We start from the raw sequence: 71,871 nt of genomic DNA on the forward strand, positions 1-71,871 counted from the left end.
CAATGACAAGGTCTCTTGAATTCCCCCCCAGCTACCCACTTTGGGGCAGCTGAGGGCCATCCCCACAGATCCCCCTGACCTCGCAAAAGCTCACCAAAGCTGTGTCATGCCAGATCYGGCTGAGCTAYAGAGCTACAGCTGTCAGTACAGAAATGTCCATCAGGAGCAGAAAAGGTTGCTCAACACATTTTCAGCCCCTCAGACTAAAMTCAATGTTTTTCTGYGGGCAGGTGACAGCRCTGGTGGAGTTCCTGATAGAGAACTGGACAGCAATATTTGGGGAGGATGTTGCCTTGCMCTTCAGTCCYTCAGCCAAAGAGTCACCGGAGCACACAGACAGCTCCACAGGTAGGAGGATGGACTGATGATTGTCACAGACCTGGGCTTCTGGCTCAAATGCTTTAATTGGATATCGGAAGACATCTGTGGAAATGCAGACAGGTGCAGAGGGTTTAATCCATTATTGCAGTGTTTTTCTACTGAAACCCTTCCTAGCAGATSCAAAGGACAACACTCACAAGACAACATTCATTACAGATAGTAAACATCTGCACACCTCTGCTCTTCACCTTGTTGCTAGCTATGGTCTAGAAATGCACTCTCCCAGGACATTGTCATTGGTGGTACTTGTGTTTCCTTAACTTCACTGCTAAAACATAGGTACTAAGGATGCATCTGCCCAGGGTGTGTGGTCCCACAGGGAGAGTCCTCTTCTATCTTCAGGTGGTCAGTAAAAACTACCAACAGGCTCTTTCTCCCCACAGGACACCCAGGGGCTCCTCAGCACAACGGTTCTGCCTGCAGGAGCCCAGAGCCAGGAACTGAAGGCAGCACCCGCATCTCGGAGATGGAGCAGCCCAAAGGGAGGAGCAGCAGTCTCAACAGACAATATCCAAGATCCGCCTCTGCCCCTTCACTGAGTAATATTAAGAATGGCATCAGCAGGATGGACAGGTGGTATTCAGAACCGGACCTGTACTTCCAGAACTGCTGTGAAGACAGGAGAAGGGAGCAGAGGCTGAGCAACAGTGAGGGCAATTTTCCTGTTCACCAGTAACAGCTAAGGTTGRAGAAGGAGGCAATGGAAAAACATCTTGCAGCATTGCCTTTGCAATTATCAAATGGTCCTCTACACACAAAACATCCTCTAGCTGCTCCCTGGAAAGCTCCTTCTCTGATCTGAGGACTCCATCTTCACCAGCTCCACACTAGTTTCACCTTCTAGTCTACAAAAAACCTTTTTAAATAGGCCACAGGCTTCTTCCACCACAACCACTCAGGACAGCATGACACCTAGCAGAGAAATCAAAAAGCACTCCATGTCGTGCTCTTCAGCAAACAGCAGGAAAACACTCACAAAACCCCAGAGCTGGAGGCCTGGGACAACATGGTGTTTCAGAGAGACAGCACAAGGAAAGACAATCAGTTCTCCTCCTGAATTGTCCAAGAAAATGGGCTAGGCGCTAACAAGCCATTGCCTGTGCTGTATCAGCAAAGCCCCATTTCAGGTAAGCTGAAGAAGTGTTTAGAGAGGAGGGCGCACCAGAGGAATCCTGGAAGATCACCCTCTTACAGAGAGCCTTCCACAACCTGCCTTACCACGAAAGTTCGCTCCTACAGCTTCACAGTGCCAAATGTGAGAGCCACAAAGTCCAAGCAGGATGCTTTGCTGCCCCACCCATGCAACAGCCACACACAGGGCACAGCAGAGATGGCTCCAAGGCATCTGCTCAGGGACAGAGTTTCTGCACTGAAGGATTCTGAGGTGGAAACTGCAACTCGCAAGGTTCCTGCTGGAATAAACTCCCTTGAGAGTTTATCTGAGATGCCTGGTACTCATCAGCTGAGAGCCATGTCTGAGTCCTTTCAAAAGAGCAAACATGAGGATGTGTCTCAGTGGTGCAGCCAGCCTGTTTTTGAGAGAGACCAGATCCAGTAGGCGAAAGAATCCTATGTTTAAATAGCCTGTCCCTCCTTTGGGCACTCTACAAAGGAAAGATTGTAAAAATGGATGTCTTGTTCATCCTTTGCAATATTTTACTTCCAAAGGACCAAAGATAAGCTAGGTCCGCATGAACATTTTTTCTTGGGGGGCTCTCCTGAAGTTGTTGTCAGTTTGACACATCACGTTCTTCCACCAGAAGAGGTAGGGTGGACAGACCTGTGTATGATTCTGTAAAAAGAGAAGTCAATATGCTGTCTATAAGCTGTTGTGTGGGAATACTAGGCAGCTGTTGATCAACACTGTTGTATTGGTATTCCAAAAAGGACAGTTTCCAGGCTGGCAGGTGCAAAACCTTATGCTCTTGTCTAGCATTTACCAGAATTAAATACTATCATTCACAACTCAAAATGGCAAGGACCAAGTCAAGAGATGACATTTTTTGGCACCTGATGGATAAGAGGACGGAAAACTGTGCCAGAATATATAAGAGCAGCAATACCAAACATTCTCACACCTTCTGATCAAAAGAATTGAGAGCTTGATTAGGAGATATGGGGGTTTTGAAGTCACACGTGCCTGGATTCAGTATTCTAGGAAGATCTATGTATGATTTGCTGAAGAAAAACTCAATATGGACCTTGGAACCAAAACATCATGAAGCAATAAATGCTTTAAAAAATGAAAGGTTCGCTTTCTCATCTGTGCAACCCACCCACCACCATTTACACTACATGTAGGTATAGGGGATAAAGGATGTCAATAGGGATTATGGCAACAGGATGCGCAAAAGTAGAAAGGATTACTCCATTACCTTTGGCCCTATATCCTGGCAAAGTTCTCAACAAAACTACACTGCCTTGGAGAAAATGCTATTAGCTACACAAAAAGGGCTGCTAACTACTGAGCCATTAACTCAAAAAAGAAAATCAAGTTATATGTGCTGATTCTCATTTAAAAAACAATTGTAACTCATAAGCCCTTAACCCTTAGGGGTAGTACAAAAGACTGCTGTGCAGTGATGGGCCTTCTGCACACATCAGCGGGTAACAAGTGATGGGACAAATGAAGGAAACATATTATCAGAGGGTAGAACAAATTGGGATTAGACCTACTGAGTGCTTCCTCTGCCCTCCTTCCTGATACCTGACACACCGCCCTGGGACAGCAAGACAAGAGCGGGGGTGTGGGTCCCAGACAGGAGCGCCAAGCAAGTGGTGAAACAAGGAAGAGGCAAAGCTTCTGGTCCAGTGGTAGTGACCAGAGAAGCTTTCACAGAGGCAATGGATGGCTCAGCCCCACTGGTAGAGCTCACAGCTTTGGAGATGGCCCTGGAGCAAGGAGACCCTGGTGTCTCTAGAGACTCCTATGCTGTATGGGCTGGTGCCACCCAGGGGCTGAAGAACTGGGTGAAAAACAACTGGCAAGAAAATGGTAGAGACATATGGGGAAATACAACACTGAGGAAAGAGTTAGGATATAGCTCAGTCGAATAACATATCCATAGGTCATGCCTCTGTCCACCAAAAACCTAAAAACCCTGAGGCAAAGTGCAATCAGATGACTGATCATTTAACTAGAATAAATACATGACAAAATCCAGGGCAAGCTGTGAGTTTGGATTTATTTCAACAGGTTGCAAGGAGAGGATGGTCTGAGACAGAAGTGCTGGCCAAACAGTTGTAGACTTATTCCATTTTTGTCAAACAATCGTTCAGTACAAGGGCTTGCCAGTCTCAGGGAAAGTTAACTACTCTGGGAAACTTGGAAAGTAGATTATATTTGTCCCTTAAAAGAACCAATATAATCTACCTTAAAGGGAACACCTGAAAGCTGGAAATACATCCCTATGGGAGCAGAAATAATTATGAGTGTAAGGACTGTGCACCCTACCGAGATGCTACTGGTCTAGCAACTGCTGCTGGTTTACACCAGTGCTCTGCTACTTTTCCCTTGYCCAGAGAAATGCATTCGGATAACGTATCGTATTTGAAATATAAAGAAGTGAAAATTCAGTGTGCTTCAAAGGGAGTACAATGGACTTTCCACCTAGTGCATTGACCTCAAAAGAAGGGGAGAGTGGAAAGATGGAATGAACTGCTAAAACTACAGCTACACAAGAGTGAAACTATTAATTCCTCTAAGTGGGGATAACATTTGTGGGGAGTCGTTAAGTTGGCTAAATAAGTGACAAACCACCACGGGAACTCCCATGGATAAGGAGTTTGCGACATTTTCTTTTCTTGGGGGCTCTCCTGAAGTCGTTGTCAGCGCAACACTGCACAGTCTTCCACCAAGAAGTGGGGCGGACAGACCCAGGTATGGCCGTGTAAAAACAGAAGTGAATATGCTGTCTACAACCTGGTGTGTGAGAAAACTAAGGAATAGCTGATGAACACTGTTGTATTATTATCCCAAGAAGGACAACCTCCAGGCCGGCAGGTGCAAACCTGTCCCACCTTCCTTTTGCTCTTGTGCAGCATTTAATTAAATATGAGCATAGCAGTGAAAAAAGAAACGGACACGCACTGCTCTTTTCGGAGGAAGCGGCATTTGTGCGAGTTTAAAGGAAGGCTGCCGAAAGAAAGAAGACTCCCGTCAGAGGCGGCCACCGTTGCCCTCCCGTCCCCTCCCCCCGCTCGAAACGGCGCCACGAGCGGCGCCTTTTCCCGCCTCCGTCCCCAGTGCGCACGCGCGCAGCCTCCCTCCCCCCCGCCCCCCGCCGCGCTGCGGCGCATGCGCGGTGCCGCCCCGCCGGGGCGTCCTGCGTGGTTCCGCAATCGCGCGGGGCCGCGGAGCGCGGGCCGATGCGGGGGATGTCGGTGGAGCCGGAGAGGCCGGAGCCGGCGGGCGATGGCGGTAGGTGCCCGCTTCCTTGATAACAACCCAGCGTGGCCCGAACCGCGCGGGGGGGGGTTGGTGGCTGAGGGGCGCGAGGGCTCGGCGGGGGAAGGGGGCGCCCCCCCCCGCCATCCCGCGAGCGTTGGCGTTGGGCTGCGCATGCGCACAGCCGGGATTGGGGGTGGGGGGCGACACATCGGCCATAGCCTTTGGTGTGGTTTAGTTTGGTTTTTTGCATCAGGGGACCTGCGTGGTGTCACCCAAACTCGCCATCAAAGGGCGGCTGGGGGATGCTGCACTAAGTGGCTGTTGGTTACATGGTTCTTAAAGCTGCTGAAGAATTACAGTGTCAGTGTTTAAATGTAAATCCCGCAGGCTGCATCCTTCAGGATCTTGTGCGGCAGCTGCAGAGATTCTCGCTCAGCTTGTGCGAAAGTAAATTTTTTTGTGTGAAAAGAAAATCACTGATGTGTTTGCGCAGTATGGCAGGCATATGTGATGGTGTGTGGAAAAGCAAGTCCTGAGAGCTGGGCAGTCCAAACAGGTGGACAAGATGAGTAATCTGTATTTCTGTGTTCCTTTCGCCTTGCTCCAAGTAGTAGCAATAAAAAGTGTGAGGAAACAAACTTAGTTACATCCACTGAGGGGAGGTATGCAGAGCTGCCACTAAGGAGGGCCTTACAAAGAAGGGAGAGGGGACTTTTTTTGCTTTGTACCACGGTTAATTTTTACAATACAGATTTCTCTTTGTGTTTTGGAGTTTACGTTGTGTTTTTCCAGATTCTTTTTCAGCAGGGCAGTAAAAAGTTTGATGACTTAAGATAGTGGAGTCTAGTGAAGACAGTGCTGGGATTTGAAGATCAAGTTTCTGTTCCTTGATGCTTTGTTGACTTATTGTATTACCTTCACCAAGTCACTTTCTCACTTTGTGTTTTGTTGCCTTTCCTTTCTAGTATCTTTTCCTTTTTATGTTTCAATTCTCAGGTAATACAGGAGTGAGCTCCGCAACGCGTATACAGTTTCTGTAGAGACCCGCTTTCAGCAGTGAATGCTAGGCACTTCTAGAATGCAATTAAATGATAACGTTTTCTTCTGTTCCTGATGATGAGGGTTGCAGTATGGCATAGACTTCAGAGGTCCAGATGGCGTAGCTGCAAACAGCAATGATGTATGACAGCTCTTATGTGTACGTGGAAAAGTTGAAGAGATAGAGGTGCTATATCTTGTAGGTGTGGGATAGTGCTGTGCTATGTATTAACCTGTAGTTTTAAGAAAATCAATTGCTTTTGGTGTTTTCAAAACAGTATTAATACTTTCTTTTTCTGTCCTCAGGGTCAGATGTTTTTGAAATTGTTCTCCCAATCACTGTCTTTGTGCTGAGTGATGATGATTTTCTCCAAGATGACAGTGAAGAGCAGGCAATGTTGTCTCCTGAGCTGAATGAAAAGGATGAGCAAGAGGCTAACTTAAATAATAGCAGTTTCTTAGAAAGCAATGTGATGCTTTCAAATGAAAACAATAGTTTAAGGAATTGGGAAGAAAAGACTCTCTCAAATAAGGATGATCATATAAAATACTTTGAAGAAAAATGGGTTGCCCAGAGTGTGTGTGAAAAATCAGAATCGGCCTTATCTTCTTTAGGTGATCAGTGTGATCTAAGCAAGGATAAATACAATCAAAATGATGTATTGCCTACATCACCTTGCAAAACAGACCCTGCAGAGATAAATGAAACCAGTGACAGCCAGGAATGTGACGATGATGACAGTTTTCAGAAGACTCCTCTTCTCTCCTCTGCTGGCAGTGAGGGCAGAGATGAAACCATCAGTACAGAAGGAGAGTTGACATTAGCAACAACATCCAAAAATGGAGAAGAACTTGCCAATACTGCAAGCATTCTTTCTGATGGCAGTCAAGAGAAACAACTGGAAATCCACACAGAGATGGAGACAGCTGTTGAAACGAAAGGTGACTTGCTAATAATATGAGTGCAAGGTTTGAAGAAATCTCATAGATTTCAAGTTTGGAGTAGGTAGGAAAGTTTATAGAAAGGATGCCAAAAACATTTATGTGAGCATAAACATTCCAACCTAGACTAAGATCAGATGCAGCAGAAAGTGAATACTGACTGGAGTGTGTTTAGTTCATTCACAGACCCCTGTGAAAAAATGGTGAAACCTCAATAAATTGGTACTATTTCATTCTACTGCAGCTTGAGGAAAGGGCTGCTTTTCATTAGGGAAGAGGATCTGAAAATCTTGGGGTAAAGGTTTTTCTCTCGCAGATAGAAATATTAGGGAGACAGAAGCAACAGGAAGTTACACTCATCAACATAAGCAGAGACTGGGAGGGACATAATTTGGATTTAGACTCCACCATTTCCTGTAGCAGATTACCCCTTCCTTTCTGAAGGACTTTGAGCAGAAGAGTACCAAGAGTACTTTCTCTTTTAAGAGACAGAAGATAGCAAATTGAGCTTTGTACCTCTGAGATAACTAAGCTGATTGCTGAGGCTCTGTTCTTCAGATGGCAAATTTCATCAGCAATGCCCTGTTAGGAGTTCTGGCATAAAGTTGTTTCATGAAAACTTTAAGGGATACGGTATTGTGTCCTGTGAAATTCAGAGCTCTGAGCAAAAGAAGGAAGTGGACAGAAGGAAGCTTCTAATTAGGATTTCTTTTCTTACAGTATTATTTAAAGGATGGGTGGGTGGGGTGTAGAAGAAAGAAGTGACCAGAGAAGAAGAAATGGAGGTAGGAAAATACTAAGTAAGCAAAAAGAGTGAAGAGCAAAGAAGTAAACGGTAGACAATTTGGGAGTATTACTACAGATTAGTCATGAACATTGGTTAATGTTGATGTAATGTAAATCTCAGACGTGATTTGTTTTTTTTTCTAGATACTGATTCCTCAGAGAATGGAAATAATGAAGTTAACAGAACAAGAAAGAGAAGCAAATCTGAAGATGAAACTCAGAGTTCTCTTTTGGAGCATGACTTGAAAGGAGAACTGAAGCTTACCCTTAGTAGTTCTGCTCCAGTTATTAATGGATTTTCTCCCAATTCAGAATTGCTAAAAGATGTAGGGAATATGGAGATGAATGCTTTTCTTTGTGATGAATCAAATGCTCCCAAAGAGCATGTTTATCAGTCATTAACTCCATTTTCTAAAAAAACGGAGCAGCAACAAAATGCGATTTCTCCTCATGCAAGCCCAAAAGAATTACAAGGCCAGCAAGAAGATTTATCATGGCTAAGTAACAGTGTGAGCATCAAACCTCTTTCTAAGGGATCTTGTTCTATAAATAAGCATGAAAAGTTAAATTTGAAATGCAGGTTCTGTAGTTCTGTGTATAAATGTACTGCACTTCTAAAGAAGCATGTTTACTCAGCTCATAAAGATAAAAAAAAATATAAATGCTGCTTTTGTAAAAGAACCTTCTTCTTTTCTACCAACCTTAAAAATCACCTTAAGTTTCATAAGAAAATTACCAGGTTGCAAAAGGCAAGAAAAAATAGAATAAAAAGAAGGCAGAGAAGAACTGAAGAAAGAAAATCTGAAATCAAGAAAAAGGAAAGCAAATACAAGAAATTTTTCATCAAAATTGAAAGGGACTTTACTCCTCTGGGGGTTCCTGTTATTTTTTCCTGCAAAATCTGTTTCTTTGCTTCATCAAGTCCTAGGATTTTTATCCATCACATGAAGGGGCATAAAGAGAGACCACCCTACCAGTGTCCTCAGTGTGATTATTCCTGCATTAGCTTATCCTATATGTTAAATCACATGTACTGGCATGCTGGGTATAAGCTGTATAAGTGCAGGTTCTGCACCTTTTTTTCGTTGTATTTTGCAAGCATGGTAAGGCATAGCTATATCCATATGGGAGCTAAGCCATATACCTGCGAGTTCTGCCAGTCAGCATTCACAAGCACCAGTGGATTAAAGAGACACAGAAGGTTACATGCTGGCAAGGAAACATGCCAAGGGCAGCAACTCATTGAATTTGTAAGTGGAAGAAAGAGAACCCGAAGACCTTTAAAGAGTTATGCATGTGATGAGTGTAACATAGTGTTTTATACTAGGGGACATCTCAGCTTTCATAAGAAATTTCATGAACAGACTAATGGTTATATGGATCAGAGTAATGAATACCGTGAAACCAAAATATTTGAAGTTGACAGTGATTCCCGGGACTGTGTTTCTCTGTCTCTTCCTGAGAAAGATGACGATCATCCAACTGGGGGAATGTGTAAAATGCTGGTTTCAGAATTAGACTTTAGGCAGGCAGGTGACATGTGGGACAATAAGAAAATGTGCTCTGGAGAGAAATTCCCTGAAAACAGCTATGGAAGCAACAGTTTGCCTGCTACTGAGAATGGATCAGAAGTTTTTCCAGAGTCATACAAAGCAGACACTGTGATTTGCAAAGAGGAACCTCTCTTCAGCCCTGAGGCCACTCATTCACAAGTTCAAGATGATAATAAAGATGATACATACCATAAATGTGTGGAAAACTTTAAGGATACGTGGCCTTCCAGTTTATCTTCATTCAAAATGTACAAGTGTAAACAGTGTGATTATGCTACTGCTGCTTATAGCAACCTTAAGCTGCACCTAAGAATACATAGACATGAAAGACCATTTGAGTGTAAAGAATGCAGTAAGGCATTTAGAACTTCAGGCCATTTGCAGAGACACAGCTGTCTTCATGTGAAGAATCATTATGAGTTTGGCCATTGCCTCTGTGTCGATAGCCATTTAGAGAATCTTGAATTGCATCATGAAAGGCATGTAGGTATGTGTCCTGAAAGAGATTTTGGTTCCTCGGAAGGTTTAAGCACTGTCCATTCCTTGCTTTGTTTGGAAGCATGCGGAGAACAGACAGAAGTCCAGAGGAGCAAAGAAAGTGATTTGGCAGCCCAGAGTCAGCCACAGTTCTATCAGTGTGTGGAGTGTGAGTACACTACTTACAGTTTAAGCAACCTTAAGCTACATGTAAGAACTCATACAGGTGAGAGACCTTACAGCTGCAGTGTTTGCCAAAAGAACTTTCGTACTTCCAGTCACCTGAAACGACACAGGGTCGTGCATTTTAATGCGGAGCATCTCAAATGCAGGAACTGTGACTATTCAACAGACAAATGGCTATCCTTGAAACAACATCTGGCTTCACACTCTGATAAGGAAATCTCAGCTACTGGCAGTCTCTATGAACAAAAGGCGCTACCTGTCAAAACATACACGTGCGAAGAGTGTGGCTATACCACAGTCCACAATGGAAACTTTAAGCAGCACTTGAGAATTCATACAGGGGAGAAGCCATTCAAGTGTAGTCAGTGTACTGTTTCTTTCCGCACATCTAGCCATCTGAAGCGCCACTTGCTAACTCATCTAAAGTTGCACTGCAAAAGGTGTGAATTTTCTACGCTAGATAGATATGCTATGCAAAAGCATGTGAAAACACATAAGGATAAAAAAGCGTACAAGTGTAAAAAGTGCAGTGTCACATTTTCTACCAAAAAGCTTCTGGAAAAGCATAAACGACAACATTTAAGAGCTGGAACATAAACATGGATTTTGCAAGTTGAGTCTCAGTTCTGGAGAGCTTTGCATGTTTTGAATTTATTCATTGCTTTCAGTCATCTCCTCTCCCCAGAATGATGGCTGGTAGTGGGTGCATATAGTGTTTTGGTCCAGAGAACAAAATCAAGATTGTCTTGCTCCTGGTTCTTCTGAGAGCTTCCATTCCAGCAAAGGTTGCGCTAAAGAAGTTCCTGGAGCCACATTTTCATGCTTGAGCAATTTTTCTTTTCTCTGAGGTCAGAGCTATGATTTGCCCTATCCTCATCAGTTGAAACACCCTCATAAAAGGGTGATCTTATTCTGTGTCACTTTTTTTTGGTAGCTAAACTGGACTCTTGTTTAGCTGAAAGAATGTTTAAAGGGAGAGGAGGTCATATTATATTGCAAAGTAATAACTTTTGAATTAAAAATTGTCAGTGTAGTTGGAGGCTTAATGCTACCTCCCATCTGCTGAAACTTACATTCCCTCCTGCAAGGTTCTCTTGCAAAAACTGCAGGAGAACAAATTAGAAGGTATTTCACAATATTACAGAAACAAAGATTCACGTAATCACTGGATAACTGGGATATGAAAATCTTTTATGTATATATATGTATATACAAAAAGGTTGTTAGACAGTCAATCTTGTCTGCAATTGCCCTTGATAATTCTTTGAGTAGTCTGTCAAAAATGATAATGTTGCCCATTAATCAGATCTTTTAAGATACTGAGAAACCTCAAATCCATCTTTATGAGTTTTATGTAGATGCCTAATACTAATCTAGTACGAAATGCCTTATCTTTTCTCAGGCTGGTAAATGTAGTTACTATGCTCTTTGGAAAAAAATCATAGTGTCTATTTTGAGAAACAAAGAATATCTCCATTAATTTAGCCACTTCCTTACATATTGCAAATACTATCTGGATTACATTGAAAACTTTAGAAATATCTTGAGCTGTCAAACTTATTTTGTTAATTCAAGAGCTTTTCTGTGCCTCTGAAATGACATGTATAATGACATATACCAAATTGCAGTTGTTATTCTTCACCATACTATATTTCTATTACATGAGAGAGATGGATGTTTCTTCCACTTTGTAGTCAAGCTTGTTTTGAGTTATACAGTGCTGGAGACTGTGTATGGAAACCACTAACTATATGTTCAGTGGTATTTATAACAGCAGTATTATCTTCTTGTGTGGAAAAAAATGGCAAAGGATTGATACTAATTGTCCTTTAATATTATGGTTCAGTCTGTGAAACAGCAGAGTAGGCCTATAGCTTAATTTAGAGAATGTTAACATTAACTGTTACTGTTATGTTACTGCTTTCAAATTTATGCTTTTCCTTGTTAATATAGATGATACCTTGCAGATGCTCTTTGGCAAGGTAGAAAAGCAACTTTCCAGAAGAGTGGACTGAAACTTATCAATAGATACATGTATTTAAGGCCAGATCAACAAAGGAATTTAAATGATCTAGTTCTTGGTTTCAGTAGAATCAGACAGTTAAATGTCAGTGACCATGAACCTTAGTGATGTTACAGATATTTTTACTATAAGCTGAGAAATCACCATTAGGAAATGCAAGAAGAAAGATTCAGATCCTAAAGTGACTGAGCTAACAGTTGGATACAGCTGTGAGAAAGAAGTATGTTATCTTAATATGAATGAGGCAAAGCATTTCTGGGAAATATTACCACTRTTATACAGGCATGGATAACTTCTTACCTGGATATCTCTACAATTCTGATTGCATATTTAAAGAAAATTCAAMAGAACAGATGGAAAGAAGTGATACAAAAATGATGACAGGAATTGAAAGCCTGTATATCAGATGAAACTAGGAAAACTAAATCTGACAGTGTAATTATTTATAAGTATAATGGAGAAAAGGAGAGCTCAGTGTAAGGGATAAATATACTGTGAATCAAATCAGACAGGAAATAAAGCAAACTTGTAAACACTGGAGTTTCTTTTAGTAGCCAGTAAGGAGAACACAAGACATTCTCAGATGGAGCTTGGTAAGTTTGTAAAAATAACTATTTCAAGTTGCTGCCTCTAATAAAAAAAGAAAAAGAAAAGACTCATGAGGTTCCCCTCTGTCCTTAGTTCCTTCCTAATGCAAATGCACAGTCCTTCATGGAATTAGAAGTGGTTCTCAGTATGCCAAGTCAGAGAGATTTAAACTTAAATGCATATCTACTTTAAAATAAGGACATTGGCTATTTCTGATTTTTATTTTTTGCTAGTTAAAGGTGTAATATTTTTTGTCCTTGCAGAGTTTTAACAAGAAGCAAAGTCTTTCCTAAATCATACTATGAAGTCTTTTACTTGAGCCAAAACATTTGCTTGGTTTTCTTTATTAACACACCCTGAATTTGGAGAAAACAGTAAAATGCAATAGCAAATCACATTAGTGACAAATTCCTTGAGCAGATATGTAGRGATCATTTTCTTTTGTGTGTCTTCTACATAAGTGAATAATAAAGTTAAACTTGAGGTGAAGTAAATGAATATAGGTGATTTAGACCATGCTGCAATATTGGTAACCAGTTTTATCTACAGTACATGGAAGGAAATATGACTTTTTTTTTTTAAACTTGAAAAGTAAAAACTGTCCCTTGCTGTATTCCTCAATCTCAGTTCAGTGCCCCTAGGGCAGAGAAAACTAGTAAATTTTATTACTAAAGCTTTCACTTGGGCTTTTAAAATTGTGAACTGAGAGAAAAAAAATACACAAAAAAGTGTGCTTCTAAAAGAAAAATACATTTGGAGGCGTCTTTGTGGACCAGATAAATTATGCTTCTTTCTGTTTCCTCACGAACCAGAGGCCTTTTGGATATGTAGACATAGAGATGAGAAACGTACATTCCTCAGCTCTCCCTGCACTTTCTAGTAAAGATGAGGGTGGGTTTTTTTGTGTAAGAAAAAGCTTTCACTGTCCAGCTTTAAAGGCATGTGTCTATTTTTATAAATTGACTATAGTGTTAAGGAAGGTTTGTACTGTCCTAGGCAGAGTAGGAAGGGAGGAGGAAGCTTGTTGCCCAGCTGGTTCTCTCCTTTAAGGACTCAGCCAGGGGTTGGAGCAGTTAAAACAAGGAGCTCATTTTGTTCCCATAACCCTAGGCTAACTCGCTGAGGGCTCTCCAGCTTTTCAGCCTAATGAGATCTTCACCCAGCTGACAAAATTGCTTCTTGGAGGCAAGAATCCAGACCATGCCTGTGACAGGGGCATCAGGAGGAAACAGTGATTTTTTTCTGAAGCCTGGCCCGAGTTCTGTGTCACTTAGAGCTGTAATCCTGTGAGATAGGGCTGAAAGCTCAGCTGCCATGTTTTAATAGCAGAAACAGTTGCAGGAACAGGGGATTAGACAATGCCAACAAATAAGTTAGGATGGGAAACACGCTAGCAGCTTGGTACATTAGTACCCAATTGGGAACTTCAGCTTCAGTTTTAAGAGGTTTGGGGGTTTTTTTGGTTTGTGGGKTTTTTTTTGTTTGTTTGTTTGTTTTTTTGATTATTGAAATGGAAGATCTGAAACCTGACGTAAACTGTAAGGAAGCTTTGCAGTAAAGACCACAGTATGTAAAAGAGTCCAATAATAACAGAAAAGGGACATGGGAAATCTGGATGTCACTGCTCCGGTTTTCACTTGGGCATTTCACATTGTGTAAATGTGGATGTATGGTTTTTTTTTTCAAATTAATTTAGCAAAACACAGTGTAAAAGCGACACTGGTGAAATCTTACTTCTGCTCTTCTGTACCCATCTTTCCCCATTTTTGTCGGTTTAGGAATCTGGCAGAGCTTAATGAATAGTCAGCTTGTCCTTTAAGATCAGCTGTGCTTCCTGTATGCTTCCTCACAGAGTAAAGAAGAAAAAGATGACCCACAAATATTAAAACAAAACAAAACAAAAAAAGTGTTTTCTCTGCTCGGGGTCTTGTTCCGCTTCCTCGAAGAAGCCCCCGGACGGCTCCGGGCCCCGCCCCCGGCTCCGGGCCCCGCCCAGGCAGCGCGGCCGCCCTGAGCTTGGCGCCTGCGCGGAGCCCCGAGCCCAGCGTCCTCCCCGCTGCGCGTGCGCGAACGGTGCCGTCACCTCCCCCCGCGCTGCCTTTACCGCATCGCCTTTGCGCCTGCGCAGAGCATGCGCCCTTCTGGGGACGGCGCCTGCGCGGGGTCTCGACCGGCCCCGCTGTGACGAGCGGCGTTTCCCTGCTTTCACCCCTTTTTCCTGTGCCGGACTTCGTGCCCCTTCGCCGCCAAAATGCCGCGGATTATGATTAAAGGCGGTGTGTGGCGGAACACCGAGGTAGGAGCTGGTTCGCTTTAATCCCCTCCCCCCGCGGGGTTGGGGCCTGCTCAGCGGTTGCGGGGGGGGGGTCCTGCGTGGGTGCGCATGCGCTGTCGGAGCGGTCGTGATGCGCATGCGCGGAGGAGCTTCCGTAGTAGGGTCCCTTGCTATGGCGGGGGTGGGGGGTCGGAGTCTGGGATCTTCCGTAATCCTCTGTAGYGGGGAAGTAAAGGGTTGGGGCTTTGCAGGTACCGTGGCTCTGGTAGGCTTGCTTCCTCTGCAGACTGGACCCCCGTCCTTGTCCCCTGGCCTGGTSGACAGAGTCAAACCAGTGCTATTTCTCTTGGGGGCTACGCGCTGGGGAGGCGAGGAAGCTCGACCATGTGGAGGCCCTGGCACGCAGAAACCGCCGCTGCAGCAGCTTGAGCTTCTCTGGGGATTTGCCCGCACCTCGTTGTGCTCGGAGGTGTCGCTTTTCTAGGTTGGAACCTGTCGTATGCTGTACGGACAGGGTTCTGACTCCCTTGGGATATGAAAGAGCTGGAATTTTTTCCACTTGAAGACCCTTCATAATGCAGAAATGCTGAAGATAGGTATGGGCTCTTCATCTGCAGCCCAGAGTGTTTTGGGACAGAGGAATCTGTTGGCCAGAGTTTGAATGTTGTTAGCACAAATGTTTCCCTGTGTCTAAAGAAAAAGAAAAAAAGATGGTATCTGACCTGTTTTAGCCCTCACATTTTTTCAGAACTATAAATAATAGTAAAAAAGAAAAAACATAATGCAAGAAATAAAGATTTCAAATAAATTTCACTAGGTGTCATGTTCAAAACAAAAGAGGTACTTGACACTGTAAACTGTAGAACTCTGCCAGTGTGTATTGTGGACACTAAACATTTGCAAAGTTCAAAAAACAGTGGGAAAAAGTAATGGAAGATAAATCTCCTATGCTTTCTTAAATACCAGCTCTGCATCAGGAGGCTGTTGAATTGCAGGTCAGTGGAGGATAGGAAGTATCACTGTGTGCTTGCCCTGTTCCTACCATCTTCCATAGCTGACTAATTTTGGCGACTGTTTGAGAAACAGCAGTGGGTTAAATGGATCATTGTTTCTCCTGTTTCTGTATATCAGAGATGAAATAGAAAGCTTTTGTATTTGCTGCTATTTTTATGATTAATGTAATATAAATGTACAATATTAAAAGTACAGAAAGTAGAACTAGTTAATGGTCATTAGAAAAATGACTGATTACTTGCAAATCAGTCTGCTAGTGTCGTCAGTATGGCTACTGCATGCCATATGACAGCAAGTAGAATTCAGAAACCAAGAGAAGATTTATAGAAGTTTGGATAACATATTTTGKTTTTTTTCATAGAAATTATATGAACTGTTTCTTGTAGCAGCTCAAGCCAAAGCTCATCAGTTTACAGTTAAAGCTGCTATGTGCTGTGAGAGCTGTCCGTGCTAGACAGAGTGTCTGTCATTGATGACTAGCATCTGCACTGTGCAGCTGAACAGATTCTGAACACAACTACAAGTGCTTATTGGATATAGAAGAACATCCGTGGTTGACAAGGCTATAAAGAATAGCTGTGAAGTATTTAAAATACCATTTTCTGACTTGTGAGGAAACCAGAAATAACCCATTGTCTGGAGAAAGGAAGAGAGGAGTGGATGGATGGGTTGACAAGAAAATAATTACAATTTTTAGCTTTTGATCATATCTCTGTGCACAGTTTGATATATATGAACAGCCTGGCCTCCAAGCTGAAGTAATCATAACTGAATCCATTACATATTTTTCCCCATAAGCTTGCAGGCGTTGGGTTCAGCATTTCTGGATGTAACATTCTGAATATTTAAGTGGTTTATTTTAAGATTTGTTTGGAGTAAAGGAACTTCATATTTTGTCGTGTATTTTTTTTTAATAGCTTTTTCCATTGAGAGGTAAATATTCCATCGCAACACAGGTTTGCATTAAAATGTGCAAAAAAAACCCACTTCGGGGCATTATTTAAAACAAGCCACCTCAGAGGATCTGTCCTAATTTTTTTTTTAATGTTATGTCACTAACAAACAAATAAATATCTCCCTACCTCTTTATTGCTGTCCTTCAAAAAAGACCTACAGAACCATCAAAAACTGCATGTACTGAAACTGTTCATTTTGAAAGTTCAGTCAGGTCTGTGAAGTAGGCCAAAATAATCATTCCTAGTCTTTTTCATTTAATCTCTATCAATTTCAGTGGACTTTGGAGTACAAATTTTCATTCATCTTGAAATAAAATGTGGGAAAGAAGCAGCAATGCTTTGCCATTTCTACTGGTTCAGCCCTTTAGATGAAACCTACGGTATTCTCTCCTGCTTGAGCTCAGTCTTTCCACTTTGTGAGTTTTTGGTGATTCATAACAACATAAATCATTTTTGTTTAAAGGATGAAATTCTGAAAGCAGCTGTGATGAAATATGGCAAAAACCAGTGGTCTCGTATTGCTTCTTTATTGCATAGGAAATCAGCAAAGCAGTGCAAAGCCAGATGGTAAGTGAGAAATACCATGACTGGGAATATGAGATTCATAGTTACTATGAGTTTAGGAGTTACTGCAGATTAATTTATGCCCACAGAGGAACAATCATTTTAAGGTTGTCTGAGTTCCATTTTTGTGGATATTACAAATTCCTATTGCTTGAAAGGAATGTGAAGAAGAATAGCCAAATGATCACTTTGCAAGTGATGGCAGTGTCATCAACTACAGGATCACTGAATTTACATATGTAATTTCTTTCTGTATTTACAGGAGATTTAAATCAAAATGAGTGTTTTCAATGAAGTAAAATTGTCAAATAATAATTTACAGATAATTTTCTATTTTTTGATAATAAGAGTTTGGCTTAAGGATTGATATTTAAAAATTACACTGCAAAATTTCAATTTATATCAAAAAAGGTAGCATAAAACTGATGCAAATAACGCAGCCTGAATCCATTTAAGAATCAGACTTAGTTTCTCAAGTATTGAACTGCACATATTTCTCAGAATGTTTCTGCCTAAAGGTAACAGTACTGATACAGTTAAAGATAAATAAGACAACCCTTTGAAGGATCCAGACCAAACAAGTCTACTCCTTCTGGTAACTCTGGTGGTTGTGAGTCTTACCTTTCTTTTTCTGAGTTAATTTTATTATTCTTTACTTTGTCAGAAGAGAGGAAGGGAATGGAAGAAGAGGTGGTATCTGTAGGAAAAGTGGTGAATTAATAATACATTTTAAAGTTCAAATACATATATCATGAAAATACTTTATAGTAACATCCTTTTATACAAAAAAAAGTCTTAAATATATATATGTGTCAAAATTATGAGATCTTATCGCGATGATGCTTGGAAACACTGTTGTGAGTTAATTCAAGATAGATCAACGGATTGCTTGCAACTATCCCTCTTAACTATTTCACTTTTTAACAGGTATGAATGGCTAGACCCAAGCATCAAAAAGACAGAGTGGTCACGGGAAGAAGAGGAGAAACTGCTGCACCTGGCAAAGCTGATGCCCACCCAGTGGAGAACCATTGCCCCAATTATTGGAAGAACTGCTGCGCAGTGTTTGGAACACTATGAATTTCTGCTGTGAGTTAGTATTCTGCTAGAGGTGCATAGCAGGAAAATCTGTGCAGTTTGTTGTATTGATGTGTCATTCTCTTCTCCCAGGGTGCCAAAGTACAATGGTTTCAAGTTGGCTGAGGTCTTTTGCAAGCAATCTTTCCATTTTAAGTTTACTTGGTAGTTTTTTTGACTAGTTGATCAGCGTAAATGTGTGTGTGTGTGTGTGTGTGTGTGTGTGTGTGTGAACAGATAGACAAAGACAGACAAAAAGACAGAAAACACGTTATTGAAATGGCTGAATGTGCAGCCATTATCTCTGTGCACTGTGGAGAGTTTCTTTGGGTCAGGAGAAGAGAAGGAAAGTACTGTCTTCCTTTGTGAGCTTTTTTAGTTCTGATGTGATTGGTAGCATTTAAAAGCATAATGTGAAACACTTAAGTATTCATGTTGTCACACTGCTTGATTTCTTGTCCTCATTGTTAAACTTTAACAGATTACAAAAGCAGAGTTCACTGCTGTCAGCTTTGTCAATATTGTATTTTATGTAATATTATATTGTAGTATAATACTATATAGTTTCTTTCTGCTAACTTATGGTTATTTAGGTAACTGTACCATGTTCAAGAATCTTTTCTGCAGTGAATAATTGTATAAAGTTTACTGTATGGTACATGGTACAAGCTTATTTTTCTTGGTCAGTCTTTGGGACGGTCTAAGAAAGGGATGACTATTATCTGCCCAGGGGAAAACGAAAAGCTAATCGTGATACATACGATGTGTTTTCAGGGACAAAGCTGCTCAGAGAGACAATGAGGAAGAAACTGCTGATGATCCTCGGAAACTTAAACCTGGAGAAATTGATCCAAATCCAGAAACCAAGCCAGCCAGGCCAGATCCTATTGATATGGATGAAGGTAAGAAAGGAATTTATTTACTGTTTTTGGCAGAAATCCGATGTCTTGAGTTTTTCTTTTTATACACCTTCTGTACCCATAAGAAAATCCATAAGAAAAACATGAACAATTTTTTTTTCTTGTTTTTCTTATGAATTTTATCTTATTTTTGTATCTGGCCAGTCTGTTTCTACTCTGTCTTGGTTTTCTCTTGCCTTGACTGGCTGTTCTTTGCTTTGACAACTGCCTGCTCATGATCATTCTTCTTTCTGTATTTTCATCTTTTCCCATCAGCTAAAACCTTCCAGATGAATCCCTACCAAACCACAACACTATAGGCTTTTCTTTCTTGCACATTACGATGTTAGGGACTAAGTACTGGACTTCGGTAAAATTTCATGAATGGACAGAGTGTTTTGCAAACCTGTGGCTATTCAAAATACAGTGCTCTGGAACCAAATATAAAATGAAATTAACAAGTTCCACTAATATAGTACTCTTGGATCTAGATGTAAATGAAATTATAATTTCATTAGTGTGCTCAGTTTGCCTCTTTCTTTACGTGTTCTGATTTGATGTAGAAATTAGTTGAATCATTTTCATCATTTTGGCATTTTTTCTTGAAGTCTTGATTTCATCTGGCCAATGGTTTAGAAAATGTTTTTGAGAAACTTGGAGAAAAGTAAAGTTTGGAGATCATACAGAATTCCTGCCAAAATATTGATCCTTGGAGCTTTTCAAGAGTGCTTTCTCATCTTAACATCATCTTTTCCCTTACTCCCATCTTTAAGTGCAAAACTGATACCTGTATTTATCTGTACTTTTGCAGATGAACTTGAAATGCTCTCTGAAGCTAGAGCTCGTCTAGCCAATACACAGGGAAAGAAGGCCAAAAGGAAAGCAAGAGAGAAGCAGCTGGAAGAAGCTAGGTAAATTTATGTTTAGTTTTATGTAGTGGGACTCCTTCCATTGACTTGGGAGCATTTACAATGCATCAAGTCAGGCACAGGCTTAAGTCTTTGCAGAATCAGAGATTTTGACAGTAATCCATGAATCTACTCTTGTATAAATATGTACAGCCCCTCTCACAGCAACAACTGATAGCAGGTCTTAGGATACAGCAGTTGCCTACAGGTGTGCACTTTAAATCATGTAGTATTATTGCATTTCCTTAGACGTCTTGCTGCTCTCCAGAAGAGACGAGAACTTCGAGCTGCTGGGATTGAAATCCAGAAGAAAAGAAAAAAGAAGAGAGGAGTGGATTATAATGCAGAAATTCCATTTGAAAAGAAACCTGCCCCGGGTTTTTATGATACATCAGAGGAAAACTATCAGTCACTGGATGCAGATTTCAGAAAGCTACGTCAGCAAGACCTGGATGGAGAATTAAGATCGTAAGTGTGTATGTGTGTGTGTGTTATACTAAGTAGGGAATACTGTATCAAAATACATGTATAAAAAAATAAATTTAGGCCCTGGAAACGTCTGAAATATGATATGAGCAGGAGTTGTATTTTCCGTAGGGCAGATTCTAGCACATGCTGCTTCTACCTTTTCAGTCTCCTGTATTTTTTATTTTACTAAGGGATCTAGTTGGCATTTTTCCATGAGAATAAAGGCCCCCACACTCACTCTTTAGATGGAAATTTTAAGATGTTTGTTCAGGTTCGTCTTCTCATGATGAAGTACATCTACTCGTTATGGGTAGGTTCATTCATAATAATTTCAGTTCTTTCTGAACAGCTTTATTTAAATTGCTTGCAGGAGTAGCTTTTATTTGTTTTAATATTACTTTTGATGGAATTATTCTAATATTTTGGTATAATGCTATTAACCAGAATCTCCTTAAATGCTTGATCCTCACCCCCGCAACATGTACATCATCAACAGCAGTATGGCACATACTTAATTATACAATTACATTCCTATTATGTGTTCCAAGTGCTTTTTATTGAGAGATCAGATCCAGTACTACATCCAGTTTGGTTTTTTTAGCTTTTGATCTAATTAATTCTTTCTGTATAATTCTTAGTTCAGAGAGTCTGACAGGAGTTTCAGACTGTTATGATTTACTAAACTATAATTTCACAGGCTCACTGCATTGCTGTTTGAAAAAAAATAACATATTCATTAAACACCAAAGAGAACTTGGTTCCTATATCCCACAGAGAATGTTCTTCTTCCTTTATCAACTGCAGGAGGAAGAGGGACTGCTCATATCCACTGATTCCAGCTATCTAAATTCTTGGACTGACATGTTTTCTTACTCCAGTGTCCCTGTATTGCCTGTAGCTGAAGCAACCACCCATTGCCTAATTCCGTAATTTAGAAGCGTCACATTGCTTTGTTGTTGTAGGTTCTGCTGTGTGATCTGCAGGCTGTGTCTAATCACATAACTTCTAAACCACGAGGCGGTTCGCTCTTCCTGCAGCATGTTTTATTTCAGCATATCCAGCTTTTGATTAGGGCACAGACTCTGTTCTTCATTGATCTGCTTGTTTATTTTACTGTGTGGCTGTTCTGTGTGTTCTAAAATGACTGTCTTGTCCATAATGACAGTGAAAGGGAGGGAAGAGAGCGCAAAAAAGACAAACAACATATGAAACGGAAAAAAGAATCAGACTTGCCTTCAGCTATTCTACAGACCAGTGGAGTGTCAGAGTTTACAAAAAAAAGAAGTAAACTAGTGCTTCCAGCTCCTCAGGTAAACTGTGCCTTGATCAGTAAATAACTTGTAAGGGCAATGCTAATCAGCAATTTCTGTTTTATTGGGAGGATCTGGTGGTCATATTTTATCTTGCAGTGCCTTGGAATTTTCTCTTTGCTGTAAAACATGAGCTGACCAAAACCAATATCTCAGAGTGATTTTAAAGCTAGTTACAGGAAAATGTTGGGGAGAGGTATGGGTTATCATATGTTTATGCTTTCTGTAGCATGTAATTGGGCTGTCTCGTGACCATGACATTTAGAGACTGGTGTTTTTTATTTTTTTTCTTGAATAGACATAGTCAGTAACCAGCTAGACAGCATTTTAAGTTGTACCACCCAGTGTACACTGTGAAAGGGGTAAGGGTGAGAGAAAGCCATTCTGTAGTGCTATCAAAGCAAATGCCAAGTATTTTCTGACATGCAGCTAAGGATGAAGTTCTTCTAAACACAGTGCATTGTTTGTTATTGTTTTCCTTTTAAAGATATCTGATACAGAACTCGAAGAAGTTGTAAAAGTAGGCCAGGCAAGCGAGATTGCACGCCAGACTGCTGAGGAATCTGGAATTACAAACTCTGCCTCCAGCACTCTTCTGTCTGAATATAATGTGACGAACAACAGCATAGCCCTAAGGACTCCCAAAACTCCAGCAGCACAAGACAGGATCCTGCAGGTGAAGTATAAATTTACAGAACAGGCTTTTGGTTTTAGTGCAATGATGAATTGAATAGGAGATGTTAGTACCATAGAAAGCATTTCTCAGATTTTGTGCAATAATGGGGTTTGAATTGGCGCATAATCTGCAAGACACATGGAAAAGGGTAAAAGCAGATCCACTTCTACRTGATCAGTTGTTTGGCACCGCGCTTCAAAACATTATGTTTTTTTTATTGTTATATATTGCATGTCATTTTTAGCATTCAGCCCTCTCTTGGTGTTTTATATAATTCTCCTTTTCTTATGTTCATGTCCTTAAAACAATTTCTTGCATGTCATTTGCTATTTAGTTTTGCCATTCAGCTTTTATTTCAGTTAATCAGAAATAATTAACTGAAATAATAAAAGTATATTTTTCTAGCACTTTATTGGCCTAAAAACTCTTAAGATTAGGATTGTCAAAAACCTACCTTTGCAACCTCTGGGTTATTTTTGGATTGCATTGATCATATGAGTGAGTGTCTGGGTTGTTCCAAAAACTGGTAGTGCTATGTGTAATGTTTTGTTAGGTTTGTGGAGATGGCTAAATGAAGTCAGTGCAGCCAGTCTGTAAAAATGCAAAACATGCTGATTTGATAACAAGTTATGTTTCATTAGTTTTTGTTTCCTGATAGAGTATCATGATCTGCAGAGTCAGGAACTTTCTCTTTTCTCATAGCTCTCTGTGCAGTGTTTGCAGAAATGGCCACATATGTCACCTTGGGATGGAATACTCTGACATCACATAAGCTTCAAATGCCTGAGTAGATGGATCGTTAGTATTCAGTGAAGATAATTATGATATGGAATTGCTTCATTATATCAATTCATTCTCAGGGTGCCTAATTTTTTTTTATCACCAAAAAGGCAAAACCTTTTAAAAAAAGAGGGTATTCGTAAAAGCCCTCATGGACCAAAAATCTGAAATGTGACCAGGTATTTTGGAACCTTCTATTTGAAGTGTGGTTTGGATAAACTTACGCCTTTATTGGCATTGGTTTTCGGAAGGCAAGTATGCTGTTCCTTCTGAAAATCAGGATCATTAGGATGGTTTGAGTCACTAATTCAGTCGCTAATGAATCTTGCAAATATATGGTATCTGCCAAACTGGAGGAAACTGAAATGTTAGGCAACCCACTCATTTTTGGAATTCCAGTTTATAAAATACTTTACTGGAAATAAAGATTAAAATCCTTTTCAGCTGAACTGTAGGGTTTGTAAGAACCCTGCGTATGGGTCTTAAAGTTAAAAAGTGTTAACTGTTTTCCACAGACTATTTTGATATTCAGATAACTCTTTGCATTTCCCRTTGCCACTGAATCTGCTGAATGTGTGTAGAAGAGAGTGAGTCTGAAAGTCTTAGTAACGTACTCCATGTGTTTTTTGTTACACAGGAAGCGCAGAATTTGATGGCTCTCACAAACGTAGATACCCCCCTGAAAGGAGGTCTTAACACTCCCTTGCATGAAAGTGACTTTTCAGGAGTAACCCCCCAGAGACAGGTTGTTCAGACTCCAAATACTGTGCTTTCCACACCCTTCAGGTAAAGCAAACACTTCCCTAATGGCTGACTGGCTGTGCATGTAGCCGGTGGGGTGGAGGAAGCAGATGTCAATGTGTGAAATAGTGGGATTTGATAAATGCTTCGTAACCAATTTCAATCTGCTTTTATTTAAAGCCCTATTATACAGCTTTTTCATTTTTTGTGTCTTTGGCAAGCTCAGCCACAYCATCTTCATCTATATTTGTACATCATACAGCTCACTGGGATTTTGGTCCAAGATGAGGGCTTCGGTGGTCAATATTAATTATACTGGAGTATTCACAGGAGTATAAATAGTAAGATGAAATGTCATTCTGTGTGTGGATCCTAGCCTTTCCAAAGTGTTACCTCTGAGTCAAAGGTGTGGGAGGTCTCCTAGTCAAACCCACTTTGAACATTTGAAAAATTGTGGTAAATGTTTTATAAGTCATAGATATCTAAAATAAAGTATTTCCTATACTGCCAATCTAAATATTATGGAATTGTTGGTTTAACTCTTACAGTGGGTCCTGAATAAATATATATTCCACAAATGCCAAATACTATGGAACTAAAAAATATTACACTTTGTGTCTGTCAATTTTTTTCAGCTCAGGTTCTAATTTTACTTGTATCATGGCAGCTTTTCAAAAGCAGCTCCATTTTGTTGTTTAAAAAATTGTATGCAGAAGCCATGCTCTTGTAATTGGATCTACACAAGTTAATCCTTTTTTGGAGATCTACTGAAGTCAGTGGGATGCAGAATGAATATAGTTTGGCCTGGAGTGATCTGGCTGATTTGGATTATTTTGTATTACTAAATGAGGGTTTTTTTCTTTTTTAAAAATTGTTTTTAGCTTCTGAAGTTCAAGTTTGTACATGTAAATAGGGTAGTTTTGTGTCGACTTTGCTTGCAGAAATGCCATATCAGTGTGACAATCCAAGATCTTGAGCAGAAAAAAAAATCTGTTAAGTGGTTAAAAATAAATAAAAGGAAGCCATAATTGTTTTAGGAGACAGAGTAGTGAAGTAGAGTAGCATATAGTTATCTAGCCCAACAGATCGAGTACTTTATTTAAGTACACTTTTTTTCTGTGATAGTATGAAATTTGTAATATTTTGGTGTTTACTGAAAGGTAACAACTTCCATAAGAGATTTTTACTATGTGTTAGTTGTAATAATTTTCTTATATGATATTAAATTAAAAAATGTTATGGGGTTTTAAACATTGCATGGAACTGGGACAACTGTGGGGGGTAGAGAGGAAGAGGGAGAGAGAACCACTGGCCTGGAAGTTGTTTCTTCTAGGAAGTCAGAATAGTTTTTTTCTACTAGTATAATCAGCAAAGTAAATATATCCTATAAAACATTCATTTGAAAACATAAAAATCAGTTTGGCTATTTTTTCGAAGTGTTACCCTGCGAATGTTCTTGCTTTGGTAGCCTAAATGTGAGCTCATAAGAATCTGTGCACAACCTCAGGCAAGGGGAAAGAATCACTTGCCACTCACTCACAGACATACCCAGTAAATAGGGCATTACGTTATCCCTCCAGACAGGAGCAGTAGTGTGTGTCRGGCCGTATATACAATTGTCTACATCCACCATTATGGCATCTTATCTTCTTCTTATTTATGAGACTGGCATTACAGAATTACAGTAACTAGTAGTAGAAATTATGTATTAAATCATCTCATCCAGTCTGTCTCTGCCAGGATTATTCTCTACAGCACACGTTCTTTTCATTGCTGTCTGAAAAAGTTTACATCTTCTAAGATGGCTGCCTTAATGTAGGCTTTTGTCTACAAGTTTTTCCCCTTCCTGATCTTGTTTCCTTTGGGCATTTAACAGCATTTTGTCAGGTTTTTATTAATTATTGTGTGAAACATCATCGTAAGTGCGTAAGAGAAAACTTCTAAGTGTCTCTATCCAAGGCATTATCTGCATGCCTTATCAACTTTCATATAGTTAACCCCCGGAAGCTTGTTGGGATAGAGAACAATATTTTTCCCCACTCTAGAGGAAAAGGAACTGAGGCCCAAAAGGTCTGAGACTCCATTCATCTTGCCTAACCGTAGGTACTTAGAAGTAATTAGTGTAATGTAATTACTCCTTCAATAATCAGTGAAAGGAAAGAGGCACCTTCAGTGATTCATTCAATTGTAAGATGGGAAGGCTGTTAAGCAAGATGAATTCAGAGAGAATGACTTGCCCCAGGTGGTAGGGAAATCAGAGGTTGCAATTAAATCCTGATTGCTGAATCCCAGAGTAGTGCATGGTGACTGGGTAATCTTTTCTCTCAAAAGTAGTGATGGGAAATGGTGTTGGACTAATTCCTGAAACTTCTCTTAACGTAGTGACATGCCTAGATTTTAGTTTGACAGGTCCTTCATTATACCTTGACAAGTGTAAACAGTTTGTTTTTGTTTGATCCTTTTAATCATGTATTATGGTTTCACTGTCTCAAAAAAAAAAATCCGTATTGAATTTAATAACTGTACAAATGATAAACTTCACTATAAGTTTTGTTTATATTAATTTATTAATTTATTATTTATTTTTACTATAAATTTTATTAACTATAGATTCTTACAGCATTCAGACATTTGAAATAGAGCTCTTTGAGGAGGGGGAAATTAACTGTGTCTGCATTTTCTTAGAACACCTTCTCAAGGATCAGAAGGCTTAACTCCTCGTGGAGGACTAACTCCAAAACCTGTAGTTGGTACAACGCCTGGTAGAACTCCACTGCGTGATAAACTGAACATCAACCCAGAAGAGGGTATGGCAGATTACAGTGACCCATCTTATGCAAAACAACTGGTAAGAAGTGCATGAGAAGTGGAGATAAATGGATTTTCAGGAATTTTAATTTCTTATCTCCTGAACAGAATTTTATTTTATAACAAGTGTTATTTCTACCGCTTGTCTAGAAGTCTATACTCCTCACATGATAAAATCAAATCTTTGCATTATTGTAATATCAGGAACTTATTTGAAAGAACAGAAATCTCAGTACATAAGCTCAAAACAGCTTTGAGTGTGCTCGGTGAAAGCACTCCAGGACTAGTCATCAAAGAAGACATAATTATGTTTCAGTCATACTTATATCTTTGAAGCTGAGCAGGAAATACTCCCGTCTCGAGGAAAGATTCGTTTTTCTTGCAATCCCACTCAGCCCTCAAATCCCTCATCATCTTGGCTTCCCGATTTACCTACAGGACCTTTTCATCAGTCTTTCCTGTTGACAACATTGAGTTAAAGGAGTTTAAAATTTGCCATTAGGAGCACTTGCTTTTGAGATGTCCAGTAATCTGAGTCCTGTCCAGATTCTTTCATCGCCTTTGGCAACAGATGTTTCCATTCCTGGATATTCAGCCAGATGTACCCTGCCAATTAGACATGGTATAAAAGGGCATATAACTAATAGGTAGCACCTTGAGAACTCCTTTTATGTGGCTGATTCTGCAGCCTTAACTGTGGCTTTGGATATCTCCCACCAGAGCTATTGACATTTTTCTTTTTGGGCTAGCTAAGGATATCCACTCAAAGTTTTCGGCATGTTCTTCTCATGAAAATAACTCTTTGATTCCAGAATTTTAGATTTTCCCTTAGCATAAAGGACAAGGTTTATTTTATGTCCTTACACTTATTTTGGTTCTATCTTAGCCTTTTTATGGTAAGCCTGGCTTTCTGCTGTTAGGGGTTTCAATTTCCTGATGGACTTCCCAGGTTTCCAGATATGCTGCTCTTTCGGTCATTTTTGTACTGTGCCACAATTCCCAGATCTGTGAGCAACTGAATGGAAAAAAGTAAGGTCTGAGGGAGAATCTTCCAGGTAGACTTGCAAATAGACCTGTGTCCRTCATCACTGTGGACAGATTTTCATGCATCATTTTCAATTTCTTGAAATGCATGTATGTGAATCCCCACTGTTGCCCTGAAGCTACCAGGAAGTGAAGGTAGCATACTGTTTTCCTCCTTGGATATTTTCCAAAAATTGTGCATGAAGATTTCCTTAGCTGTCTTTAAGTGAGTTGTATGTTGTCTTGTAGCATCAGAGACTTCCTGTGCTCAACAGTGCATAAACTCTGGGGTGGTGGTCAGTAGGCCAATCTGGATTAGTAATGTGCCCCCCTTTTGTCAGATCTCAAAAAAATTTGGTTTCTCTTAGCTTTGTAATGGACTAAGATTGCCAGATGATATTACTCATGTGTTGTTTGCATCTATTAATGTAGGCAAATGGAATTTTGCCATATCGTGTATCTGTGCATGAATTCAGAAGCATTATATCTTACTACTGTTTCAACAGGAAAGAGAATCTCGTGAACACCTGCGCCTTGGGCTCATGGCCCTTCCAGCTCCAAAGAATGACTTTGAGATTGTTTTGCCTGAAAATGCAGAAAAAGAACTTGAGGAACATGAAGTAGATGAAGCCTTTGTAGAAGATACTGCTGATATAGATGCTCGCAAGCAGGTAGGTATGCGTAATGCAGCTAGTGCTTTTTGTTTGTTCTCTCTATATTTTTCCCATAGTTTCATACATGTTTAGCGGACGTGGTATAGTTTCTACTGAATAATAACATTAGATATACTTGTTTTCTGTGCTGCCATCAGAGTACATAGAGACACACAGGCTAAATCAGTCTCTCTGAATCGTTTTCTTAATTCATTAATGTTATGTATTACACATCATTTTTTATAATGAAGTCTTTAAGAATGTGTGTGTCCTCTCTCCTGCTGTTGTTCCTCAAAAAGATGAAAATATAATTAAAATATAATTACAAGCATCTTTCTGCAGAGGTATATGCTTAATTTTAAGCACATGAATATTGTGCTTTTTGCAGTTTCAGGTTATTCTTTCAAGGTCAAAAGCTACTGTTTGTGAAATGTAAGACAGGTATATGTAAATCGAGGCAAGCTGGTAGAACATACGTAGAGATTTTCTATGGAGTGAGCTGGTCTCTTATGTACAATTTGTACCAGAGGATTACCAGAGAGCCCAGTTTTGAATGGATCCCTGGCTTTTTTGGTTTGAGAATCAGAGATGGTTCAACACAATGGTAGAAGCACTCTTGTGTTCTGCTGGTTACACAGTGTGCTAGCCAAACTTTTCTGTTTATGTGAGCAATCACTTTTCAATTCATTATTTGTCCTAAGTACAGTGTGATGCAGATCTGTTTTTGTTGCATACATTATAGGTTTGAGATTGGAGGKTTTTTTTGCCAACTAAAAAAAAAAGTTGAGCTCTGATATCTGTTAATATAACAAACATTTTCCAGAATTAAAGATTCCTAAAATGTCCCATTTGGAGAGGAAAAAATTGTACAGGTGCAGACACATGTCTCTATGTATTTGTGTATAAAAATAAAAAATATGTGTATATACGTGTTGATAAAAACTCTGCATAAATATGGACAGTTTAGATGTATAGACTATATAGAGAAAAGAATATGAATTATAAGATCATACAATAGAATGGCATTCTGCCTTTCCAATGAAGGTGTGATATGGCTAGGATTAGAACTTGGAAGATCTTGGTCATCGTTCCTGAAGTTTTAGACAACACTGCCTTTTCATGTTATCTATAGCCTGTTGCAATACAATAGTCTTGCCTCTCCTAACAGGTTTCCTGTCCGGAATTGCAGGACAGATGTCAAACTTGATGTGGAGAAATTTTTGAAGAACTCTGTCTTTGGGCATGAGACTGAGGGAGAATATGATGGCTGTAAATGACTTTTTAGGATATCTCTCCTGTTAGAGATAGTCTGTACTCTTTCTGTTAACTTTAGTGGCACTAAATTATGATGTCGTCCTATAGCAAGTGACCTGTTACTTAGCTCTGGCTTTGTAACGTGATATTTTTATACTGTAAGGAATTTTCGCTGCAGTAATGAAATAGTGTCTATGTCACTCATTTGTAGGAAGCATCTGATTGTATTGCAGTAGCTGGAGTAACATTTAGCGTGTTTGTCTAGGCTATCCGAGATGCAGAGCGTGCAAAGGAACTAAAGAGAATGCACAAAGCTGTTCAGAAGAATCTACCACGGCCCTCAGAAGTAAGTGGAAACCAAACTCACTTTTCAAAAAGAAAAAACAAAAATAAAGATTGTATTGTAGGAGGAAATACAAACCAGGTAGATCGTGAAAGAATGAAATTCTCTCTTGAATATGCTCATTTCATAATCATGGGAGACTTTCACAGTTAAATTGTCATTGGGTATTTCATTTGCACAACTGAAAGCAAAATTGAATGTATGGATTACTATGCCTCTGTCACACAGCAAGAGTTTTTAGCGCCTGTTCTGTGTAGTTTGACTGATGCATGAAACTTCTGCTCAAATGGAAGTACGTGAATTTAATGTGGTCTGTGGTGATGTGTGATGTTTCTAAACATTTTTCTTTTATTTCCGGGCAGGTTAATGAAACTATACTAAGACCTTTAAATGTGGAACCACCTCTAACAGATTTGCAGAAAAGTGAAGAGCTCATAAAGAAAGAGATGATTACTATGCTTCATTTTGATCTTTTACACCACCCATTTGGAGAACAGCCTGTGGGTAAGAAGGGGAAAGGCCCAGGATTTGGAACCAACAGTGCAGAACATATGGCTTACCTGGAACAAAATCCTTATGAGAAGTTCTCCAAGGAAGATCTCAAGAAGGTGAGAATTGTATGACCTAACTACTACTGATGTAAGGTCTCCTTGTGTCATGGTCCAGTCATCTTTCAAAAACAGTGGATTCAAGCCTGCCCAGAACTTATTTGGGAAATCTCCACAGTGCTGTATAAAGGGGCTGTATAGATAATTAAGTAGGCATACTCTTTCCTGTGAGCTGCTGTTAATTTAGGCACTCAACAGGATGATGGGGCTGTCATATTTGTGCAGAGTCATTATCTGTTAGATACAATTTTAAATGTGTTGTGATTTCTTATCATTCTAAGTATCCTCCAACAGTTGTCAGATTCTCCTTTGTTCCTGTAAAGTGATGTTAAATGACTGAGATTTTAATTAGGTGTGATCTCCACCCTCTCATGGCTGTATAGTTTGTTGATACAGAAGTATTAATTATCCTTTTTTTGTAGCTTTGCAGATCAAGTATGACAAAGGTAGCAGCTTGTAACTTGGAGCAGCAAATCAAGCAGCTTAATTGTGGTTTCCAAGCTTGATCTAACAGAGCTGTGCTGATGCAGAGCGTGGGGGGGCAACTGATCTTAAAGCATGCCTAGTTAAAGGGTGCTGAATAGGCAGAATGGGTTGTCACTGGAAGAGCTCAGTGGGCCGTGGGCAGTCTGTCCTGTTTTGCATTGTAATCCCAAGTGAAATAGCAGTCCTGTACCATGGGTTCTAGTTCAGGATGTTCATTTGTTTAAATAGCTGCAGATGTTCCATTTTGCCACCAAGTTCACACGCGTAGTGCTGTGTTAGCTCTTTCAAAGAGTTTTACCTGTGAAGTTTTGCCAGTAACCTTTGGCCAAATGCTTACAGGCATAAAAATGAATGGAAAGGACAAGTCATGTGTCACCAGATCATCTGAGTTTTATGCAGACTCTGGCTATCTGAGACTTACACTTTGAACAATAGCTGTGGTATCTCGGCACCTAAATCCCATGTTCTTTAAAGTGACTCTAAGGATATACAAACAGATTTTAAATCTGTCTGCCTGAGCATATCTGATTCATGCTTCAAGAGTCTAAAAAGAGAAACACTGAACAGTATGTACTTCCAATTTGTTGTTAAATGAAAAATTATACTTGAAGATTTCTTAGCAGGAGAAGTTAAAGATGGAAAATACAGTTAGATCATGAATTTCTCTGCCCTGCCAAAGTGAGATTGTTCCCTTAGGAACACTCTCTGAGTGCTTTCTCTGGTTTGTTTTGAAGTGCAACAAGAATTGGGTTTTCTATCACTTCCCTTAGAGACTATTACACAGTCCAGTAGTTTTTGTCTGGAAACTTTCTTCAGAGTCCCTGGAAATTTTCTTAACTGATAGACAGAACTTTTTTGCTTCTTTGCTCCTGCTTGCTGTCTAACATTTAGAGTCATATCCCGTCTTTGTCTAAAATCAAATGAGTTTATGATGAACCAGGAAGCTTTCCCATCTCTGAGCTCTCATCTGGGGCTTTTTTTTTTTTTTGCTTTCTTCTTCTTTTTTTTCCTTTTTTTTTCCTTTATTTCTTTATTTTTTTTTTAAGAATATCTTCCTACTAAAATCCCTTCATAAAATGTTCCTTTCTTTTCCTGATGTGTAGTCCTCTTTTGGGAAGGATTAGCAGTGGTGCTAAGCACAGCCCTCTAAGCTCATAAAGCTGTGGAACTCTTTTGCTATCACAACTAGATATTCTTAAGTAATTCCTCACAGTGTACAAATAGAAGCTAATTGAAAGTGAACCTTTTTAGCAACGTCTGGTGATGCTTGAATTACTTACTTGCCCATGTTCTGTTCTAAAACATAAGTCTGCTTGCTGTGATGAGATATCTGATATGGAAATTTGTGGTGTGCATGTAAATCTGTTGAAAGGAAGGAGGTGCACTTACAATCAATGAAGTCCAGATTTGCAAAGATGTTTAGGCCTTAAGCTACAAATGAAATCTGGAGGTGCCTACATAGTTTTGTGGACCTGACTCTTTGCTAAAAAATTAGCATTGCAAGAACAACATGAATTTTTTCAGTTCACCTTAACTTACTTCATAAACTGCACTGGAAACAGCAGCATGCCCAAATCCCACAACAGAAACACAGAACAAACAGAAGTGTTTTAACTACAGTCAGAGGATTCTTTCCTTCATTGAATCTTATACAGCTCATCCGTTAATATTTAGAGTTGACTTTCCAGATTGTGTAGATTTTGCAAGCAAAAGGAAATGAAAAGTGATTTTTGTTTCATAGAACAGCTGCTTCTGCATGCACAGTTGTCCCTCCCTTCTAGGTCCTTGCTTTTATCTCTGTTCTTCTGCAACAAGATGAGGTATCTAGCTGTGCCACTGCTTTCATTAGCTACAGCAGAGTGATGTCAGGTTTGGCCAAATTATATAAAATGAGGGATAGTTGCTCTGCGAGTAGCCTTCTAGCCTGGGTTTCATTTATAATCCACAGCATCTGTGTTAGATTTCATAGTTAGCTTAACCTGATGGTGAGCTTTTAGTATGAAAAGAGAAACTGCCCCTGTGAATTGCACACTGAAGGATTGAAAACAACAAGAGGAATTTTCTTGTATCCTGTGTATTGTAACTGCAATTTATTTCTCATCATTTCCAACAGGCACAAGATCTACTGGCACAAGAGATGGAAGTGGTAAAGCAAGGAATGGGGCATGGAGAGCTCTCAAGTGAAGCTTATAACCAGGTGTGGGAAGAATGTTACAGCCAGGTGTTATATCTGCCTGGACAGAGCCGCTACACAAGAGCTAACTTGGCCAGCAAAAAAGACAGAATAGAGTCACTTGAAAAGAGACTTGAGGTTAGTGTCACTTTTTCTCTGCTTTTGTGCTTTTTTGTGCTTTTTTTTTTTTTTTTTTTTTTTTAACTTCTCGCTGGCTTCGGGTTTTTGTTTCATTTCCTTTAAATAAGAGTTACAGGTTACTCTAAATTATTTGGATCTCTTGGTGGGTTTCCTTTTGAAAAGGTTGTTAAGAAATTCTCCAAGGGACTTTGTAGATGCTCTTGAGGTTTAAAACATCTTCTCTCATCCTACTCCTTCTTTCTTAAAGTATTCCTAGAGTATTCTCCTACATAATTTCCCTTTCTACTATTAGATGTAAGACTCCTTACCTTCTTCTCAACTGGAGAGAAAGTCAGGCTTTATTCTGTTTTAATTCCATGTGGATTCTTTGCTGTTTTCTTGATCTCTGGATCACATACCTGATCTCTCTAGTTTTGCACTCTGTCTTAGATAGTGGCTGGTATGAGATATTTCACAGAAAGATGCTAAAAACACCAGCCTCCCTCTCCCAAAACTCTTCTCAAGTTCTCTTCTGAATTGCTTATGCTTAGGGCTTGGTTTCTGATTTATGAGAATTTATGGCATATACCTTCCAAATACTTTACCATTGACAATTACATAAATAAAAGTCCAGACCCCGCTGAATTCTTGCCAGACTGACATCCTCTGCGAATGCCAGTGATCCCCTAAAAAAGAGGACAGTTGATGTTGTGATTCCATTCCATTTTATCAGAAAATATTAGGCTTCCTTATGTATGTATTTTAAACTCAAAGTTAGAGTTTGGTGTTGTGTGTTTGCTTAACAATTTTTTTCTGTAAGTGTAAAATGCTAGAATTTAGATAGCAACCTCTCACTGATGTGTCTGCAGTTTGAGTACTATAGGAGGACACTGGTACCAGGAGACCAGCAAATGAAACTAAACCCTTCTCTGCTTTCAGAGAGCCAAAATCTGCACTTCCTGGATTACTGCTCTTCCTTTGAGCTCCTCCGTAGACTGCTTCATACGTTTAGCCTCAAATCTATTTCTTGTCTTCCATGCCAGCTCTGCCCAATTCCTCTGTCTTACTTGTTGCTTGTAGGTAGAATCCAGTATACCTGCCCAGTTAACTGGTTGAGACTAAGCTGCAAGGAGGGCACGTGCATGCAGAGTCTCCCCCAGTCAGGTTAATGTCCTGATCTGTATGGAAAAAATACAGTCTCTGCAGATTACTCTTACTTCTCAGATCATTTTCCTGATCCAGTTTGTGATGTGGCTTTGAGGACCCCTGTGCTAACAGGGTACTGAGATTGGGTCACTCTTGTTTGGGGGTTTTGGTTTGTTTCAGAAGCAGTGCTAGGTCAAATTATTGTCAGATTATGGATAAGGGTTTTGGGGGTTTTTTTTGTTTTTTTTTTTGGTAAAGAGCAAACTTGCAGTTTCCTGATATGATTAGCTTGGGGGAGGGAGAGGAGGGAAAGGGAGAGATCATCTGAGGTATGTTGCACTAAGTAGAAGAAAGCAGTTCAAGTCTTTTGACATTGATTTCCCTTGTCCTGTCCCATCTTCATAGTATTTCAGCCAAATACTCCCCACAAAATGCAAAAATACACAGCTTTCATGAGACAGAGTTTTAAATGGTTTCTTCCTGCAGAACATGTGTTGGTTCAGACTTAGAAGAAGTTATTAACTGTTTCTCAAAATACCATTTTAGCCTAAAAGTCTCTTCAAATTATGCAGGCATGAGACTTTTCTTTTTCAACAGTAAAAGGAAACTCCATTTTAAGTGCTGTTGTGTTTAACATGAACATGCCTCCTGTTGCTAGAAGTAAATGTTCTTGAACAGCTACTACCACAGAAATAAACCGGAAAGGCTGACTTGTCACTTGATTCATATATGTGAAATGCAGAGTGAATGCATGTTCTGTAAAGTCTGTTGGTCAAGAGTGCCCTCCACATGCACCACTCGGCGGCTGTTACTCAGCCGTTTGGGCCAGGAGCAGTTCACATCCATGTAGCTTATTTGCTGGGTTAAGCTGCTGCATAGCATTAATAGAAGAGCACTTGTCATGCTGCTGCTCACCCAGCAGAGAGCACCGTTGCCCTGCCTAACGCTGCCTGCTCATTAAGGCTTTCGCTCACAGACGCTGCTCTACTGTATTTTCATAAAAACAGTATCCGAGTGCAGCAGCGCCCAATTTGCATGGCAGCAGGGGCTGTGCTGGCATCATGCCAGCAATCTGAGGGCTGTACCTAATTTGTGTACAAATGCTTTTGAAATTTAAATATCTTACGCCCAAAACTACATTAGAAGTACGTTATTAAAGTTGCAAAGTCAAGCAGTCAAAAGTTAGGGAATGCACAAGCAGCCTTACTCTGGCTGCCTTAATTTGCCTATGCATACACATTATGAGACAGTCTTTAATTACGTGATTACAGCCTAGTTTTTCCACAGACTCATTTACTGCACAGGGTGAATGATGCTTGCTTAATAAGTAGCTATTGAATATTTTGTTTTTCTCTTTATTGTTCAAGTGTGTGGCCCTGTGTCTTTATGCTGCATACTATTTCTCGAGTCTGAATTGGTTACTTCTGTGTGGGCTTTCTTGTGCTGGTGATCTCTGTTCATCTCCTCCCCGTATTTCAATGACGGGTTGTTAGTGGTACACTCACTAAGGATACCGAGACAAAGAAAGTAAGATCAAATCATCCATTCATCAAACTGCTGTTGCTTTCATTCGCTCTGTAAGTGTGCATTGCTCGGTAATCACAAGATGGTCACCCAGAAAGCAAAGCGCAAATCAGAGGGCCAGTCTATGAAGAATCTGATTTCATGTATTTACCCAACATTGCTCAGAACTCCATAGAAGAGCTAGTTAACAAAATCCAGCTATGTCTACGTTCAGTTGCTACAATCATGGGACTTAGTGTCTCACTAGTGTAGCTACAGGTCTTCAGATCAGCTGGGAGCTTTGAGCAGTGCTGGAAAAGGGTGTAATTGCTTGGTGCACGGGTAGAGTGAGAGACCAAGCTTGGGTATGCCTTCAAATCACCACATACCCCAGATCAGTCAGGTGTCCAGGGTCTGCAGAGCTTGCCGTGCCCCAGAGCTGCAGGTGCAGGGAAAATACTGCGCTGCCTTCTACTAGCATTTGTTGAGCGTAGGTACAATCTTGGTAGAGTTAAGTTTGAGCTCAAAATCTCTCCCAAATATGTGCAAACTGCAGTTTACCGTGGTTCTGTAGCCTGACCTATTTAGAAGGTTCTTCTCAAAAGCAAGGAAGCATATAGTTTTCAAAGTACAGGTCACCAGTTGAATCTTTTTTTTTTCTTTTTAATAATAAATAAAAAGCATAGCAATTTAAGGAACAAATGAATATACAATGAAAATGAAAAGCACAGCAATTATTTTTTTTCTACCCTTATTCTCAAAAATGGTAAAACCACCTTCATTTTAATGTTTTTTCCAAGGAAAGTTGTCTGAAAGCAATATCAGTTGAAATAGATATTTTAATGGGAAGTATCAGGCAATCTTAATGAAAAGCAGGGATATTAGCTCTGCTTTCAGTACCCCAGGATATTTGCTTGTACTCTTGCATCCTTTGAGAGAGGAGTAGAAACTGTAAAACACTTTGCCAGCAGCAGAAACTGCTGTTGGTCAGCTTTTGGGGCTGCCTCTTCCCCTTCAGACTGCACTAAGAACTGTAGCAAAAAACGTGAGAGTTTAGTAGTATTTGCTAGAGACAGCTGCACATTGGGGTAGTCGCTGCATAACACTTCCATATGGGACTGCAAACACCCTGCAGATCTGGTGCAAAAAAGCCCGTTATTTCTAGTGCTGTCTTCACTGCTTAGAGATTGCTGGGTGGATTGATGGCATGAACGAAGGCTCGTCTTTTCCCTAATTGGCCTCTTTTCACTGCCTGAGTGATTTAGTGATGGTGGTCTCGTGTCCGCTGACATGACATTTGTCTCGCTCAAATTGATTGGGATATCGCGAACAGATTTGTGCTGTTACTGATGGGCTCAGGCAGGCAAAGCAGAGCAGTTGTGGAGAGCTGCTGTTTGGCGAGATACCCTGTCCAGGCATAATCAGCGATAAGGTGCAATTCAGTGATAATTTTAATTTTTTGATGTACGTTATGCATTAGTAATACTTTTCATTCTTATTTTGAGCATTTTAGACTCTTTGAATATGGTACTTATTTTGCCGAAGAGCGTTACAAGGTTCATGTATGAACTTTTTCATGTTACCAGTAGACAGTTTCAAGCCCATGCAAGTTGGTCTCCGTGACCTCACTGTATGTCTGTGGTACAACTTAGATTTGCTTGACTCCAGGTGGGATTTTTGATCTTTCCAGCAACTTCTAGAGGTTTAGCATATTTGCTCAAGACTAGACTAGCCTGCAGGGTTAAATCCTTTCAGGAATGGGAGTTCTCTGAGGTGCACAGTGGCATTTAGTGCTGCTACAGTTCTCTGCAACACTTGGTACTTCCTTCTCTTCCGAGCAGCCTGTTTATAAAGTAAAATATTCCTACCTAAACTTCCTAGTTTAACATATACCCTATCAGGTAAAGTGAGATAGTAGAGGCATCTATTTAACAAGCTAGTTGCTTCCCTTTGTAATTCAGAACATAACAACTTCCTGCCAGCATTACTTTGTCTTTGAAGAGTGTTCATAATGTTGGCTTGCAGCATACAGATACTTTTCTACCAGTGTGGTAGTTATGTCATCATTTCAGTTGATTGCTAAATTATAAACATTATTGAAAGTCTGCGGGGGAGGAAACTCCAGTTACAATGTATATGCAAAGCACAGTGAATTATCCATCCCACAGTAAGATTTGCAATATCTTGTTGTGTAACCACAATGTACTGAAGCTGCATTGGCTAGTGCTCTTCTCTTGCTTGCTACTTTGTACACAGTCCTAATGAACAATATGGTAATTTCCCAGACCAAAGAGGCCATTTTTGCTTTTCATTGCAGCCCAAGCCCTCTGAATTAGCTTTCACTGGAAACCAGTGTCCTAGCTGGATTTTTGTGGATTGCATGCTATGTTCTACTACAAGGTGTTTCAGTTAACTAGTTTACTGGAGATTGTATTTTTATTTTCTCTAGCTTCCATGTTTCTAAAGCTTGCAATTTCTGTTGCATTTTCAGGTGTGCTGTTATTGAGCTAACTACCTGTAGAAAATAAGAGAAGAAATTAAATAAGAATTTATGAGAGAAGTTAGTCATAAGACTAAAATATGATGGCATCTATGGAGAAGTTGAGCAGTAAACTTTTGTGGTCAAATGTATTCATTTGTACTACTGTGTTACCTTAGTGAAACCCCCTTTTTTTAACAAGGTCTGTGGAAATACAGTTGGCCGCAGAGGATCATGTCACAGTTGTCAGTATTCTTGAATATTGACTGTTCAAATTCTAATAGAGAACTATTTATGCAAGACAGCTATTGTTGTGTCTGATCTCTGCTTAATGTACAATTGATCATCACTTTCCAAGTCTATTTAACAAAATAGTTTTGGAGAGAACATACTTTTCTTGCACAACATAAATAAATGGCAGATCCTTCAGGAATCATCTTTACCTGTGTGTGAAAACACTTTAGCTGCTGCCAGAAAGGGACAGTGCTACATAACGGCAGGAGGGAGCTGGAGAGAGTTACATCTGCCCTTGCACCAGTGCTTTTGTAACTCTGCAGTAATCTGGTCCAGTTCATTGAACTGGTAGAAAAATAATTAGATTAAGAAGCAGGTCCCTTTCCACAGCAGCTGGCTGTTAGTTCAGCTTAACCATAACACGAAGTCACAGTTTTGTTCGCAAAATTTTGGAATATTTGTGGGACCCGTAATGAAGTTACTACCCCTAACCTTGCTGATGAGGAAAGCAGTAAATAAAAGTTAATCTGTTGCCAAGTATCAATGTCTACAATAAAAAATATATATCTTTTAAGGAAAGATAAACTGATTTAGTCTGAAATCTTCAGTTTTCTTTCTAGCGCAACTGAATATTCAGTGCCTAGTTTTGAGCAAGTCCCAGGAGTTCAGATTCAATGCACCTCGTTTTAGCTTCCTAACTAAAGCAAATGGGATAGGACTGTAATTGCCTTAGGCTCCCTTCATTGTTGGTAGAGAGACAAGGTACCTCCTGAGAGCAACTTGGCCCACTTAAGCATTGAATTTCCCTCTTGAGGCACCTGTTTTTCTCTTTTTGATTACAGAGGCACCTAGAGTGCATCAGATAAGTGAAACAGAGCTAGGTCTTAATGCCTCTCCGTCCCTAGAACAGGAGTAATGCCTGCCTTATAGGGCACTGCGGTTTTGTTTGTGAAGCCCTTGTAGGGCTGTGATTGGAAATCAGTATCTAAAACTGCCAAATTTTAAGTATGCTTGTAATACCTGGAGAGCAGTGGTCTTTTCCAATCACAGCTTGTTGAGTGGAGCTGGAGCTTTGCATCTTTGCATGTGGCAAGTCTGGAATAAAAACCATTGTCCACTGTGCTTGTGATGAATTAATTTAAATTTGAGACTTTTTGTTTTTTCCCCCACAATTTACATTTGCAGTCAGAAGCCCCCCCAGCCTCTCTTCATCACCATGAGCATGTTCTGGGGTTTGAAGTCTGCTTGGGAAGGAGGGAAGAGATCCAATTGTATTCAAATCTTAGTAGTCCTCTAGGACTTCAACTCTTACAGCAATGACATTTCCCACGCTGCCTGTTGAACAGCTTTGGGAAACAGAACTATTCTGCTGTTAAACTGTTATTTTCAAAGGGAAATGCAAGTAGTTGGGTTTTGTACCAAGTCCCTGACTGGTAAGACTTATTTTGGGACCTTTGGAAGGAAACAGATGAATGCTAATAAGACAGTTCTTCATATTCCTGCTTCTGCAACCTTACCTGTGTATCAGAAATTGGTCTTCAGATTAGCCTGGTATGTTGTGCTTGCTTTGTTCTTCCTAGGTCATGATGTCTGTAGGGTTGGATAACTCTTCTGTATAGAAACGAGCCTTTATCCAGTTGATGGACTTGATGCTGTGAGTGTAATAGAACTCATTCCGTGTCCCCAGTCCAGGATGTGCCAACACATCTAAATGGATCAGGAAATGGACACTTGAAAAAATGTTTTTTAAAAATGAGATTAAATTGGGTAGCAGGTACCATTTGGCCAGTTGCTTGTAAAGTGGTGGAAATTCCACCCTCGCCCCCAATCTCTAAAACCACTAGTTTCTTATGTGTTGCTGTGGTGAAATCAGGTTATACCTTTGGAAATGTAATTCATAAGGGGAACCCATGTGTTTAGGAATAAAGTTCAGCATCACTGTTGAAAAATTTTTTTTTGACAGAGAAATATATAAATTAATACAATCAGTGGCTGGAAGCCACCTCACCAGCAGACCTGTTAGCTCTCCAGAGGCTATCCTAATGCAAAGCAGTCTCATCATTTGTGAATGTTGTGCCAGTGTGAATTGCTGCTGCTGAAGTAACTTGCTTCATTGATGCTTGCCTAACGATAGCTGCAGGAATGGAGTAGTAGTGACTGCTGCAAGCTGTTAACTCGATTACATCAAGTGGCTTCTGTCATGTATTAAGAGGGAACCAAGCTATCTGCTAACTTGTTTGTTGCACGAGCTTCCACAAGATTGTTAACTTCTTCTCTGGAAGAGACCAGTCTGAGAACTCTGGATTTCCAGTGATAATTTTTGAAGGTAGTTCTGCTGCACTTGTTGCCATATTGTCTTATCAGGCACAGTAGTAATCCATTTGCTTACAGTTAATCAAAGCTGCTAGCTTGAGGTGGTTGTTCCTGTCTGTTATCCTATTGTATTTTTTTTTTTTTTTTTTACCAGGGAGAGATGGACAGATTTCAGAAAAGCTGAGTAAAAATACATTACTTTTTCTTGTCTTTAATCTGTGCTCTTCTAGCTGTGTCCCTGCTGTGATTGTGATACATGGGTATCACTGATAATACTGCTAGTCTGAGAAGCAATTCCCAAATAAAGGTACTCAAAAGAGGCTCTAATCTACATCACTTTAGATCAACAGTGATTGCTAACTTATCCAGTCGTTTTCTGTATTATTATACATCTAGATAGTTGGAAGCTGTGAACTTCTATGGGACCACTAGCTCTTGATATTCTATGTGCTTTGCACTATCTTTACTCAAAAAACAGTCCTACCAAATCATATTATGATATTTGAAGGCGAGTTGTCATAATTCTTGAAATGTATTTCACATTGAAATTACTGTTGGTTTATTAGTTTTGACTATGGGTAGAGAGAGTAGCCTTCTACAGATATCAGTAAATCATAGTGATATATGATCTACATAATAAAGTACAAAATAGTAGTTTATCCTGAGGCCTCCCTATTTAACCAGGAGAAGGCAGCTTTATATTCCTGTGCAGTCTATGAACATTTGGACTAATTTCAAGTCTGAAGTTGCAGTTGTATACAGCACTACCTTAAATCAGGGGACACTTGTGACTGAATTTTTTAATGAAAAACTCAATGTGGTCTGAGTAAGTTAGAATTAGATCATACTTTGCCATCTCAAAATTACACACTCTGTACCTTTTTAACTGCTCTGATACTGATCAGTACCTTCTCTTAATGATCCTTTATCCTCGTTACATTAAGTAAGCACCATCTTCAGTGTCACAGAAAAATGCTGAAATTGTGTTAAGCCCTGGAGTAGATACTGTTGGTTAGCTGAGCTAATGCTAATGATGAAGTCAGTTTGATRGATTTGAGCCCATTTATATTCTACATTTGATTTGATTTGAGCCCATATTATTCTACATCAGAAATGCAATTGTTTGTTTGACAGTAGCTCCAAGAGCCTCCAGCTGAGATGACTGTTCTCATTAGCTAACCTAGAGATAGGCACACATGTTGTGGTAGAGTGCATCACCGCACTTGTTCAGGCAAATCCCCTAAACATGCAGAGGATGCCCTGGCGTTACAGTCATCGTTATCCCTGGGATGGTTTGAAATGCTGGTGAACCTGTTCACTGTAACCTGGTGTTGAGCGGAAAGCTGTGCTCTTGGTGTGAATTACCTCATTCCAGCTATTCTGGTTGCCTGAGTCCAAATGTGGCAAGTTCACAAACCCTGCTACTTTAAGTTAATCCAGCTCATGCCAACAGAATTGAGTATGGGAGGGCTGCTTGTGGGTCTGAGTTGAGGAGGGAAGTTATAGTAACATTTTGAGTGTTCCTATATAGATTCCAAGAGTAACCTATGCAGCAGCATAACTGGAGCTGGCAGGGGATTTCTCTGCACAAGCTAAACAGCTTTATGATGATATGTGGATTCTCCAAGGTCATGAAACAAGTTGATTTACTTTTGACTATGGCTCTGGTACAACACTTCTGTCACGTTTTTTTACCCATCCGGCATGATCCTAAAGATCAAGAAGAAAACAAGAATATCTGCTGGTGTAATGGAGAGAAAACAAAACAAAACACTGTGTATGAAAAAACACTCCTCTGAACTGAGGAGGAGTGTCCTCAATAGATGTAGTGATACAAGGAACTGTGCAAATGTAGTGCTAAATGAGCTTGAAAGGTTATCTAGAGCCCTGCTTCACGGTCAGTTCTACCTAAAACCTTCCCAGTGGATGTTTGTTTAATCTTAAAGGGAGATTAGTTTAATCTTAAGAGGAGATTCCATAATTCCCATAGGCAGTCTTTCCCAATTCTTTCTTGTTGTTACAACTGACCTTCTATCTAAAATTTCTTTGCTAAATTTAAGTCTCTCCTCCTTTTTGAGTGGACATAAGAATTCTTTGTTCACAGTGATCTTTTGAATATTTAAAATATGTTGTTGTTGTATTTTCACTCATTTTCTCAATTTTGTTGGATTAAAAAGACCCTCCTTTTTTTTTAATCCTCTTTTTTAAGTCATGTTTTATAAACCTCTAATTACCTTTGTTGTTCTGTTTTGGATTCTTCATTTGGTGTCTCATGCAGTACCAAAAACTGGACACAATTCCCTAGTTCAGGCCTTACTAGGCATGAGGGAAGGCTCTTATATAAAAGAGGCTTGGGATGAGATGAGGCTCTTACACTTGCCCTAAAATCATGTATCATTCTACCCCTTGCCCGTACATGCTGTTCCGTTTTGCTGTAGCCAGTACAAAAGTCAGTGGAACCAAAGTTGGCCAAGAAGCAGTACAAAATAAACAACTAAGTAGAGAAATCTTTCAGATGTCTTTACAATTTCTGCTAGATTCATGGGGGAAATGGTTGTCAGATTTTACTGAAATGCATTTCTTAGCTTTAAGCAAATAATGTCGACTACTGTTTAAACACACCTCTTCATAACTGCTTGGAATTTTTAACTTGGTATCTGAGCCTTAAAATTTTACGAAGCTTGAACTAAAATTATATGCAGTTGTTGGCATTAATGCAGCAGTCAGCAATTTTTATTAAATAGTATTTGTTAAAAAAGTTGAGACCTGCTTTTGACCTTTCCATAGTAGGTCCTAAAACCCTGTAGATGGGAGGGAGGAGGAAAGGTGGTGAGTGTTCACATTTCTCTCTACAAGCTGGGAAGGAAGAAAGGGCCCTTATTTCTGGTTTCAGATACCGTGCTTGGAAGACTTTTTTTTTTTTTTTTGTTGGACAGCAGTTGAGGCCTATAGTAATCCAAATGGACAAGGAGCTGAGTAGAAAAGCAAAGTCTGAATAGCAGTATGCAAACTAAGGCTCTCTAATAATTAAAAATAAGAATATCCAGAAAAATGCAGAAATACTAAGTCCAGTTCTCATTATCTGAAAATTTGAGCACTTAATAATAAACCTTGGATTTGGACTGGCTTCATCTTTCTTGGAGAACAAAAATGCTTCAATGTATCTTGCTCACTAGACCAGTAGACCCTTAGGGTGGGATTCATCTGCCTGACCTTAGGCAGCCACTTCTGAGCCAGCAGCCTGTGCTCCCCTCGCAGACGGTGGAGAGGAATAAGCACCTCTGTGTCAGGCTTAGTCTCGTTCTAGGGCAGTTACCTGCCCTGGGTTAGATGAGCCATGTCCTAGAGCTGCCGGTTTCTCTCCTGTTTATGGAAGGATCTGGGGTGACAAGCTCAGATATTGATGTCTAAAGCCAAGCAAGGTGAATCCCAACTGAGGTATGTAAAAAGTGTGGGACCAACCGAGTACTGCCACTACTGGTGGTATTTGAAGCGTACTGACCCTTCAGGGCTTCTGACCCCAGTGCCCTGCCCCAGCCTCCTTTCTGCATGATGGAGATTTATAACTGTTTTGCATGTCCTCAAGTACTTGGTGTTTAACATTTGAGTAGAAAATTAAGTTATTGACAGATTTGCACTCAGAAAGACAGAGTAGCAGGACTTTTCTAAATGGTCTATTTTAGAGACCATTGTGTCCTAGAACAATGTCATTTTGCTTGGAGATTCATTTGGCACCAAACATACCCTATGTAGTCTGTAATACAGTGAAACAACGCAGGACAACCTTTCTTTGTTACATTAGACCTCTGCTGAAATAAAATTCTGTTTGTCTGTACATCCATTTATTCTATGGTCTGTAAATGTCAGTGGTTCTCAACGCACGTTTTTCATTCAAGGAATAGTAATTGGAAAATAGTTCATTTACCACACAGCTGTATTTGTTGTTGCAGTAGTAGCATATTATTTACCAGTGAAGACATTTAAAGCTTTCATACTTTTCCATCAGAGAGTATCCTCACAAATCCCTAATCTATTTATTTAATTTTCTCTAGATTTATATAAATATTGAAAAAGAGGCGCCTTTCTGTATGCTTAAAGCACCTTGGGCATAACTTAAAACTGCATTGCAAACAGTATCTGAAAAGTGTAGCAGTCTGCATCTGTCTCCTCAGGAGCAAACTAGACAGCTCAGAAGGTCAGATTTCTCTTTCCCTCCTCCATTAACAGTTTTCTCCTTTTCCAGTCGCTTTGTTTATCTCTGCTCTGCATACTGAAACTGTTTTAAACAAGGGAATAAGTTGTTAAGGAGTAGGGCATTTTCAAAAAAACATGTAGCGATGTAATGAAGTATATTAATAAAGTTGGAATATTCAAAGGTTGATGAAATGCACTTTGCCATAGCTTGGTTCATAAAGCTGTAAAGACTATGACAAGTCCTAGTGGTTGGGGTTATCTGGCTCACTGAACTTATCACTGTACAGGACAGATTATAAAGTAGTTCTTTCCCTAGGGAGTTTAGTTTCATGGGTARAAGTGGATGATACATTAGGTAATCACAGGTCTCAAAGCAATGAAAAGTTTCTCTTTGGTTGATGGCTGTAATTTTTGTGTATGTAGGAATGTTAGCGAGCAAAACTTTGATTTTTAGTGAAACAAGGCAATGATTAGTGATGTAGCTACTGTGGTTCTAAGTTAAACTTGTGTTTTAATAGTTGGGAGACTTGAACATTTTTCTGCATCTCCTGCTCTAATACACCTTCTACTGTGGCAAAGCGCAAAATCTGATAAGCCCRATTCCTACTTTGTTGAGCTCAACATCTTTCACACAATGCTTTCTGGAAGGAAAAAAAAAAAWTTTTTTAAGAAAGAGCCTAAATCAACCAGGAATCCATACGTCCATATTTAGAGATGCTACACCTCACCGCAGCTTTGTTCAGTGGTATGTTCCTGTGTCATTTGTTGGTTTGTGATTCAGTGTTAAGGATTACCTTGGTGCTGTCCATCAGGCTTTAAAACTGCTGACAGCTATTTCAGTGCCTTGACTGTCCATTTAATTTTGCCCCACTGAATAAATGTACAAAAATATACAAAGGATTTTGGTACTTTTCACGCGTATAAATGTTATATCAAACATTTACAACATGTTACTGTGACTACGATTGTTTTTTTATTTTGTTGTGTCCCAGGTTGGCAGAATTTTGTAGTTTACACGTCCATTTCAAATTCTAACTCTGAGTTATGGCTTTAGAGGACTGACTTGGACTCCCTTGGGGAACCAAGACATGTAAATCCAGAGTGCGATGGGTAGCGCTTACCAGAATGATACAGGAGAGAGAGCTTGACTTCTAACACACTRATTGCTTTGTGGTTTTGATATCACATTTTAATCTCATCACTTTGTCATATCTGCCATGTACCGTATCAGATTGTAAAGTGTGGCTTTTTGCTTTTGACTTTTTCCACTGACCCTAGACAGTTAATTCATYTTTCTAACTCAATATCTGGCTGCCATTTGAAGATAATCTTATATTCTCACTTTGAGATCCATAAGGGGAAAAGCCCTGTGTGAAAGCAATGTTACTCTTGAGGCCACTGACGATTTCCATTTTTTTACTACAGCATAAGAGGGATTAATGTTGGAACATTATAGCAGCAATGTAGTAAGGCTGAATGGGTGTTAGGTAGGCGAAGTTACTTTATTTTAAAACAAAACCAGTTTCATCCACTTGCAATCTCATACCTGCATGTTCGCAATCACCAGGACATGTGTCCAGCATTCAGGTACCAAGCCACTTGCATCCAAGTGGTCTGTCCAGGATTCCTTGTGATGATACAGGGAACGAAGGGATACCAGCTGTTGAGGCCTCATGTTTCCTGGGTTCTTCTGAGGTTGGTGACCATATGCTTTTTATTTTAGATGTGTCTTTCTTACCTTTTAGTAGCTGATGGTTATTGGTGTCTCCATCCTCTGTGAGTTATCAGGATTTACTTTGCCCTTTGTCTCTTGAGCTGGGTGTCCCGAGAGGGTGCATGTAGACAGGTGATAGGACCTAGTTGCCATTCTGATAGTCCTTCTGATGTTCCTTGTGGTGCTTCCATACTTGAYGTTGCCGTTAATTGTCCGGTCAGACTGTTCTTAATGTTTCTGTTATGATTCTCKACCAGAAAAGTACAGATTCAGAACTGCATTAAGGTTCCTGCTTGCCTTTTTACATTACAGAATACAGTCTAGATAAATTCTGTTAGAGTAGGCAGAAGGATCGAAAGATGTGGCTGGTTTTCCAGGTAAAGAATATAATATATAAAAAGGAGGACATTGATCTCTATTTAGTTTTCCTTTACCAAGGTGCAAAACATCTCCTATATAAGTGGAAAGTTGCATGTCAAACTATTATATCTTGGCTGCCTACTTAGCTCAGCAACTGCAGTGATTCCTGTCTATAAAGCCTGTCTGTTCATACACCATGTAATCACCCCTGTTCTGGCTAGTGGATGTCACTCCTGGACTAACCTACTTCTAATGGAAAGGTCTCGATCCAGAAATCCTTCTTAGGTTGTTGTAAAATGTGCAGTGTGTGATTTGTCAATAGAAATCAGGGAACTGTTTCTTCCATTAGCTCTATACAGTTCTGCATAAATAAATATCTTTACTACTTTTTTTTTTTTTTCCTTTGAATTCTGGACAAATAAAACAATTCCTGATTTTGTCCTGACAGATAAATAGAGGTCACATGACAACTGAAGCAAAAAGGGCTGCCAAGATGGAGAAGAAGCTGAAGATTTTGCTTGGTGGTTATCAGTCTCGGGCAATGGGCCTCATCAAGCAGTTGAATGATTTGTGGGACCAAATTGAACAAGCTCATCTGGAGCTACGTACATTTGAGGAACTGAAGAAACATGAAGATGCTGCTATCCCACGGAGGCTGGAGGTGAGATTCCTAAGTGTAACCCATTTGRTCAAATACATACCTTTTTTACAGTGAATGGGCTTTGAAGTTCACAGCCAGAGGTTTTTATTAAGTTTTTTAATGATCTTTTTAAATTATACTTTTGGCAATTACAAGACTCTTCTGCCTTCCCCTTCAATATCAAGGATGCTGTGACATACATTGCTGTGGCATTACAAGCTGGGACTGATCTGCTAGTGGCTTCTTTTCCTTTGTTTTTGTTTGKTTTTTTTTTCCCTCGTGGTTTATTTTATTAATATTCTACAACATAGGTCTTCTACTGTTCCATGTCTATCTTAAATTTGGTTTGTTTTATGTTTTAATTACTATTAGAACATCTTACTGTAGATCTGAAACTTGTGTAAAGCCTCCTACTTCTGTGAAAGTCGGTGGTGAATGCCAGTTTGCACTAGCAGAGGATCTCCTTTCTTGTCACATGTTGATCATATTCTTCCCTTAAGCTRTTTGCAGCTGTCAGAGTTGTAGATAGTTGCGCTTTCATAAATCAGTATGATAACCTCATTTCAGGACTAGCTTTAAATGTGGCTCCCACTTTCAAAACCTGAGCAGTTCTGTAATTTTAGTTCTGAGCTATCCTCAGAGATCAGGCCCTTTTCCTGCAGTCCTCTTGCTGGCTAACTACACTGTGCTGTGCACTTGTGGTTTGGACATTGCTCCCAAATAACAGCCTGCGTTGCCAGTCTCGATCTGGTCATCATGGCTATGAGGAGGAAGATCCATCCTGCTTTCTCTTGAGCAGCCTTGATATAGAAGTGGCAGAAACAGGTACACTGAGATGCCTGAAAAACATGCCTCGGAGCCACCATACTTAGTTTAAATATTTCCAGGCGACTTGTTCTCTGTTTTATTCAGCTAACAAGCCAACCCTCACTTGCACAAACCTCAGCCAGTCCTCTGACAGTTCCCAGACTCAGGCTTGCTTTCCAAGGTTTTCTTTACCTCTTTCCGCCACTCCCTTTTTTTTCCAGAAAAGAGGGTTCTATATAGTCTCAAATTTTCTCAAGGACTTGCTATAACTTTTTGCTATAACTTGCTGTAACGTGTGTGGGTTTTTTGTTTTTTTTTTAAGATAAAATTTGTCAGTTCTTAATACTGATTCTGTCAGGATTGTTTAGAAATGCTGATAGATGTGTTTACAAACCAGGAAGTAATTATTTGCAAACATTAACAGTAAAATGTATTAAATAGCTTGATAGCTACTAGCAACATAGCTGTTTTTAGTAAATGACACTTTACTTGAGTCGTAAGCCTGAAGATGTGGCTTTCAAATTTATACAAAAATATTTAAAGAACAATGAAGATGTCCCATAACTAACCCTTGTGAAAGAGGTGAGCAAACTTGAGGCTATTCTAGTCTTGGCTTAAGTGATCCACTCCATCTACTGTGGCAAAGTCCCCAAACTCAGCAAGTGATCTTGATCTGGCAGGATTTCTAATATTTTAAGGTTATGGGGGGAGGAGGGGGACGGTTTATATACTGAATTGGAGAATGAGGATAAGCAGCCTTTGAATTGGCTGCGGCTTGGTCAGGAGAGCTACAGAAAAGCCCCAGTATCATCTTCTCACTTTTGTGCGTGTTTTATTTCAGTTAAGGTTTTATTTTGAAATCTCAATTAGAGGACGATGTATGAATTGGGAAGAACCCATATTGATTTTATTTYTTTTTTCAGATATCCAGCTTTATGTGTGCACAGGGTCAACAATTAGAATCTGTTTTGATTTTTATAATAAAGCAAACTCTGTATGGAAGTCATTAAGGAGAGGAAAGATGGACATCCTGTGTGTATCTCACGCAGTTGCATTTCCCAAGCATGTTTTAAACAGCTAGCACTAAACTGTAGATTATTGACTATTATACCACATCAGCTAAATATCATCAGCAGTACTATAAAGGCAATTTTCAATACCTGGATGTATTTACCTCTCTAAAAAGAGGTTTTTATTTTTAAAAACTGCCATGTTCTTGCGTTCTTACCATATTTTTTCATCTAAAATACATGCAGTGTGTTTCTTGCAATATCAGAGGTATTACAGATGGATTAACCAGGCTGCATCCTCATGTTTAAAAATATCGTTTCTACTTTTCCAGTAAAATGACCAGATTTTGATGCCTAATACAGGTATCATTACATTTGCTAAATACTACCCTGATTTTGGTGAGTGCTTTATCCTCCCACCTCTGTAAGTGAATCTGCTGTTGAACCTGGAGTTTGTTACATCATTAAACCACTTTTTGGCTATTTACAGTTATCTTATGATCTATATAATAGGTTTAATTTTTGGAAATTTTCCTAAGTGTTGTGTTAGCAGAGCTAGGGATGTACAAGTAGAACTGCAGCGTGCTTCTTTTCGAATGCGTTGTACTTGCTTGTTAACTTGTTGCAGTGGCTCAGCATGATCTATAGCAAGTGTAGCTTCAAAAAATTGCCATCTCACATTCTCTCCATTCTMCTATGGTTGAAGGCTGCCCCAGCTGTTTTAAAGCAAACAGTCTCCTGAGCCGAACTGTGCTCATCGGAGATGTTGCTTCATGGGTTATACAAGAAGTCTTTTTCATAATTCAGCTGAAGAGTTAATGCTTATTAATCACTGTGTAATAAAGTGGCAGATGAATATCATCATAGATGAATGTGAAACAATGCAGATGGAGGAAAAAACATCAGAACTTTGCCTGTATTGACTTTTACCACTCGGGAATACCATTGTGGTCTTAAAAAAGACAAGTCTGTGAAAACATCATCTCAGTAACAGTTCACAAAAAATAAATTTAGGAGTTATAGGAGGGAAATGGCATAGTAATAATTATTTTTGTTGTATCTACATTCACCTCTGACTCCTGAGTGTGGTTATGGTTCCCCCTTCCTCTCCATCCAAATCTTAAAAGGATGTCATAAAAACTGTACAAACAAAAAGCTACATGTATTGCAGAGCTGATCTTGGCTATGGAATGGCTTCCAAGAAAAACAAACAGACAAAAAAATACATGAGGATTCTTCAACCTGGAAGAGGAACAGGTTATTTCTATAAAATCTTTAGTGGCATGAGGAAGGAGTACAGATAAAAGTGTTTACTCTCTCTTCTGATACAAAAGCGAAGGATTATCAAATAAACTAGCAGCTGACAGTTTGACAATAACCAGAAGTATGTGTACCTTCAGACAGTGCACAGTTAAGCTGTGGAAGGCCTGGTCTCAGGACACTGGGTTAATAAGGAAGTTTACTTAAAAATATGTTTTGAACAAACTCATGGAAGAAGAATCCATAGATACCTGTTAAATGCAAAGACACTGCTTATGGGAATGTTTCTAATTTGAAATCTCTTCTTTGAAGCATTTGATATTAGCTGCTGTCAAAAACAGGGTGCTGAAGTAAGATGACCGTGATTCTTTGTCAGTCGCTTTGTTTTTAAACTARTTTCATCGCTCTCCTATCTCAGCCTGACCTTTGCTAACAGTCTGCAGGGGTGTGACTATTGGAAGAACTGACCAGTTGTTTAATTATGTTTCCCTTTCAGTGTCTGAAGGAAGATGTGCAGCGACAACAAGAGAGAGAAAAGGAGCTCCAGCAGAGATTTGCTGACTTCATGTTGGACAAAGAGACTTTCCAAGCRAAATATTAAAGCGCAAAATTCCTTTCTTCACTGATGTATCATTTTTAAAATGTACAGATACTTCTCAAGCAACTTTTGCCATCTGCCGCGGAAATCAAGTGTAGTCTGCTGTTTGCATCTTGTCAAGTTTTGTTCCTTTAATGGACTCTTCCAAATGCTCTAGGTATGATTGGCTTTGTCCAGTATTAAAAAATTGGATTGAAATGTCCAAAATTTTATTAAAAGAAAAAAATCACTCTGGGATGATTTTAGCCATGTCTTCATTTGCTAGGGTTATCACATTATTCCTCGTGTTTTGTCATTCTTAAGACCTGTAAGATACATGCCTGCAGAGTAATGTCTTTTGAATAAACCTGGAATGTTAAAAATAATTAAGAAACAAAATGCCTGTCTTTTAACTAAAGTGGAATCCCCTCTCCCCCCCACCCACCCCCAAGTCTTTTTCATGTTTCTGGTAAATCAGCTTTCTTTGCTGCACCTGCTTCATATTTTATTTTCAAAGACTGTCATTTGTAATAGGTAGGAGCTGGGCAGGGTAACCAGGGTCCATATAAAACCATGCTCCCAAATCTTTTCTGTGCCTTTGACTCAACACTCTCTTTTATATCAGGGGTTGTTCACATGGTAATACTGGCAGTAAGGATATCTTCACCATCCTGGAACAGGTTAGGTTTAAGTTTTGTAAAAACATGCAGCATAGCCTAACTGTTCCCCTAAATTGCAGCTGAAAACATACCTTTGAAATTTCTCAGGAGTATTAATGCTTTTAAAATCCTCAGTGCATAACATGTTCCCTCCSTCTGGTTGATGAGCTTTCTCTTGCACTTTAACTTTCATACATTGTGCTGAAGGACTCAGTTAACGTCAGAGTTTTACCTTGGCCCTKACCCTGTGGAAGATGGTTACAGAGGCTGTATCCGTATGTCTTATACATTAGAGGCACGGGAACTCATTTGCTTGTTCTGCTCAGGTTTTAGAATCATCCCTCGCTCCCTTCTGGCTCTGATCAACTGGCATCTTCAAAGCACCTCCTGGACACAGTTTGGGAATTTGTGCAGGCCAGGAACAGTTCTCAATAAGTAAAGTGGATGTGGCTGGCCTTGGTAGAGTTTAATTGCACGAGTGTGTCCATGCTGTGCCAGATGGCCTTAGTGCTAGGGAACGCGTCCTGAACATTGTTTAACTTATCACTACAGACATAACCAGATTGTCTTGCAAGGTCACCCTTGCAATCCGTTCCRTAGGGGTTTCTGGAATACATCCTTAGCACATAGTACTTTGGAGATCTGTGGCAGTATATTCCGTAGCTCTTCGAGAGGGGGTTAGTCAGCATGTTTTATTGCCCAGAGCAGCCCTGAAATGGGATGGAGGAAAAAAATCTCTATTTACTCCTTCTCTCATGTAGCCACGTCTCAGAACAGCATTCCGTTTTCTGTTTTGATTGTTTTTCTAAAGGCCAAGGTTGGGATTATCAAAAGGGCTTTTCCATGTAGGTTTTCCTAACTCACTGAGATACTTTTTCAAATCTCATCCAAAATCTTTCTTTGTTGAATAGATTTAGCAAGAACGGAGTGAAACGTTAAAAATTTAGCAGCTATTCCCAGCAGTTTTAATGCGTGCATTTGCCTGAGTCAGGCATCTGGTTTAGAGGATTACTTTCGTATTTTTATTTCTGTGGAGGTGTTAATCGCTTCTCCAGGGATCCATCTTATTCTCAGCTCTTATGCTTTGGGTGTTTTGAGCAATTGTTTGTGGAAATGCATTGGGGAAAAGAGGCAAAACAATGTATGCATTGTTAACAACACAGAATTTAGCAATTAAATGCATCGAGTTGGTTTTGACATCATGTAATTTTGCTTTTATATATTTGAATTTAAGTAAGGGCTTTGCTGTTTGCARTTTTACCACATTACAAAATGTCACTCTTGTAAGCCTTGGGAAGATTATTAGGGGGACAGTGTGAGAGTTGTGGGTGTGCAACTGTTTAAATACCAGCTCCTGTGGTAATCTTCACTGGTAATCAAGGAAGTTTTCTAAAGGCAGCCTGTGTGATTCCTGCTAATCAATGATGGGAGCACGTTACACAGCCGGCCTGAGAATATCTCCCCCTGTATTCGCCAGAGGTCGTTCTTCTGAAGCGTTAACACAATTGTAGACTACATATTTTTAAAAATGTGTTAAATATTTAACTAAACCAGAGCACATCTGGAAAAAAGTATTAAGCATCAATCTTGTAGCATTTGGGGTATTTTAGCATGGATGGTTATACTCAAAAGGAAAATCATATAAATGCATATCATGGCCGTTCTTGTGGTTGTGTGGTAGCTGGAGATATTATTGGTAAACCTACAAGGGTTTTCTCTTACCACAACTACGATTATTTCCTTTCTTGTTAAGGTGGCAGCAGAGCTTCTTTGATGTTTTCTGTATTTCTTGACAGCTTCAGAGCTAGACAGGTATTCAAACATTCTGCCTTAGCAGATATTTTTAACGGCAAATTCAGAAGGACAGATGAGTCACAAAAAAGACTTTCTTTCTTCCTTCTTGAAATGCAAACCTTCTACAATTAATGTTCTCAGAGATTATTATATTTGAAAGGTACTTGCAGGAGCCTTATGCAGTGTTTTCTCCAGGTTGGTTTCTTTAGACAGCGTTTAATTAATTTTGCTGTTTTCCTTGCCCCTAGTCAGCTTTTCCCCTGAAGTTTCTGCCTATCTCAACAATGAAACAAAAATAATGAAACAAAGCTTCTTGTCTTACCTGAAGTCCAATTGTACCTTGGATTGGCTTTTTTATGTGCCCTAAGCTGCCAAAGAATCCTATTGCCAGCCAGGGAGAGGCCCTGCCAGTTCAGGAGGCACCAAAGGCCAATGCTGTACAGTGCTTTCTGAGCTCAAGAAGAGGGCTGTGATGAAGGATGCTTGTTTTCGGGCACTGCTGGGCTTCATAAAGTAGTCCTAACATAAGACCCTGGCAACTAGAGAACAGGGTGCAGAGCTGACAAAACTATGGTGACCTCTTCTATTCATCTTTATCCTCGTTTACACTTTAAAGAAGGTAGAAATCCAGATAGAGCCACGGGCAGCCACACAGCTTGCACTGCACTGTGTTGATTGTACAAAAATCTAGGAACTGAGCAGAAGTTTGGGCCACTACTTCGCTGACACGAAGTACTGACACAGGTGTTACTGTGGCATCACTTCTGCCTGCTTTTCCTACAAGTATTTCAATGCTATGGGGCCATGACTAATCACAGGCAAACACTCAAGGTGCCGCCTCAAGTTGCTAGTCTTAGGTATAATCCACTGCCCCAGTGCCCTCTAAAATGCGGTCAGCAGGGAGGCTATAATCTTAGGTCTACTGAAATCACCCGTAAAACCTCACTTTGGACGTTCTCTGAGCACGTCTGTTGTATCCAAAGGGATTTGAATGGAGCTTAGGCCTCTTCACCTTATCTTTGCAGAAGAGCTCGGCTAGGACCTCCCTAGATCAAGGAATTTGTGTGTGGTAGCTTAAATTTAGGTGCTGAGGAAATTTATTCACCCAAATTTGGGTGCTATCAGACATAGATGCTCCCAGCAGCAGGCAGTGATGGAACCTGGGCTTTGTAGATCCCTTCCCTGGGCTTAGCCCRGTTTGTGTGTCAAACAATGCTCCCTGAATCTCTTTCTAAAGCTCTTTGAAACTGAATACAGATGTTTGGTGGACACAAAAATGACCACCACACCTTGACACCAAATTTCTGTGTTAAACTTTTGAAACCAGCTGCTAATTTGGCCTTTGTTTCCAAGAACAATAGTAAGTATAACCATGAACAGTGTGAACTAGTTAACGGCTTACTGCCATGGGGAAAGCAAAACCTGACTGAGTGACAGAGATTGGATGGGGGKGTGTTGTGTGTGTTAACAATTATTTTGAGAATTATTTAATGTTCTTCCTAAAAAATTCCTTAGTTTCCATTCAGCATGCCAAGATATATCTGCAAGTCTTTAAAGAGTTTCAGCTGATGATTTTCTACTCTTCCTGGAATCAGACTTGGCGTTTACATATTGGATCAATCGTATAGCTGGAGCCTGCTTCAAAGTCCATGTGAGTCGATAAGACTGTCATTTACTTCAATGGGCTTGGAATCAGGTACCTGGGAAAGTTAATAGGACAGCATTAAATTATAACATCTGAGTGTCTGATCTGTACTATGTAGATAAGAAAAATCAAGCATGTGCTAGAGGAAAAGCACAGATTTTTCTAAGGCACAGGAGGTTCCCTGTGAAAAATCCAAAGGGGTTGGAGCCAGCTCTTCATAACATGGCAAATCTCCAGCGAAACAAGCAATGTTTTAACRTTGTCATTAGTGACCAGCGAAGGCCAACTCGTGCCGTAGTTCCCTGGTTGCCCTCAGCAGGCGCTCGGGGTGCTGACAGAAGGAGCATCCTGTCTTTGCCCAGTGCTGCTTGTTCTACTTTAGCACCCTCATTTGCTGACGCAAGCATTTCTGCAGGCACAGCTGGGCTAAAATAACTTTGCAAAAAAGGCCTGGTTGCATTAATCCAGCTCGGTTGCCCAATCCGCTGTACAGCTGTGTGCTGGGCCAGCTTTAGAGGTAGCAAGGAGCACGCAAAGGTGGAAGCGGGGCACAATTGCCCCTTTCGGAGGCTGTGCCACTTTGTGTCTGCTTAAAGTGACTGTGAAACAGGGACCACAGTGCTCCAAGGCAAGTACCTGATATGTGGCAAATGTGGGTACACCATTGGGCACCCTAAGTGACTGCCACTGAACTTGAGCCCCTGACTGTAAACCCTGGAGATTCATTGCCTTTTGCAAGCATGGCCTGAACATAGATTTTTTAAATAAAAGGCATCAAAAAACATGCTTGAACTCTTTTTGTTTTTTGGCTGCAAAACAGGATCTTAAACTAGTATGTAAACTTTGGCTTGTCTTCGATATCCCAGGACAGTGATATTGCTGGAGAAGATGACATTATTGTGGTCTGGACTTAATCTGCCTCACATTCATCTCAGGAATCCAGCTAGCAGTTATCTTCCATGCTGTGGGTTCAAAGCAACACCTGTCTTCCAAGCAGGATTTAAAAGTGAAGTATCAAATAGCATTTCCCCCCTTTTCTCTCATTTAGTGAAATGCATGTTGAAAAATAGCCAGATATTCATTTATAAGCAAACTGTCTCTGTAACTGGTTCCAGACTTGTACTTTTTACCTAAGACTGCAACTTGTACCTTTGCTTACTCACAGCCGCCTGGTTTTTGCTTGTGTTGAAGACTTACACTCACATGTACTCCCATGGGAGTGAGATCAGGCCTTGATTCAGGACAAGACTTAAAGCATGTAATTAACATATATATGTATATGTGTATACACACACACACACACACATATATATATATGCACCAATTCATCTCTACAGGCCCACTGATGCGCATGAAATTGTCCCTTTAAAAATTGAACATGGTCTCAAAATGCTTGTTGAATCTCAGCCTCAGCAGCTTCAAAGCGAAGGGGAGCAGCAGTCAGTAAAAAGAGGAGCCTCATTTTCTGGCTGTATGCAGGCTCTAGGGTCAGATTAGCCTCTCCTCTCCTTTCCCCTCTGTCTAGCTTTGGCTCATTAGTTTTATGGCATATTTAAATGAGGTGGTTTTAACCAATTCCTACTGTCTCATGCCTAGCTGTGAGCCACAACGTAGGTGAAAAGGCAAAGGAGTGCTTTATAGCATCCCTTCTGCTGCTGGTACGATTACTGATAGTGGGTTTGATTATTTGCTGATTGCTGGGGGAGATTTTTTTTTTTCTTTATAATTTATTAAGAGATGTCTTAGTGTCAAGGTTAGAAAAATCTCCTTTTCAAGTTGAAGTCAAAGGTTTTTCACATAACAGATTAGACAGGATCTGCCTCATTAGATCACTTTCAGGTTTCCAAGTTACAACAGTGGTTCTGATGTATTTGGATTCCTTAAAGATTTCTCAGAGGAAATGCAAGAACCTCTTTTAAGATCATTTATGCACATTGAAAACATTTATGAATTGCGACGCGAGGAAACACAGACTATTTTCTTATTTATTCAGCTCATATATCAGATCTTTTGCCAAGTATATGCTGCAGGTAAATGCCTCATAGGGTCAGACAAAAGTGTGTGTTGGATTACCGCCTTCTTCTCCTCCCACTTCTCCCGCTCCTCCCCTCCCTCCAAAATATGGGGTCTATTTTGTATAATTACCATGCCAATAACATTTTAAAGTGTGTTATGCACCTTAGGTGAGATCCTGGCCCCAGTGAAATCAATGGGAGATTTGGCTTCAACTTCAATGAAACTACGATTTCCTCTCCTCTCCTCTCCTGTCTGTGTTTGATGAGCCTTTCTGTCATGACAAGAAAAAGATCCTCTTTTGAAAAATAGTTATAGATTCTTAATAAGGCTGAATGAGCCAGCCAGGATTACATTTTTAGCTCTACGGCCAGCAAAATCTATTCCAGAACTAATTTTGTTTAAAGGGACTGCGTCCACTGGTTGAGCCTCAGAGACAAAGGCACCCTTAGAATTGTTCATCTCTATGATTTTTTAACTAATTATTACACTGATCTTGATAATACCTGGCCCTTGTGTAAAGCATTGATTTTTAAAGCCTTCTTTCTTGCTCATCTGTTAACATTCATGATTTGTCTCAGGACTCAGGCAAGACTATCGCTGTAGCTGGATCTTAAAGAAAAGACTAAGCTCGCTGGTTGTGTTAACTGATCTGCATGGCAGAACAGAAGATGACTACAAATAGAAGCTAAATTATTCCATGGATTCCCCCCCCCCAATTTTCTCCTAATTCAATCTCAGTCAAATCAACCTCTAGAACAGAAAAACAGCTATGTGCCTCCTTGGTTTAAACTCCTACCAAAGACTTTCAAGGGTCTGGGGAGAGGTAGGCTCTTTCATTAGGCCATATAGGTGGAAAGTCCAGATACTCTTTAAGTTCTGAACTCTGAGCCTAAATTCTCATCTCCCTTTTCCAGCTACGTCAGCTGGTTTATCCCTCCAAACCACGCTTCCTGTATCTCCTTAGCTCATCCTGGCCACAACATTGACCTCAAAGATTTTCATTACCTTTTTTCTGGTGCTTTAGTTGAAAAGAGACAATGCTGGCCTCTTCACTTTAAGTTTAGAGGAAAGCAAGAAAAAAGCTAGGAGCAGTAAATCCATTGGCAAAAGAGGGGAAAGTATCTTAAATTTTAATGTCTTCCAGCTCTGAGACATTGATTGATGCCAGTCTGCTTCAGAAACCTTAGTAGGCCAAAGCATGGAGCTTGTGAACATAATGAATGTTTCATGCATTCTCCCATCATGGTGATTACTGAAGGAGAGGCACAGGCAGGATGCAACTGAGAGGAGAGTCTCTAGGAATTAAGACGAGAAAACACAATAATGGCTAATAAATGTATGGAGCAGTCAGCACTGAAGGAAATGATACAGACCACTTTGTATGTCTTCCCTATGCCTTTATGTGGGTTGTGTCTTGATTGCTGAAATCTCATCATTGACTGGAGCGAAGGGGCTGTGAACACAATCTGTGAAGCTCTGGCAGAGGTGGAAACCTATCTGGCTCAACCTGCTTGTTTTCCCTCAGTGTTGACGAGCATGGCTCAGAGACCCTGACTCCACCATCGCCTGGTGACTTGGGAAATGGGAAAGGTGGGCTTGACAGGCTTCAGCTCCGGGGGCTAAATCCCAAAGGCTTTGCTTTGCAGTGCATCTTCCCGTGTCTAAATCCAGCCTTGGGCATTCTGGTGTCTGCAAAAACCTGCCTACGTGCTATGTAGTGACTCCACAGTTTTTCTTTCAGCCATGTGCACCTCTGACCAACATCCTAGCGGGATTCACACATGCACCGTGGCCGGGCTGAGTCCTGCAAGGATGCCCAACCTCCACAGAAGAGAAAAGAAATGGAGAAGCCACCCAGATTACTGGGTTACTGGCTATGTCAGCGGCTGAAGTGCTCTCTTAGGGAGACAGAGCCATCTTGAAGATCTGCCTTGGACCAGGGCACAAACCATGCTTTTCTCCAGACCACAAAAGCCCCCAAACCTGCGTCTCTGAGAGTCTCTCTCCCTCACCCCAGCAGGGTGTTTCATTTCATGTAATACTGGACTGTTATTGCTCAAGAGAGACAACCCTGGGCTGTGAGAAAGCCAGTTTCTGGCTCCTGTGCTAGCGGACGTTTAGTCACACAAAATAACTCTTAGTCGCTGTTGGAAACAGGACATTGAGCTGAAGGGACCTATCATCTACCCCATGATCTTCTATGTCCTTCTGAGGAGCTCCTGCAGCACACTCAGGCCTCCTGTGTTGTAAAACACCCAAGAGCTGAGTGAACAAGCTTTCCCCATGGATAGGGCAAACCGGGCTGCAGTCCCTGCCCCAATCCAGGCTCCAAAGGGCTCTGAAAGCAGCTTTCTCATTGCCTGCCAGAGGTATCTCCACAGGGCTAATAGTCAAAGCAGTTCATAAGCATAGCTTCTTAATGACAAAATGCCTTTCTTCTGGAGATGACAGATCTTCAGCTCTGGGATTTGAAGGTCCAGGGCTGTGGTGGCCAGGATGCCTTTTGCTTTTTCCCGTTACTGAGATGGACCATCTGGCCTCACTACTTTGGCTGGAAAGTGCCCAAATTCCAGTGACTGCAAATTTTTTTGGATCTGGCCTGCTGCTTAGTCTGTACATCGTAAGGTAAGAGTAGCTAGCCATCCTCTGCCTCACAAAAGGATTATGGAGAAAAGTAAGGAGGTTCCAGAACTGCACATCATGCTTGTTCCAAGGATGTCCTGCGGGTTTTATTGTATTACTCTTAAAAATGGCAATGCTACCGATGTTTAGTCAAAAAAGTGTTTTGAGCCTAGTATCAACATAAAATATCCCACCTAATTCTAAATCACATTAAACTGGTGGTGAACTTAATCATGGGAGTGAGGGCAGGGCAGTCAATCTGATTTCCTAGCAGGTCCCATAATGTATTATTAGCAGCAAAACAACCCCTCCAGCACTGTATTTCACTTCCTTCCCTTTATTGCAAATGCCTTTTGGTTAACAACAAGGATCTGTTTTAATTTTACAGTTACCCAGTGACCGCAGGATGCAGATTGTGCATCACCAGAGAATGCACAAACGTCTGTCTGCCCTCCCTTCTTCAAACAGTAAATCGCGCTAATGAGTGATCACAGGAGCACAGCCAAGCCGATGTGGCGACGCAAGGGGCGGCTGTGACAGTAATTGAAGAAAATGCCGGATCAGCCAGAAACACAAGGGTTCACAGTGAAAGCTTGAGCCAGACAGACACATGTCTCTGAAACTCCAAGTAAAGCATAACCACGAGTGAATGACAGAGATTTGGCCATGAGAGGTCAGGAGACACTAGCTGGCTGGGAGGCACCTATCTACCTACCRGTAAGGTCTCTTTAACAGTGGTGTTGTAAGGGACAGATTTTCCAAAGGCCTTCCTCGTCTTGGGATGCAGAGATACGGAGTGTCACCTCCAAAAATCTCCAAGCATCAGAATGAACGTAGTCACAGCTGATGTACGCTGTGCTGAACTCCAAGCTGGGAACTGGGTTACAACAGACATCACCCTTCAGGAGATGTTTTGGCTTGAGCAAATCCCAGTGGCATTTAGAGTAGAAAGAGGCCTCCAGCCTAGGCCAGCTCAGGGCATGTTTGCAGCAAAGAAATGAGGGGACCTAAGGACTGAAGAGAGTTTTTTGTACCAGGGTAGCTAAACTCTTTGAAGTCCCATTTGCAGGAGCTTAGGTTTTCCTGTTGATCCCACCCACAGTACTTGGACTCCTTCTGGTACCTTCAGGAACATGAACCCAGCACCTCTGTCCTGTTGGTTTCAAGGAGCGGTAGACACCCAATCTGTCTGGACACTTCTGAGAGTCCCACCTGGCACAAAACCTTGCCTTTGGGAACTGGCCTAAGTGGTTCACCAGGCATTTTACCCCTTGAGACACAAGTTTTACCTGCAGTGACTGGGGCAAACTCGTGGACAGAATATCTGAGGCCATATGAGCAAAGCCAGGGAGAGCGCTTTAAGGAGGCTTGAACAGCTTTCTTAAAAGGACTTTAATAATATTTGACATCTATAAGACCAAGTCAGTAACAGGTCTAAAAAGTAACCAAATGGGGGAAAAGCACATGCCACAGATAAAGAGCTGCCCACTCACTGTGTACGAACAGCACATACAGACATGCTTTTTTGCCAAATCTGCTGCAAGAGGGGGAGATTCCCCAAGTAGCCATTAGACCCTTCTCCACTAATGATGTGAATGACAGCAGATTGCTATGACCCACCCTGTTGAGATCGTCATTTAGCTCTTGTAGCCCTGTGCATCAGTTTAGCCTGTCAGAAGGGTCCTGTGCCTATTGCTGGCAATTTCCCAAAGTAACCTCCAAAACCACACTCAGATAACTGCTTATGAAGAGAGTCAGCAGTAAGGATCAGCCTTTCTCCACCCATCCCCTTAGTTTAGGGAGCAAAAGCCCAAGAACAGCTGCACCGCAGCTTAGGGCCTGTCACAGCTCACAGCTGGAAGCAGTTTTCTCATAAAGGCTGCGTGCTGCTTCCAAGCCCGAGCATCTACGGAGGATACTGCCAGGAAGCAGGGCAAAGTGGAGGAAGGGAGGCAGAGAAGGGGCTCTAATGAAGTGCACCCGTGCGTATGTGTGAAGGAACAACCTGACACGAGATGTGTGTCAGCGAAGGGAAAAAAAAAAGTGTGTCCTGATGCTTTTCTGCTCATGTCACACGTGCAGAGCTGACCTCGAATGCCTTCTGTCTGGCATCACCCGAATCCCAGAGATGCGGGGACTCAGGTTACCCATTGGGTATTTCACCATCTCAGGCTCAAGTCCTTCAGCAGAGCACTTTGCCCACTGAAGACCAAGAGGAGGGAGACCCTCTGCTTGCAGAGACTCAGCCCTGCAGCTCTCCACTATGAGCATGGTGCCTACACCAGGAGGCTGCCCAATTTGGCCCTGAAGCAGTGAGACACTCAGCTCCTCTTCCTCCCTCCCCAGGCCAGGCAGACAGCAGCACTTGAAGGAAGAGGTTAGGRGTCACCTGGGGATTGTCTTTGCCCTGAGGACTGTTTATTATATCCAGTGACTGTTAAATGAAAAGCATCTGAGCAATCCTTGGATAGTGGTGTAGAGTCCAGGGCCATTCATAGCCTGCAGGGTGCCCCACTGAGGTTACAGAGTCTTTCTTGCAATGCATGGCTGCATCTACACCAGTAAATAAAACCATGCCAGGGCCCATTGCTGGCCCTAAGGCCCACTGGTGTTGTATGACCATGTCCTTGTTAAACTCAGCTGCCCGAAAAGGGAACTACGTTAAAAATTGGTCCTGGTCCCTGCTAACGCCAGAAGGCGGCTTGGGAATTGCTTGTGAGGCTCTGCTTGTCCCTGGCCCAGAAGCGTGCAAGGGAGCATCCTAACAGCCGAACAATGCAGATGTTCGTTCCAGCGCACTGGTAATTTACTGGCTGTGACGTGCGGCCCTGTGCTGGCATCTGTAATTGCTTTATGGAAAGTAGGACAGCCACAACAGGGGAGGAAGAGCTGCTCTCGCCCCCAGTAGCTGGTAGTAACAGGATGATGGGAGCCTTTATTGTGGCTGAGCATCCTACCCTCTTGGCTGTAGTGCCAAACGTGTGTCCCCTCTGATCACCTCCCAACGTATGCTGGGTGGAGGGAGAAGACCTGACAGCCCAGGTCTGGCTCACGTGTTCCTTGTGAGGGAGCAGCCGTAAACAGACCTTGACTGCCTCCGCCTGTTCCCCTAATTTTTTGTCCCACTCCAGTCCTGCTCCAGCACAAAAGGATGGTCTCTGGCTCACCCAGAGTGTCCCCATCCCCTGGGCCCAGGAGAGACGCCAGGTGGGCTTCCAGGTGGGCTGAGACAGCAGAGCTCATGTGCAGAAGCACATAGTTTGGCATTTCTACTGCCAAGTTACAAGACATTGCCAAAGTCTGATAAACCAGGGGCTGAGCCCTTCAACGGAGACCTAAATCCTGCCTCAGCCATAGCAGGTAGTTGGAATAGAGATCCATTTCCCTGGCCAGTGTCAGGAGTCTACCCCTACTCAGCCATGAACAATAGCACTCTTCCCAGTTTTCTGGGGGATTATTTTGCGGTCCCTCATCAAAATATTGACCTATCCAGGCCCTGTGAGATGTAAGATCGCAGCAAAAGCTAACACAATCACAGCCTCGTGCTATCGGTAGGATAGCATGATTAATTCATAATAAACTCATCTCTCATAAAAGATGGTCTTTTACTGCAGTGATACAGCTAGAACCATTGAAGAAAAGTACTACAATGATTTATTTTTATAACACAGTTTAAAGGTTTTAAATGGTTTCAAACACGTCTAGCTTGCATTTTAAAATGTTCCTTTTTGCTGCCAATATTGTCAGCCTATTTGCTTAGCACACACTCTTCCTGAGACTTGATTGATTTCTCCTCCCAAATCCTCATTTGTAAAATATTCCAAGATCGGAGCCAATTAAGCAAGTTCCTTCTCTCTTGTGGGAGGGAGGGAGCAATACTGTTTTTTTGGGAGCCCAACACTGGGAGCAGATCCCCTTGAGGCAAAGCTGCAGAAACACCAGCTCGGCCTCCTCCTTCTTCTGGATCTGCACCTGCAGCCCATGGCAAAGGGYGCACAGACCCATCAGCTGGTGGTGCTATGTCTGTGGGCACCATCACTGCTGGATTTGAGGTCATGAGAGTACACTAAAGACAATGACAACACTTGGGGGGACTACAGTGGCCTCCCTTTGCCCTTTGGAGCCGCTCATCTATTGCCCTGAAAATGCTTCAGAAGTGAAGTCCATCTCCTTATCCATATTTTACCAGCAATACAAGGGCTGCATCCTCAGAAGTGCTAAGCAAGCAGACAAGCTGGTGGTTACAAACCGTATCTGCATTGGCTGCATCCATACCAGTAAAATGAACTTCAAAAATGTTRAATAAATTGAATTGCCAGGACACAGCCAGGGGCACTGGTACTCAGTCACCTGTTCAGTGCATTACATGTTCCCAGGTGTATTTTTAGCACTGTCCCAAACAATTCCTGGGCACGGTCAGGTGTTATCATGGGCCAGGGCCATTCCCAGTTGGCCATTCTGATGTGGTCACCCTGTTCGGGAGGCTAAGGGCATGGCAAGGTGTGCTGGCTGACCTCGGGGCCAGGAACGGGTCATGATGCTGCTTAGATCACTGTTAGAGACACGGACATTAGTGTCTTTGGCTGAGCAAGGATCACATCTCTTTTTCACATCCGTTGCTGGTGCAGCTATCCTGGTGGGTGTATGTATTTCTGGCAGTGATGTGAAGGGGCTTTTCTAAAGCCACTGAGGAAAGCCACCTCTGACACAGGATTAGTGTTTCAAACTCGTGGTTTCCAACCTCAGGCTCATGTCTCCAAACTCATGTCTCATCATCTATCAAAGGAAAACAAAGAAAACCCCAGCACCCTGAAATTCACTCTACGATGGAGAGCAGAAATCACCCCAGCGCTAGACTGGGACCTCTGCTTCCTGTAGTGCCTCAGCACACGGCCAAGGCCCAAGACCATGTGCTGATAAAGGCTAAGCACAGACTGAAGGACCCTGCTGGAGCAGAATGACGGGTTTCCCTTGATTTGAAAGTCTTCACATACTTAAAGGTTACATCTCTGCCCTGCAGCCACATCTACTGATGTACACGAACCCTTCCCAGCCACATCCAGCAACACTCCGTTTCCGCAGCCTCCAGCAGGACAGCCTCCTCCCAGACCATGTCTGCATGTCGTTAAAGGCAATGCCAGATACTGACTTCCCTTGCTGTATAAACACTGTGGAGGTACTAAAGATAGCATCAGATCAGTTCTCAAAAATCACGTCTTTTCTTCTACGCTGAGGCTAGAGAATGGCAAACAGGATGCAGGATTTGGCTCTGCAATATTCGCTGGTGTTATGATTCATGAGTTATTTTTATCTTTTTTTTTTTTTTCAACAGAACAAATGGATGTGGTAATTAATCTCTGTCTGTTTTGACAATGGCCTGGCCAAAACACATTTTGTTCTTTAAAACAGTCAAGTAAGGAGAGAAGCACAACAATGGTGTGCATGTGTGTCAATATTTTAGCCTTTGCTTTATGTTTGCTGTTTAATATGCCTTTACAATATGTTTATGTACCTAYGTACTTTACCTAATATAGTAAATAAAGCCAAAAGGAACAACAAGTGCTATTACACGGGTTAGCTGCACAATATAAATCTCTGTTTTGAAGTTCAGCCACGTTCAAAAGAAGGGCTAATCAAATCATGTTAAAGGCAAAATTAATTTGAGTCTTTTCAAGAGGATCCAGTGAGGAAGTACCCAGTCCCAGTGGAAGATTTAACTATGACAAGCTCCTTCCAACTATATTGGCTAATAACTATTTTTGCAAAAAAAAATGTTGCAATCAAACACTCCCCCRATAGTACTTTTGCCTTCTACAGAGCTGGCTGAGAAATGAAAAGATTTAGTAGTGGAGAATATATTAATGAGGAATTTGAGGAGAAACAACCAAAAAGACAGTGATTTCAATGAAATGTTTACCAGGTGTGAAAGTGCCTCCACACAACTTGCAGATGCCCAGCACTCCCTATGGGGTAAAAAGCATATCTAAAATTCTAGCAACAAGTATTTTCATAACCCAGCATGCCTGAAGGGGAATACCAATTTACAGTAGTCTTCTAGACCTAGTGATACCAATTCATCCAGGAGCTCAAAGGAGCAAGGACTTCATTTCAGGCAACCCCTAATTGTTGCTTAGCAAAATATTTCTCCACAGGACTGCTCATCCCATAAGTATAAATTATGGTTTCTTGTCCCTTCCTATGAAGCATCATGTTCTCATGCTCTAGAGGATATGAGCTAGACAAGCCTGTCTAGCAAACTTGCCACTGTACAGCAGTCTCTCATGGGACTTATACAAATGCAGCCTAAAATAAGAAACATCCATTTTCAGTACCTACTGATCACTGTTAATGAACTAGCTGAATAATCCCGTGATCTTCAGTGGAGTTTTCCATGCAATGACCCGTGAGGTAAGACAATAATTAGACTTGTCCTTAATCACAAAAAGTCTGTTGCACAATAGGACATTAGTATAATGCCGTTGTTTTTAAGATCTCGGAAAATATTCTCCAAGTCTCCTGGAGCCATCAGTGTGATGATCTTGCTACATTCAGACTTTGAAAGAGAGAAAAAAACTGTTTTATCACATTGCCTAGGCCCTTCATTTTTCATTATCAAAACAGGAAATATATTTTGGAGTTGACCTTTTTCCTCCATCTATAGGAAAAGTTTGTAGGCTCATATTCTTAGTTCTTCCAGTGCTGAGATACCTGTTTTTGTGTTGAAGATGAACAGGGACAAATTCCTCTTATTTCCAATTTACAGAGCATTTGGACTGATGTGTTTCCTTGACTTTCATGGAACTGATGTGCTTCACAGTATTCAAAAGATATTTTTAAAAATGATTAAAGGAAAAAAACACAAGTATTTCCTGAATTTATTTCTTCTTATCCTAGAGTTTACATGAACTGTACAGCAAAGGGAAGCAAAAGCTGAGTTTCAACCAAACCCAGACCAATACAGAGCTTCTGGTGGAAACCATGTTGGGATTAAATGATTTCCTTTGGTTTCCATCCAAAACCAAGCTGAACGTGGAGTTCTGGGTTGAGTTTCACTTTGAATTTTTGATTTTATTCAGTTATGAAGAATTAAGTGAAACTTGGGAGGTTCCAACCCTCATTGAATGATCCTGAAAAATGATCTGCAAAACCCCTTGCTAAGGAGTCCTATTTCATACCTTTGATCTCTGTGGGTGCTGGGAGCAGCACTCATGTCTCTTCCAACCTATAAGAAACAGGCCAGTGAAGCCACTACATTTTTATGCAAAGACTTTGATATCCAGCAGACAACATCCAGTCCTAGCTACCATCCTAGGACCAGCTAAAAGGTAGGAAATCCTGAAGTTATCCCATCTCACAGACCTGGTCCATCAAAGCCCACAGGTACAACTCTGAGCACCTCCTGAGCCTCCTGGTAAATGCRGCAAGAGGTGAGCAACTGGGGTCCTATTAACTTCTTCCACTAGGAGGAGGAAAGCATTTGCTTACCACCGTCATCAGCTTGTGCTGAAGTCAGTCCATGACCCTTGGGCTGCCCATCATGGTCAGTATGAGCTGTGAGCCCCAATTATGTGGCGCAGCTAACACTGAGCAGCTCACCCCAGCTAACAGGAGTGACAGGGCGATCATTTAGCTGGCTGGCCATGCAACTACTAGATGTTTTTACTATTGGCTTACCTATTCATCTACAGGTTTGGGGAATAATCTCATGCCATGTCCGTGTTGGTGGGAAAGCTGGTGCAAAAAGTTCCTGCCCCACCATCCTTGGTCCTTGTAGGTTGCTTTTTAACCAGCATCATTTCCATGGTCCAGCCTGACCCACATATGGAAATACAGCACAGCTGGGGTGAAGTTAAATGCATCATAGGATGAGTAACTTTTTGGAGAGGAGAAGCTTTTGAAATTGATATCTCCCCCCAGATATGTTCAGGCACTCCTGTTGGGCCCTTCTGTGGATGTGTGACACATGTCTCTCAGTGAAGTCATTATCTTTATGGAGGACATTTTCTGACCTCTCATGTTTGTATTTTCTTCTCCCTCCTCAAATACTTCCTGCCTTTGGTTTTCTGTGATTGAATTCCTTGGAGGCTTAATAGTCTTGGAGTCCCTCCACTTTTAGAATTTGATTTTACTTATTTTTAGAAGAGAGTTTGAACAAAAAGAAAATAGAGGGAGAGAGAGAGAGAGAAGAAATAAGAAAAAAAGATAATTCTTACCCACTAACAAAGAAGCAAGATACCAAAAGACAAGATTATTCTCATTCCGCTATTCATAGTATTGGAGTGCATTTCATTTCAGTGTCTCCACAGGCCTTTGTAGCAGCCATCTGATTGAACATTACTTATACTGCGTATTATATGCACTAATGAGAAAATGATTCTAAATTGCCCCTAGGGATGGTTATGATTAAGCTATTTGCCTTCACTTCCTCTACTAAATTAAAGCAACCAAAAAAAAAAAAAAAAAGAGTCAATCTGGAAAGCAGTCAGAATAACGGTTTGGTAAAGTTTTTGAATTCCTCAGAATATTTTTACTCCTAACTCTGGTGATTGGCTATATATTTCATGCTGCAATTTGAAGCCAAGCTGTGACAAGTATGTGACATGGGGAAGCATTTTGGAGGTCTGCACAGAGCAGGATTTTCTGTGTTGTCAACTGGTCCGGAGCCCTGATCAGCTTTAATTGCACACGACTAAAGCCACTAAAGCCCCCTCTACTACCGACAAGCTCCTCCAAGGCGTCAGATGTCTGTCTCTTAAAAAGAGCATTTCAGAGGCTCGCACACATGGAGCCTCATTCAGATATTTTATTTAAACTCTTAAATCTTTTGAGCTCCACATGAATAAACAAGTCCCTGAAATGCAATCCATTCTTGCTATTCAGAGTTTGCAACTGTTTTTCAAAGAGAAGAAACAAAATGTCATTTACGTTTCCTTCGGCCTTTTTAAACAGACCAGGATTTTGGGAGGGGGGGAGAAGGGCTCCATTAAATGTGTGTGTTCCTGTGTGTGCTCACGCATCGTGACATCAGTGGGAGTTTTATACGTGATTACCCGTAGCTGCCAAATTTACAAATTAATTAATTAATTGTGTGCAAACTCCATGGGGCAGATTGTCAGCTCACACAGCCTCTGAAGCTCTATTTAAAATAATCTGAACTCCATGGCTCCCAACCTCGAGTCCACATCTCTCCRGTGGTCCCCAGAGCTCTGCAAGGTGGGCCTCGTGCTCACACTCTCCAACCTGAACACCGCTGTTTCCCCCCCATCACCCSACCCAACACCCTGGGCCAACTGCTTCAGCCAGTTCACGGACTCTTCCTGCAGCCCCAGGTGCAGAGAACTACCCTGAGATGATCGAGCCCCACATCATACCAAAGCCCCCCAATTTCTCTGCTACCACATACACATCCCCAGCACAGAAATGCTCTCAGACCGAGGCTGTACAGGAGTTTGGCACAACGAGCCTTGCAGATGTTTTGGCAGTTCATCAAAAGATAAATAAATGCAGAGTCTGGAGACCCAGCAGAACAACCAAAAGCTAAGTTGAATCTTAAACTCTTATTATAACGCTACTAATGATGTTACATCACAACTTTCAACAACATGCCCCTTGTTGTGTTTTATTCTTTACATGTCACAGGGACATGAAGATGTTGTGAGTTTATCCGTACAATACCAGAGACTATGAAGGTCACTTTAGTGCGGAGCTTCATCTCACCTAACTTGGGCTGAGATGAACTTGCCCTTTCTCTCCTTTGGCTGTAAGCAGGGGATAGCTGACTGGCTCGGATGCAGATGTCTGCACCAGAGATAGCTGAAGCTGGGGGACTTTTGTTGGTAACACGCCATCTTTCTGGGGTAATGGAGATGAATCCAGTCTCAAAAGGTCTCTGAGATGAGACAAAAAGATTTTGGCTCAATGCTTGCAATAAAGCAGAAGGTCAGCAGGGCTTACATGGCCTAATTTGGCTGGGAGTGGAGGGGATCTATATTAGGGAGCTGAGGTCCACATAACTGAGGTCCTGATCTGTCCCTGGACTACAGGTGCCTCGTGGATTGGTTCTCCTGAGGGAAACACTTCCACTCCTCATTCAGTCAGTGGTGGGAGACGACAGCCTTCAAAGGGCTCTTCATGGAGACCGAGACACAAGCACCCAAGCTGGGTAAATGGGCATCTTCCTTTAGAGGCTTTCAAAGGCTTTCACCATTGACTGCGAAAAGAAATGCAGGCCTCGGTCCTGGAAATAGCTACAATTTTGCCATTAGTCAGGTGCCTAAATCAGGCAGGACTTGCGCTGCCCTGTCAAGAAGTGAAACCAAATGAGCCCTGTCATGCTCTTCGTTAACAGGGACAGGGTCCAAGTTCACATGTGTGACTGATGTACAGGTATCTACAGCACCAAGTCTCCTCAGCCGGGACCGGCCATGTGCATTTCTCTGCACTTTGCACCCATGCATATAGACAGGAGGAGAGAGAGGGAGGCGGCAGACTCTTCTGGACATATATATTACAACGGAGAAACTATCCTTTAAATTTTCTGGCCTTTTGTGCAGAAGGTTTCTGGCTTTGGTGGCAGGAATGAATTTTAAACTGACCCCACACTTAAACCTGAAGGCAGAGTCTTCTTTGTCCCCCCCGCTTTTAACTGGAAGGTTATGTGTTTCTTAGCTACTGGTCAGACTGGTGATGCCTGCCAAAAAGCTTTCAGGGAATTTCCTCACTATGTAACAAATTTATGAGTCATATGAAAATCTGGGAAATGATTCAACCAGCTGTCTTTCGTTGCCTCAAAGATTTTTACAACACCTCAGTGCCTCATCTTTGATTTGAGCCAGCAGAATGGTTTATTGTAACATCAAATGGTCTTGTGTTCACTCAAAAGATGCTTCCTACTACCCCCCCCCCAAAAAAAAAGCTGTAAAACTTTTGAAAACCGCCCGCCACTAAGAGAACAATGCACAGAGCTGCTATATTTTTTCACTATGAACTATTTAACGTAGCTGGACTCCCGCTTCCATCCAGGATGGCTGTGGAGCAGGCTGTTACTKATCAGTATGGCTTAGCTGCTGCAGGTACAGCCTTCGTGCACAGCGATAAAAGGAGTCTTGCTAATGCGTTTGTTTAGTTTCTGGGTGCTCTTGGGGTGAACTAGCTATTTTGAGGAATCTGAGCAGATTCTGGCTGAGCAGCAGCTCAGCTAAAGCCAGGGAACGATGTTAACTATTATCTTTTCATCCTGCAGTCTCAGGCACTGCCTTAGAAACCTTGGATTTGGAGAAGAAGATAGGAATCCCAGCTAAATGACCACAGAGCAGCCTTTGGGGCAGACTTCACAGGGAAGTCAGCAATTATACATCTTGTTAGACACCTCTGCTCAACACGTAGCTCCTCTCACAAC

The 71,871-nt window shown here is 41.0% G+C and overlaps 2 protein-coding genes and 1 pseudogene across 2 annotated transcripts; all 3 read left to right on the forward strand.

The window, feature by feature from the left end:
* Positions 1-230: 230 nt before the first annotated feature.
* LOC112962869 lies at positions 231-1,960 on the forward strand (annotated as a pseudogene).
* Positions 1,961-4,702: 2,742 nt separating this feature from the next.
* On the forward strand, positions 4,703-11,366 carry LOC112962872 (zinc finger protein 62-like). The gene is made up of 3 exons (XM_026059411.1): positions 4,703-4,801; positions 6,116-6,751; positions 7,682-11,366. The coding sequence occupies exons 1-3, from the start codon at positions 4,750-4,752 to the stop codon at positions 10,348-10,350; spliced, it is 3,357 nt and encodes a 1,118-aa protein (XP_025915196.1). The 5' UTR covers positions 4,703-4,749; the 3' UTR covers positions 10,351-11,366.
* A 3,112-nt stretch (positions 11,367-14,478) lies between these two features.
* On the forward strand, positions 14,479-52,123 carry CDC5L (cell division cycle 5 like). The gene is made up of 16 exons (XM_026059406.1): positions 14,479-14,660; positions 17,073-17,176; positions 18,101-18,262; positions 19,025-19,152; positions 19,961-20,060; positions 20,307-20,525; positions 21,691-21,835; positions 22,323-22,511; positions 23,929-24,077; positions 26,718-26,880; positions 28,370-28,534; positions 30,036-30,116; positions 30,476-30,721; positions 33,321-33,518; positions 47,892-48,104; positions 51,657-52,123. The coding sequence occupies exons 1-16, from the start codon at positions 14,616-14,618 to the stop codon at positions 51,759-51,761; spliced, it is 2,412 nt and encodes an 803-aa protein (XP_025915191.1). The 5' UTR covers positions 14,479-14,615; the 3' UTR covers positions 51,762-52,123.
* The last annotated feature ends 19,748 nt before the right edge of the window (positions 52,124-71,871 follow it).

The sequence above is a fragment of the Apteryx rowi genome, unplaced genomic scaffold (genome assembly GCF_003343035.1).
Source record: "Apteryx rowi isolate R43461 unplaced genomic scaffold, aptRow1 scaffold_157, whole genome shotgun sequence".
NCBI lineage: Eukaryota > Metazoa > Chordata > Aves > Apterygiformes > Apterygidae > Apteryx > Apteryx rowi.

Bases quoted from the DNA above. Each gene is read 5' to 3' on its own strand.
- LOC112962872 (XM_026059411.1), top strand. From the start codon at position 4,750: ATGCGGGGGATGTCGGTGGAGCCGGAGAGGCCGGAGCCGGCGGGCGAT. The intron at 4,802-6,115 runs GTAGGTGCCCGC...TTCTGTCCTCAG, and splicing joins GGAGCCGGCGGGCGATGGCG to GGTCAGATGTTTTTGAAATT. The intron at 6,752-7,681 runs GTGACTTGCTAA...TTTTTTTTCTAG, and splicing joins GACAGCTGTTGAAACGAAAG to ATACTGATTCCTCAGAGAAT.